Below are 72089 nucleotides of genomic sequence, written 5' to 3'. Positions count from 1 at the left end.
ATATCTCACCATGAAAATCCTAGCTTTACGATCCTACAATTGCTAGAAATTATCTTGATATCGCAGCGTCATGAGCCCACACAAATAACTCAACGATCATATGATAAATCAAGTGTTGTAGCATTAGAACATGCCTTTTGGCCCTTTACAACCTTATGACTACTCCTTTCCTTTACTGGTATAGCATGAGTGGCTTGACACCCGACCTTCATGATCTTACAACAAATCATGCATCATAAGATTGTAACCCATGTGAATGGCACTTGAGATCTCATGACATGCTACCTATCATAGCATCGGGGCTTCAAAATAACATGTACACCTTCTTTCGCTTAGTGTTCCTGGGCCCACCTTTCCCAATCTCTTACGATCTTATGATCATGCTTTTTCGTGCCATTGGGCCTCTTCATTTTATCATTTGTGATCCTATGACAAACTGTAACTATAACATCGAAACCCAGACACATGACACTCCCTTGCCTTGTCGCCATAGATAAGGACCTTATAGCTTCCATTGGCAACAAAGAAATCACTGTAGATCTAGCAGAGATCTATAGCAGAAAATGTCATTGAATCTTCTTTTGGCCTTTGAGACCTCCAGCCGATAGGAATGCATCTACATGCTAGCTTGTTCTGACATCAGCCTGTTGCATTGCAACCCACCACCTGAAGTTGACCCCATATATACACGTGGCAAGCACTCGTCATTTTGGATAAAGATCTTGCAACATTCTATGGTGACATAGAGAGGACTGTTGATCCAAGGAAGATCAGGGGCTGAGAAGATTTATGATATGTTTTGCCAAAAATGAGGAAAGAGGGTCCACCATGCTACATGTCCATTTGTTGCCTTGTCACCATGGGTAAATAACTTGTAGTTTTCATTGGCAACACAACAACCTTTGATTTGCTGAAGATCAAAGGCCCTCATTATTCTTCTAATTTCGTGATAAATGGGACCCACAAAATATGAAGATTAAAACCTAAGGATATAATGACAAAGTGTGGTCAACATTTTATGCATCCCTTGATTGCTTGGGTAGTTAATGAGCTAGAAGATTTATTATTACCACCCTAGGAAATATGGCTAGTCAACCTACCCATTTGTGCATGGTAATAAAAATGGGTAACACTTTTAGCAATTTCTACTTAATGGTTGCCTGCTAGACATCGAGCCAATAGCCTTATTAATCTATTGGGCATAGATTCAAACCAGGAACAATAATGGATCTAAAATAGTAGTCACACATGCTTGAAAATATGCACTTGGATCAGGCACTGCTAGGGGAGGATGCTAAGAATAGAGACATTCTAGACTAGCGGGTGTGCAATAGCTTGCTTTCTCAAACCTCTGGGACCTTTGGAACTTATTGAAAGTAAGGAAAAATAAAACTAAACACACTTGTGTTGGAATACCCTTAGGGAAAATAGAACTTATCTACCCTAGACTAACAAGCAACAAGGAATGCTATACGAAGCCATTCACTAGTTGGCTGAAATATTTTCCCTTCTTTCTTAGTTTGCAATGGCAAGCAAGCATATTGGAAAATATGGAAAGATGGAAAAAACAACTAATATTTGACCATTTGTTGCAATACTTCATGAAGCATAAAATTTTCAATACATACTTTATCAAGCTAAAAGAACAAAGAAATCTCTTGAAATGATTCAACACGTTGTATTTTTTCTTCTTCATCAACATCCTTGGACATGGGCATTGATATAGTTGATGTTGTCTTACTTGTATTAAGCTGAGACAAATATTTGCCTAGGCAACCTCTTGATAATATGAACCTAGAGTTCATTTTGCTAGTGAAAATAGAAATGCTTATGCTAGGTATTTCTCTTTCTAGCTCTTCATCAAGGCTCTCTTACATAAACCATCCTTCCTCCATGGTCAAAGGGGCATCATCTTCTGTTATCACAACTTCCAAACTAGATACTTTATCATCAACATACTCCATAGTATGACTTTCATCCTTAATAGGTGAGTGTTTAGGCATTAAAATATCTTTCTTCATGGATCAAGCATTTGACACATGGAAATCTATAATCTCACAAAAATCCTTAATAATGCTATCAAAAAGAGCCTCCATACTTTGATCAGTTCTCATGCCTCCTGAAGCTACCTCTTCAACTGCAGTTTCCAAACCTTGCTCCACCAAGGATGCTAGCTCATCAACCCAAGCCATGAAATCTTCCATTTGATCTTCCCTGATTATAGCTAATTGACTATCACAACCTTTAGGAATTGTCACCCTCTCACCCTCATGCTCAAAATATATAGGGAGCATATCCAAGGGATAAAAAATAACAACCCCATCATCATTTTGTCCTTGCTCTTGAGTCTCCAGAATTGGTTCCACCAGCATAGGATCTACAAGGTTACCTTCTCTTTCATCCTTTTGATCTTGAACCATCTCAGATGTTACAACCTTAAAAAGGTTTGGCATTTCGTAGCTAGGATCTTTTGTCCAAGAAGGTTGTCATGGTTGCTCGATGCTTTGGCTATCAGGTTCATGATCAACTTGAGGGTTAAGAGAGTGATTTGGCCAACCTTTTTCATTTAGAGGCTCATGTAGGGGAAGCTCCATCTCTTTTGTAACACTACAACCCTTAAAGCTTGGGATCTCAAAAATAGGAGGCCTATTTAGGGGTTGTAGGGTCTCAGCATACTTGAAACTTGGAATGGGATTTTGGGAAAGATCAGTTGGCCTAAAGCTAGGAAACCTCCTCTTTGAAAGTCTTCTCATTACAACTTCTTGCAAAGGTTGTTCTATCCCCTTAGGGGCTTCCATCTTTATGGGTTAATTGATAGACTTAAGGGACTCAAGTTTGAGAATAGGGACATAAGGGGTTTGGCCCTCTATCCTTTGAATTCGAGCAGATAGCTCTCTCAGTTGAGTAGATGCCCACCTTAGCTCCTCCTCCTTTTCAGCTATCTCTCTTTCAAGATATTTGCCCCACTCTCTTTGTTACCAATCCATTTCCTTTTGATTTTGGTCAGCTTGGTAACCCCACTCTTCCTGCTACATGATGTGCTCTTGATGGTTGTCAATATCCTCATCTTGTTTTAACAGTTAAGCCAAATTTCATCCATACGTGAGCAAAAAGGCTAATTCTCAAGGGGTTGTTGAGGCATATTAGTAGACTGCCATGATGCTTGAGCAGGGATGGGTGGGTGGTAAACATATGAGACTTGCTAGGCATTTGCTGATAAAGGATCTCTAATACTTTGTTGGGCATAACTAGTGGAGTATGCTTCTTGACATGGTTGGTAGGATGTGATATGAGGATTTTCATGGAAATGAGGATCATAAGGAAAATTTGCATGATATGAAGAAATGCTGAAACATTTATGTAATATGGAAAATTGCTAAAATCGTTGAAAACCCTGGAAACTAGATCTAATTTTCCACATACCAACACCTAATCTGCTTGAAACTAGTTGATATTCTTTAGAGTCGCTAGATGTGTTAAAACTTACCTCTAAAGGAAGAAACACTTCTATCCACACCAAACATCAGTCATGTAAAGCTTGAGAAGAACTAAAACATTAGTTCTGGTCCCATAGGACATGCTAGAATTATTATCTCTAAAAGTTACACCTATGACTGGATTTTAACTCAGTCAACTTTGAGTAACACAAAAAAACTCCTAGGTAGTGGAAAATACCTAAGTTAGGAGTGAATCTCCAAGTTATAGGCTGACTCCTCTTGATGTCTCACTGATTTACTTCTTCGAATAGGAAAGATAAATTTGAAGGGGAAAAGGGATAGAGGGATTTCTTGGAAAATAAATACTGAAAAATTAAAGGGGGTGATACACTTATTGGTTGGATGGTAGTATTGCTGGTCTGACTCAATGAAACAATTTTGGGCAACTGACAAGATCTCAATATTGCAAAGAATCATTCACATATAAATATTTCACAAGAAGTATGCAATCCAAACGAGATGTTAAAGGAAATGCTAACATTCACAATATCACGAACTTGAATAGGAATAGAGTATCTCAACTTGTAACCTACATGAATAATCAAATTCCACTTGAAGTAGAAACTAAGATAGAATCTAGGGATTCAAAGAGAAAATCTCAAGAAATTCTATCAAATTAGAAGAACTTAAGCCATGAGCAGACATGATAAGGGTTCTAAGACTATTCCTTCATTCAGATTTCAAAGGTCATCAACCACATTCATCCAGATTGATTGTAAAAATAAAGTGATGTGTCGAGAAAGACATGAAGGAATCCTGAGAGATCTTGACAATGCTATCTTGCATAAGACTTAAAAAATGCCAACCCTTTCTCCACATCTTGGGAATCCTTAAATAGACCAGGACTGCAACAAGCTTTAGATGGGAGGGGCACCTATCATAAAACTAATGGAAGAGTACAGACATCTCAAAGAATTACATTCACCATTAAGTTTTACACCTCTCATTATGGGCAAAACCAAGAGAATAATCATGAAAAAAGCTAGGTGCTACATGATGAAAGAGTACCTTAATTGCCCTTTGCTTCTTGTGGCATTGGAAGATCAAATCCACAACCACCTTGCTGGCATAACATTAACAATCACAACTATATTTAAGAAAAGATCATATATTTCTTGGTGGTCATCCCACGTAAGTGATCTGATCCAATTTCCACCGCCCCATACTCCAATGCAGATTAAAAATTCATTAAATTGAGTCATTTGGATCACCAACTTATCCCCTTGATTGATGCTAACCCACACCACTTCATTTTGCATTGATAGTCTGCCACCTTGGGGCAAAATTTTAATTGACTACCAAGACATATCCACATGTTACAACATGATAAGTTGGGTGTGCCACCTTTGGTCGATTTTAGTAAAATTCGTACACATAATAGAAAAGTCAACCTTAACTCTAGCTCCCAATCTCTTGCTATTATGACCTTATGACATACTGAGAGAAGGACCCCTCATAATATATCACCATGAAAATCGTAGCTTTACGATCCTACGATCATTGGAAATTATCTTGATATCGTAGCTTTGCAAGCCCATGAAAATAGCTCAATGATCATACAATAAATCAAGTGTCATAGCATCAAAACATGCCTTCTGGCCCCTTATGACCTTACGACTACTCCTTTCCTTTGTCGACGTAGCATTGGTGGCTTGACACCTGACCTTCATGATCTTATGAAAAACCATGCAACATAAGATCACAACTCATGTGAATGGTGCTTGAGATCTCACGACATGCTACCTATCATAGCATCGAGGCTTCAAAATAACATGTGCACCTTCTTTCTCTTAATGTTCTTGGGCCCACCTTGCTCTGTCTCTTACGATCTTATGACCATGCTTTGTCATGCCATCAAGCCTCTTTGTTATGGCATTTGCATCCTACAACAAATTGCAACTCTAACATTGGAACCCAGAAATGTGTCACTTCTTTTCCTTGTCACCATAGATAAGGACCTTGTAGCTTTCATTGGTGACAAAGAAATCACCATAGATCTACCAACGATCTATGATAGAAAATGTCATTGAATCTTCTCTGTGCCCCTTGAGATCTTTGACTAATAGGAATGTGTCTGTATGCTAGCTTGTTTTGACTTCACCTTGTTGCATTGTAGCCCACCACCTGAGGTTGACCCCATATATCCACATGGAAAGCACTCGCTATGTCACTTTGGATAAAGATCTTGTAGCTTTCTATGGCAACATAGTGAGGATCGTCAATCCAAGGAAGATCGACGGTTGAGAAGATGTATGATACGCTCTACTAGAAATGAGGATAGAGGGTCCACCATGCTACATGTCCATTTGTCACCTTCTCACCATGGGTAAAGAACTTGCAATTTTTTTTGGTGACACAATGACAACCTTTGATCCACTGAAGATCAAAGGCCCTCATGATTCTTTTGATTTCATGACAAATGGGACCCGCAAAATACAAAGATTAAAACCTAGGGATATAATGACAAAGAATGGTCAACATTTTATGCATCCCCTAATTGCATGGGTAGTTAATGAGTTAGAAGATTTATTCTTACCACCCTAAGAAATATGGCTGGTCAACCTACCATTTGCACATGGTGATAAAAATGGGTAACAATATTCACATCTTTATCTTAATGATATTAATTTTTATGTACAACTTAGCTCTGAAAGACACCTGTAGGAAAGAGCTAAGACAAAAAACCTTCGATCTTGCACAAAAATTATATCAAATATAAACATTGCATCAAATATTTTTGTAATTATATTCAATCTAATGAACCAATTGGAGATGCTCTACATTTTATTATCTCAAGTATTGCCTTGTGGTCTGACTCACGAACCTTCCAAAGAGTCGTATTATGCAGTTTTCCTCCATATTTGATCAAGTGGACATTTGATGTGAAAACAAGGTTTGAATAATGAAAAATATTCCTCTTTGTTTGCCAATTCTCAAATAACCACAAGTTAGGGTTCTTCATAGAATATTGTCTAAGCCATGTACTAGTTATAACCATCGCACCTATATGGTACTCTAAACCTTCACCATCTATAATTGAATGATCCATTTCTTTTTTGTCCTAGATACAATGACACAAATAATAATTTGTCCCTTCTTCATCATCTTCGGGTGCAATAACATCAAAAGCATGGCCTACAGTGATAAATGTACATAATGTGCTCATTATTTCAGCAAATACTTAGGTAAAAGTTATAAAGTTACATATTGAATTTACACACACACACACACACACACACACACATTACAAGGTTGCACTAGATTAGACAAGTGGTCGAAGTCAATGGATGAATACATCTCTACCATTTCTAGTGCTTGTGGGGGACGATAGGTGTCAATTGGGTCCAAAACCTGTATATCCCATTTGTCCACCCATTCAGTCAACTTGCACTCATCTTGATTTTCCTCTACACATGATGTACAAAATTATACCATTTTTTGTGTGTGAATGCTCCATAAACTTGCATCGAAGCTTCTAAAAGAGTGCAACTAACTCCATTCATATGGTGCAATGTTAGTATTATCTATCAACCAAAAAAATCTATGAATCATAGACTCACCTTCCTTACCTAGACCCATTGTAGCATTACACCACTAGACGATAGATTTTGCATCTTTCAATGTTGCTCCATCTTTGTACTTTAATTCTTCACGAGCTAAGGTTCTTTTGATGCATGTGCCTGCACCATCGTGCTCTCCCTTTCCATGACTAGCCTTTGTGAAATTCTAATTATATTGAATTCTAGACAACTTGTGCATCTTGCTCAACCAATAGAAAATTCGTGCATTCTTGAATTGAGATGCACAATTGTTTGACCAAATAATGTGTTGGTGATATGGTATGCACCTGTTAGCCAAATTGCCATAAAATAGTTGAAAATAACGATGTAAAAAATCTATAGAATGTGATCAATCCTCACTGATATAAATATGATACTCTCTCAATATCTTCCTATCATCCTATGTACTTGTAGATGAATGCATGAATGTTGTGAACAAATATGAAAACCTAATGAGAAGTATAATACTTTTCTTGCACTTCATTTTGTGGTTGTAGTGTGTAGTTCTTTGCGAAGTCTACAACCAAAACAATGATATCCAGTGAAAATATATCCTTGCACAAATTAAATTACAAATCTAGCTATCAAGCTCTATGTGTATGCCTTGTATTCTCATAAATAATCTTTTCACAAAAAATCTTCATAAACTCATACACTGGAATCTTTTCAATGACTAAATCACATCTTTTACCCCATTTCCCATCTTTTAGAGCATATGCCACTATCTTATATTTTTCATAATTTTCTATCTGATTTCTAATTGCATGTGTACTATCCATATGTTCACAAGTTGATAAAAGTTGCAAAGAACTACAAGATAAACATGTACCATCCAAGCATGACAACTTGTAAAATTGTTGACCATCCCCTATTTCACATCAAATGTTGGATATGAACTCCCTTGAAGATCTAGGTGGCTCATTTATGTCACAATCCTACAAAACAAACTTAGAATGCAAAAACAAACATATATGCCTAATAACATCAAAATGGTTAGAAAATTCAATAAGTATCATACAACAAGAAGTTGTGTGTGTGATTTATCTTCACATAAGAATGTTTCCCCATCTCAAAAAATCTTTGAATTATTCAAATTTGAAGATAAGTACCAATAAATTTTGCAAAAAATTGTGTCTGAGTTGAGTCTGAAAAATGTTTTGCATGTGGTTTGCGATTTCGGTTACCAATCCTCCTTCTCACAACATCTCTTTGATTAGGGGAAACACATGTATTATTTTTTTCAAAAATATTCAATTACTTATTTCAAAGCTTCATTAATTTCTTTATCCTTTCATGTTAGTCTACTGCTAAATGCCCATAACTCAATTTTTGTTAAATCTTCCACTCTCTCACGCCTTACCATGACTCTCCTTAGAGTACCTCTACCAATTTTCAATGTTTTGCTTGTCTTTCTCATGAGTCAAGCTTTCTTCATTTGGGTACTTACTATTGTTGATGTAAGTACGTGTCTTCTGATATTACTATCTTTGGTGTGTGATTTAAAACCCACTTTGTCATATGCACTCATTAGATTCTTTACAATATTTTTTTGTTTGAATCATCCATCATTCTTAGCCCAAGAATCTTCATGATGGGCCTAAATTTCAAATTCCTCATCATTTCAACAAATAATTGGCATTGACCTGTCACATTTAATTCTTCAAAGAATAATCTCCACATACAATTAACTTTTCTTTGAAAAATATGTTTGTTAATCTTGTCAAGCATTGATTTCAAAATATTAGTATCAATATCAATCAAATATTTTGGTCTTCTAAAATGAATTCTAGAAGTTGTTATAATCTCTACCATTCCCTCAACATTTTGAACATCAACATAAGGTTGAGTGAATTGTGTACTTTGAACCAAAGATGATGTGGCTTGGCAATAAGATGTAAAAGATGGAATATCACCTACTTGATATGTTGATGTTGTTCCTTCAACATGACATGATGGAGTGTGTACATTGTCGAACATAGAAATTGGCATCTCTTCAACATGAGATGATGATACGAATCCAAAATTGGAAGATGGTGTAGCTTCACAATTCAATTGTCTTCTTGAGCATAAGAGTCTCATTCATTCTCTTTATCTTTCCAATTCTTCCTCTTTGTTTCTTTGTATTGGTGGTTCGTGTTGCTCTTCAAAAGACAATTCTTCATTGCATTCCAATTTTATTTGTTCACATAGTAGTTTCATTTTTTCTCTTTTAATTGCCAAATCTCTCTCCCTCTCTTTTGTTGTTTGAGTTTTTGGTTTCTTCCTTGACATGATGATGATTTCTACATGTCAAATTATTCAAACATCCGAATTACTTACAATTTGTAAATAACAAATCATTCAAATACATATACAAATTACAATTATTTCAATGAATACACAATATATATATTAAACAACTTTTAAAATTATAATGAATTATTCATACATTTAAACTTTTAACCATTTCCAAATAATAATTCATTCAAACATACAAATAAAAAACAATTCATTCAAACATACAAATTATCAGCCTTATGAACTTAATGCTTAATGCTTATTATCAGCCTATGAACTTAAACTTTTTTGGCTAGGCTTTCACGCTTATTATCAGCCTTTTTTGTATTAACTATTAGGTTTTAGGTTCCCTGTAAAACCTGTTTATCTAATAAAAAATAATTCATTCAAACATACAAATTTCAATGAATTCACCATATATTAAACTTGTCAAATTATAATGAAATTTGTCTCTGTAGTAACAAAAAATGTTTAAAAAGAAGTGCATTAACCTTTTCTATACAAAGAATGTTCAAAAACCCTTCAAATAGTGTATCCAATGATTGAATTCGGTGTTTGCTAGCTTCCAATACCATGAAACCTATGTTTTTTGTTACAAAAACAGAACAAAATACAAACAAAAACATAGAATATGGGTCAATAGGGACCCAAACTTTCCTTGTAAACATTTTTTGGTGTTTTCATATAGTACGTACGCACTATGTAATATATATATACACACCTCCCCTACTCTCTTGAGTTGTATCTCTATTCCTCTCACTCTCCTCCCTTTCTCCATCCCCATCCCCTACTCTCTCTTATTCTCTTATTCTACCTTAATCCCCCCTTCTCTCTCTGCATCCTATCCCATGCTCTTTTCCCATCCCCTTCTCTCTTTATCCTCTCTCCTTTTTTCTCTACTCTCTTCCCCCCCTCTCCCTCCTCTCTCTCTCTCTACCCATCCTCTATTCTTTCTCACTCTCTACCCTACCTTTCTCTCTACCTCTCTCCTTTGCTCTCTCCCTATCTATCCTCTCTAGTGAAATACAAGGCTTACAAAGTGTGTGTGTGCTATGTAAGCCTTGAATTAAAAAATGTTTTACATTGTGCACACACTATAACACATGCATGTACTATAGCATGTGCACGTTATTGTGCACACACACTATATAAAGCATTGGATTAAACCAAGCCTAAGGCTTGGATTTTCCTTGGGTATCCAACCCAAAGGTTTGGAGGTTCTAAACTAGTGTGAAATGTGTTTTGCAACAAGCATACACAAAATGCTTGAGTTTTCTTCTATGCTCTCCTTCAAGTTTCCTTGTAGTTGAGTATTGATAAAATTAAGTTACACGATATTGTAGATTTCCATGTTAGCTATATAACCATATAATTTATTTCTAATCCATACTCTTTCAAACCTTTCAACTATAATTTCTTTTGAAAGTATGTTGATTTTCTCTCAAAAACCAACATGTACTAATTGGGGTATAGATTTTAGCCCGTTCATCGAATTTTGCAACAAGTTAGTTTTTTAGAAAAAAAAAAGAAGTTTTGATCTTAGATTAGTTTTCAATTAATTTCTAGGGGGAGCACACAGATATTTCATGTTTTTGGGATGTGCCCACTTACAAAATTCATTAAAAAATTACCCAAAAATTTGGGATAAATTACATAGTGTTAGGTAACTTTTGACGAGAGCGATTAAAGGATTTCAAAAAAGAGTTAAAATTTTAGGAGGGGGGGCACACTTTGCACTACGTTATATTTTTTTGAAAAAACAGTACCACTTTCTACAGCCTCCTTTTTTGAGGGCCTAGAATTAAACCATTTTGAAAAAAAGGTTGGTAGTTTAGAAACTAGATTCAAAGGACTATTACTTTTGTTCTTGTCATATCTTGCAATTTTGAGTGTAACTATATTCAAATTCTTGTCGAAGTTCAAAGATTGTTGATTTTGGCACCACAACTTTGTGCACTTACCCATAAAATGATACTAACTTTTTCACTCTTAAAATCTCTCCAGTTTACACTATGGCCACTCTTGAAAACTAATCTTATTTCTTTATAAACTTATGAAAACTCACACCCATTTACAAATTTGATAAATTGGGGGAAACTGCATTTACTTCCTTTCTATAAGATAAATCAAATTAAGTGTTGAGACTTTGCAACCTGGCACACTAGTAATATTTTGATATAGAGAGTTATCAAGACAAATCTATTTTTCACAAAAAATTTCCAATTAAGAATATAAGAGTCCAAAAATGCTTACGGTTACTTTCTTCAACTTGTGAACAACAAACTCGTATAAACTAAAATTTGCATAAGCTTAGGAAAAATATGAAATGAATACTTGGAGATCTATGACTTTGCACATGACATCTATGTAATAGAAACAACCGTAATATAAGATTATTACATTGTAGGATTTGTTCAAATAAAAATATAAACATATCTAAAGGATTACTTGAAATAATTTTCACAATGTACTAGAAGATTGAAAATAATCTACCACTATAGAGAGTTATCAAGACAAATGTATTTGTCACAAATTTTTTTCGATCAAGAATATAAGAATCCAATAAGGCTTATGGTTACTTTCTTCAACCTGCGAACAACAAACTCGTATAAACTAAAATCTCCATAAGTTGAAGAAAAATATGAAATAAATACTTCGAGATCTATGACTTTGCACATGCCATCTGTGTAATAGAAACAATTGTAATAAGAGATTATTACATTGTAGGATTTGTTCAAATAAAAATATAAACATATCTAAAGGACTACTTGAAATAATTTTCACAATGTGCTAGAAGATTAAAAATAATCGACCAATATAATAATTCTTTAAAAATAGTCAATTCAGTCATAAAGGGCTGAAAATTGGCATGGGATTTCATTATGGTACACATAATCTAAATGCACAATCGGTTCGTTATCAGAACTTAGTAGATAAATCCTATTATTTCTAAAAAATAGTCACTTTGACACAACTTCTATAATACAAATTTAAAACTAAGAAAATTGTAACTAGATTAGACCTCACAAAAATTAAAAATAAGATCATAAGAACTTGAAAATTGGTATACACATATTTGATTATATACAAAATACAATAGAACAAGAAATTATGATCCCAAGTACTTAGAATAATTTTGCATCTACAAATTATACAACACATACTTACCTAACATACACCGCCAACATATGCATCAAAACCGTTTTTTAAAGAAGAACATGGTCAATCATAAGTAAAGGACAAGATAAATTTTCCAATATTAATTCGGAATTACATACACATTTATTTAGTTTATGTAGAATTACTACGATCACATAATTAATCTAAAGCTAATTTACATAACGTAAAAAGGCTTCGGTACCGAATGAAAAACATTAACAATCCCGCCTTATAGTAGACTTAAGCAGCTTTAAGAGAAAAGCTTAAAATATCCCGCCTCCCGTAAACTTGTGGAAACCTGTTGAAATTCGTTGAACTAAACTAACATTCAAACGTTCAGCTAACAATCAACTCTCGCAAAATTGAGAACATTTCTTCCACCTGAGAGAACATCCGCTCTCGGATGCCTCTTTCTGCAACAAAATCTGTGGTTCCAAGGAAATGTCGCTTTGGAAATATTGGAATGATCTGCAATAGCGCTCAAATTCAAAATACAAATCTGTGTTCTAAACAGGAAAGCAAATAAAAGGTATTCGAAACCAAGAATCTTGTACAGAGTATCTAATCTAAAATCATTGTAACTATGAATCGCATAGTTTGGCTGAACAGTTGATTCGCTTGATGGGTATAAGTTAGTTTGCAATACAAGAATCTTGTGAGTGTTGGCAGCCATTGTTCTGATGTTCTAAGCTGTTTATAGGCAATGAATCTACCTTGTGCTAAATTGGAAAAATGATGACAGAAAATTTGAAAAATGTGGGGATTAAAAACAAGAGAGTGCCTGACTGGCTTAATAGCCCCACACTGTGGTCAGCAAAACCCATTTCGTTTCTTGACGACAATGAGGAACAAGAGATGGAAGAAAATGTTTGTGCAATTGTTGGAGATGAGTCGCCCCCCTGCACATTAGCAGCAGGTAATGATCCAGATCATAGAGGCACTCAATCTGAAAAAGAGAAAATTGGGGAAGTAGCAATTCAGGGAGAAGCAAGTAATAAGAGATCTAAGAGTCATGAGCAGGCGGGACAATCTTCAAATTCGGACTTGCCTTATGTTTATCATCGATCTTATCTCAGAGACTTATTATCCGATACAAAAGTTGAGAGATTCACCGAGGAGGTAATGTAGAACAACAATGGTTTTGCTTTTCTCTATAAATATTATTCAAAACTCTAAATACCAGGTTTCTGTGTTTTATGTCAACCAGCTATCGAAGAAGGTAATAAACTTGACGCAGTTGCAGTTACTGGCTAGTCAAGGAATACCCGATTACAGAGGTCTTCGTGCAACTGTTTGGAAGGTATTCATGCTCGAATTTTTACAGATTTATTTTGAGAAAGATGTGAGGAAATTTACAATAACATTGTCGTGGTATTATTACCCTTGTAACAAACACGAGCAACAGAAAAAAAAATCACATTACGAAGAAAGAGTCTCCAATTGCCGCCTTTGAGCCTGAGGTAGCAAAATTGTTGTATACCAGTGTGAAAAACCCCACTAACATAGAGATGAATTACATCCTAGAAAATTGATGGCCAAAGAGATAAATAATAATAAGAAGCCCATTGGATGACCCCTCAAAACTTTTGAAGTTGGCTTGTCATATGACTCAGATTCTATGCTTTTAATATAGAAGAGATGGGCTTGGGATATGATAGTGACATGATATAGGTTTTGGTCAGAATTATGTTCCTGATCTTTATGTCCTAGATGAAGATTGGTGCAACCTAATGAAACGGAAGTTTTCTTAAGACAGTAAGAATGATATACTTCAAATAATTAATGATGCTGAATATCTAAAAGATACATTTTGTTAGCTATTTTTATGATCAATGCACTTCGACCTTATCTAGCATTTAATTGATTACCATGTGCCAACATATCGGTATACCAAATTGCTCGCCTGACAAGCACATAAGTTTCAGAATCTTCATGTAGAACAAAATTGATAGATGCAAAACAATAATAAGCCCATGACGAAGACCCTTGAGGATCAAAAACTATGCCTTGTGCAAATACCAATCGTCACATACTGATCAAATAAGTCATACGAATATCTATGCCAAGTTGCAGCATAGGCCCAATACAATCCTAGACCAAAACCTACTTCATAAAGACATTTAGATGCATACAGAAACACGGGAAACTCCTATGTTCTGTTCATAACTTTCTCAATCTGTTACATTCATGCTCCTCATATAGGGCCCTGTTGGGTGCAACGTCAACAGGTACACTTGTTGCATGCTCTGGTCTGTCTCTATCTTTGAATGGGTAATGACATAGAGAAACTTAACTGTTGCTCGGTGACACATTCTCTTGTATAAGTTATAATTGTACCACAAGCTAACTTGGAAGACATTAGTGCAAACTCAAGCCTACGAAACAGGTACAATAATGCATCCTCGTTCACTTAGTCTCTATTTCCGATCACTACTAAGCTACACTTTGTTGAATTTCTCATGAACCAAATAAAAATCAAACCTACAACCCCCCATTTACTGCCAGAGTGCTCCAACATTGAGCTTCTAGCCCTCTTGGCAACTGATCCATCTCTAATTTAGTTGACTCATTTTCCAACAACCCCTCTTTAGCCACTCTGCAAGTGCTTAGAGATTCTGCTATGGGCTTCAATACCATGTTAACATTTTCATGGACCAGCTAGATCTCGAATGTTGGTGCTCTGATACTGAGCTGCCGGCCCTCTTGGGTACCAATCCTTCTCTAATTCAACTGTTGGTTCATTTCCCAGCACACTTTGGCAAGTTTCTTCATTGGCAACAAGCAAGTCTGCCTAGGACTGAAGATGAGCTTATGTTTCATTTGGCATAGCCCTTAATTTGTATATACTCCCGAATGAATTATAGCATATATTAAACTGAAGTTACCGATTTGGATGCGGAATCGGAAATGGATACGGGATGTGGGATTTTTTTTTTGGTTATGGATGTGTTTGGAAATGTCTCTCTCTCTCTCTCTCTCTATATATATATATATATATATATATATAAAATATTAATATATATGCAAAGAATTTAACAAAATTATAAATACAAGAACTTAGAGTTAGAAACTTAGAAATATACAAACATACATCATTAGTATCATATGATACTTCACCATCGATCACGATTCAAGATATTTCATGTCAATTAAATAGTTCAAGCTTCAAATTAAAACTTCTTAGGCACAAATATTCATGTTCTAGACTCCATGTCCAAACTACAAAATCAAAAACATAGTTCATGATTCAATGTTCACTAATTAGAATCATAAGGATTCGCAAAAAAATTTGGATCTTCCTCATCTCCAACCGCTGCAAGGTCCATATCATTTGAACCAAGAATGGTTCCACTTGTGCTAGATGCACCATGTGTCATGGACCTATCATCACCATCATCCATCACTCTAGTAAGATCATGAAGTGTTGCATCCAAGTTCTCACACTTAGGGAGTGCATCCCAAAGTTTGGCTGCACCATCCATGTATTCATCATCCTTCCATGACAAAAGACACAAGTTCATATGAATGCAGACCAAGTCCTCAACTTTCTTTGACCCCAACCGGTTGCACTTCACTAAATGGATATAGGAGTATGTACTCCAATTTCTTTTAGCAACAAAAGTACTTGCAACCTACATTGTGTTTGCACAATTAATTTTTAAATGTACAAATGAAAAGTAGATGACAATATGATAGATGTTAAACACTAGATTGTAGAACACAAGCTAAAAACAAAAATCAAAACTTACTTGTGAGAGGATTTTGATTGCAAGAGGTTGTAGATGCTTGTATGGCTGACCATACATGTACCTGTTGGAAACAATTCTTCAATTGTATATTGTCATTGATGTTTAAACAAATGTCAGTATTAACTGAGCAGTCCAGTAATGAAGATTTTCTAGTATTAACCAATCATTCTTGCTTCCAGTATTGACCGAGTGGTCGAGCATTGAAGGAGTCACAATGTCAACCAAGTGATCAGTCCTAGTGTTGACCAAGTGACAGCAGAATGTAATTGCCAAATATTTTATTGATTGAGGCTGACTATTTGGATGATTATTGATGTTTTGGAAGCGTATTCAAGTCAACCTTCCTAGCTTATGATATATAAAAAAAGCCAAGTTGTGAAGACAAGAAGCAAGAAGTGGAATATGAAAAAGATGGATATGTGAGTGAAGAGAAAAGGCAGAGTAGGAAAGTGTGGAAGATAAATTGCAAAGAATATTTGATCAGGAAGGATCTAGAGGCGAAGCCAGAACAAAGATCTGAATCTGCAAAGAAAGTTGCTTCATAAATCAGGTCAAATTGCTGTTGCTTTCTAACCATTGTAGCAGTAAAGAAATCTCTTAACAAAGTTGACTTAACATTCATTTTGTAAATCCTCTAACAAGGTGACATTTCAAGATCGAAGTGTTTGAAGACCTCTAACCAGGCCACTCCTAACAGGGTGATCAAAATCCTCTAACAGGGTCATGCTTAATAGTATGTTTTGTAACCTTTGACAGGGTTGGCTCCTTACAGGGCTTACTTGAGAAGAGTGAAAATTATTGTGACTAGTTGCAAGGTGATTTTTTCCAAATTGGACTTCCACATTAGATCTTGGTGTCATCTGTGTTCATGTTATTTGCTTATGCTTTATATTTCAGCAACTAAGTTACTAAAGGATAAAATAGATTAATAAATCTTAAGATTGCTTTGTTAACTGAGCATCAGTAATATTATAGTGTTAATCGAGATATTCAGTATTGCATGATCAGTCGAAGTATGTATTGACATCTAAGGGACAAAGATTTGTTTTTGTAGTAAATGATTCACCCCTCCCCTCTCAGCTACTCTCTTACATTTTCAACAATTGGTATTAGAGCAGTTGGTGTTTGCAGGAAAAGGTTTTAAGGACCTAAGCTAAAGTTTAGGATGTCTTACAAAAGGGAAATCCCTAAGCTAAACAAAGAAAACTTTTCGGCATGGTAGGAATTGATGAAACTACATATATCAAGCATCAGTGATGTTGGTGTGTTCTACTTGGAGAATAAATATGTGCCACCACACAAGCCTATGACTATGGAGCAAAAAAGAAGAAGCAAAGGATCACAATATTATGATGATTGATATTGCATCCCCTTTGAACTATTTTGAATTTGATGAAGTCAAAGATTGTCCTACTACATTTGGCATGTGGGAAAAGCTGAAGAGAGTCTTTGGAGGTGACAAAAATGTGCAAAGAGCTAAGGCAGAAAGTTTAATAGGTAAGTTTGATCGATTGAAAATGAAAGAAGGTGAGAACATTACCCAATATAGTGAAAGGGTCAAAGAAAGTGTAATGCAATCAGAGATGCAGGAGGTATAATTGAGGATGAAATAGTAATCAGCAAGGTACTAAGAACTCTTCTTCCTATTTATGCAATTAGAGTTTCAGCTGTCCAAGAGATGAGATGTAATCCAACACATGATTTAACCCTAGATACTCTTGTGGGAAGATTGATTACTTTTGAGTTGGATAACTTTGATAACTATGCTCCTTCCAACAATCTTGAATCTGCATTCAAAGCAAAACTAGCCCTTGGTAGAAAAGGAGGAAACCCAAAAGGCAAACAAGTTGACAGCGAAGAAGAAGATGATTCAGATGAAGATCTTGAAGTCATTGAAGCTCTTCTAGCAAAAAGAGCAGCAAGACGAAAATGAAAATTCAGAGGAAAGATTCCATTAATTTATTTTTAAGGTGAAGAAGTTGGCCACATTGCTGCAAGGTGTCCAAACAAGGAAGATAAAGATGAAAAAAAGTTCAACAAGTTCAAAGGCAAGAAAGACTTCAAAAGCTTCAAGGATTACAAAGACAAAGGTAAGAAATCATGTTACATTGCAAAAAATTCTAATAGTGCTAATGCTGAAGATGAAGTAGTTTATATTGTTGTTAAAGATGAATCTGATGACGAGGAAAATGAAAAGATGACACTTATCTCCCATGTTAGCAAAAATGATAGATGGATCATAGATAGTGGTTGTTATCATCACATGATTGGTGATAAAACCAAATTTGAATATTTGGAACACTATGATGGTGGAAGTGTTAGATTTGGAAACAATGAACCATGTTACGTAAAAGGAAAATGAATCATAACATTAATTGATGGAATCAAATGTGAGAATGCCTATTGGGTTGAAGGATTAAGACATAATCTACTCAATGTAGCACAGTTGAACAATATAGGATACAAAGTTGAATTCATGAATGGCAAAGCTAAACTATTGGATGGAAAAGGAAAACTACTTGGAACTGACAATCATAAATGCCTAAGATTTCCAACAGTACCACCATGTGATTGCTCCCATTTTATTTTGATCCTTAATTACAAATGGAGTAAGCCTTGCTTTGGAAGTAAATAAGCCAAACTCTAGCCTCACCTTTTCATGCATCTCATCATCTTTTTCGCAAAAGCTTTGGAGCACCCATTAGCACCATCTTCATTAGCATATGGTGCAATTCTATGTGGCATAGAAAGTACCGCCTCTCTATAATATCTTGAAGATAAAGCATATGCAAGGAGGTGCAATGGGGTAGTCATCTTCTCCCAATGATGAAGAATTATTGCTTCCACTTTACTGCATAAGGTTTGACATTTTGTAGGTTCACTTTCATGTACTTGTATAGAATGTTTTACCTTCTCAACCATGGTGTCCATGCCATCATACACATCTCCCAATCAAAGTGCATTTGTATTGGCAAAGCAAAGCATAGTCATGATGGGGCTCAGTGATATCCAATACATATTGCACATGAACCCACCAACATTCATCCAAGATCATACCCCTAATCTTTAGGGCTCTTCTTGTATATGAAGCCTTCCATGCACCCCGTTGAGGACAAACGACCATTTGGCTCAAAGCATCTTTCACCTTGAGAAGTCGTCTCAGAACAATATTATGAGATGCAAAATGGGTTTCAACAACCTAAGCAAGTTAACAATATGTCAATTGACAATAAAATTATAAATATTAACTAAATTACAAATCTATGAAATTTTATAATTGCAAAAGATTTATTACCTTCAGCAACTCCAATTGTGAAAATGGCTTGTGACATGTTGTGTTTAGTCACAAACATTTGTATGTCCTCTCCCTCTTCGTATATTTGCTTCACCCAATCTATTTAAAGGCCAATCTGGTGTATAATCAAGTTGAGGGAGTGTACAGTGTATGGTGTCCAAAAATTATGGTCATACCGACCCTTAACCAAAGCACTAACTCACCTGCAATTTTGGCATTGTCTGTAACAACCTGGACCACATTCTCACTACCCACCATATCTATGGCCTCAATAAGAATATTAGAGATGAATTGTGAATCCTTCACCTCCCCTTAACAATCAATTGCCTTTAGAAATATTGCCTCTTTGGAGGACATTGCAATCACATTAATTAATGGCATGTTTCTTGTATCTTTCCAACCATCAGACACAATTGTCACTCCCGAAGTTTTCCAAGCATTTCTAATGGGTTGAAGTGCTTTCTCTATAGAAACTCTCTTTTTGCAAGAGTGTGGTACACACCCTTTCATACCTAGTACTTGTGTAATCATTTGGTGCTTCTTTGATGCTTCTTACCATTTCCTTCCAATATGGTGATCTTACTAGGTTGAAAGGAAGGCCATTAGCATAGAGGCAACGTGCAATGGGTTCATCAACACGGTTTCTTGCCTCCATTTTAAATGCAGAGTGCAATGGGCCTCTTTTTTGGGCTGATGCATTATTTTCTACTTCATCCTCCTCCCTCGACATAGGTACTTGCATGAATGGATGTTTGGAAGATGCAATTGGTTCCATTTCAGCGGGTGGTTGCATTTTGTTCTTCATTGAGGAAGGAGGTTGATAATAACTTTTTTTTTTTGATCTTTTAACCAAATGATCAGCAACTTTTTGTTCTTTTACAAACGAAGCTATCCGTGCATCACACAACCCCTTCCAATCTGCACTTTTGCACATTCCAAACCTTTACTAGTAGGGCCCATGAAATGAAATTTTACCCGAGAATAAGAGCTATTAAAAGACTTTTCTTTGTTACTATGATGATAATTACAACTCCAAATATAGGAGCCTCCACCTGAAACTTGTGATATTCTTGTTGTATGTCTCCATAGAGGAGACCCTAAATCAATTTTGAGATTATCCCCTCCTTGCCCTGCCACTGAACTCTGACCTAGTCCTCCCACTGAACTCTGACTATCTGTGGCAGCCATTCTTGCAGAATACAATGTAGTTTCTTTCTATGATAAGAAATTAAATAAATTTAAATCAATAAAAAACTACGAATATCAAGCATACAAGTAAAAAACAATGATACAAAACCGTTCAAATAGATACCTAAACTTGTTTCTAAATTTCTTTTGAATTTTTGAAAAAAACTTGAAAATTTTCTTCACAAACTTGAACCAATTCATCAAAATCTCTAAAAAATTCATTGAAACACCCAAGAATGGGATAAAATGCTTACCTCTTAGAGTTTTAATGAACTTGTGGAAGTCAACTCTCACAATATGATTGTTCCATTTCGAAAATAATCAAGTTTCCTTCAAAATGCCAAAATGGAAGTCAAATGAAAAGAACAAAATCAGCTGCAAAGAAAATGATGGTTGAATGGTTGAAAGGCCTCTATTAAGGCCGTTTTAGGGGTTGGCAAAAAAAAAGTTATTAGAAGCCTAAAATAGACATGTTTTAATTTGTGTTTAAAGTGAAAAAACTTTTTTTTGTTGATTTCCATAGAGGTGTCCGGAAGCGCTTGGATGGCCTACAGGTGCTGTCTGGATGTCACCGACAGGCATCCGCAGAAGCCTGCCCGGATGCTACCCAAAGGCATCTGGATGCATCCAAAAGCTTGTAATAGGCTTTTGTCCGTATTCAAATTCTTGTGGGTGGCATCTGGGCGGCATCCGAAGGGTATCCACTCGCCTCCACCTCGAGGCATTCCCCAGGCGAATCAATATCCTAGTATTAAACGTTAAAATGTTCTCTAGAGTTACAAATGAGTCCTTTCCATTTAGCTTTAAAACTCAAAATGCACTTAGAACTACAAGTGAACTCCTTATTAGCCTTGTAATAAAATGCCGTCTGTGTTCAACTAGAGTTTCCGAGCACATAAACCTCTTCAGTAATAGATGGTGTGGACTGCAAAAAGAAACTGAGAGGTTGTTTCTGTCAAAGAACTATTTAACAAATTTTTTTCTGAATGTAGGAAGAATGTTCTAAAGTTACACAACAAGAAACTCTTTAAGATAAGATGTAATAATTATTAATTTGTATGGAATTCTTATATGTTTTCTCTAATTGCTTTCAATTTTCAACGTGTCTAAATTTTTCCTTTCACATTAAAAATCTTCAAACTCAAGGACTTGCATCTGTAAGAATTATATGGCTTCTCTAACTTTACTGATTTCTTTCCATTTATCTTTTTAGTAAAATATCGTATGCATTTCACTAAAGTTGCATAGCACAAAAACCTATTCTGTAAAGGATATTGTGGAGTGTGGACTGTAAAACAGACAAACATTGTTTGTGTTAATGAACTGATTGCAAAATTATTTCTAACATGACAAGATGAAGGAACAATATTCTAATTTGTACAACCAAAAATTTCTATATGCTGTAATAATTATGAAATTGTATGGAGTTTGCATATGTTTTTAATCATTGCTTTCAACTTGACATCTCTACAATTGTCCTTGCAATTAAAAATTCTTCACATTTAAGTTGTTGCATCTGCCAGAATTCTATGGCTTCTCCAAATTGACTGAACTATTTTCCCAATTGATATTGGCGAGGCTAGTTGCTTTTATGTTACTTATCAAAGAATCGAGATGCATGGGAGAGAGAATTGGCTAAGAAGAGATCAAAGTACACAGTCCTGAAACAAGAGCTTCTCGTGAATCCGGTAGGTAATAAAGAGTCTAATTATGCAGAAATGATTATCCTATTTGAGAAGTGTTATGTATTAAATTATTTTCAACATTTTTGATGAATTTGATAATTCGGAAGCTAATGAAATCTTTCTTTGGTCAGTCAGAATTGACAAGAAAGTTGGAGACTGGTAAGCATTTAAAACAACTGGATAGTAATGAAGAAAAGGGGCTGCTCAGGAGACATGAAATTAGTCATGGAGATCATCCACTCAGCCTTGTTGAAAGTAGTGTCTGGAATCAATTCTTTCAGGTTTCTTGGACAATGCCTTGTAATAAATGCTCTTGATTTGTTCATCAAACAGTCCAATGATGCTTGACTAACTTGTTTTTTAGGCTAGACACCCACAGTATTAACAACTATCAGAATAAGTAGATACACTTTGATGTTCAATATATTCTTTGTACCAATTAGGCCTAAAGAAACATAAATGTTGTCTCTTTCCTCATTGCTATTTTCAATTGTATGTCCACTCAGGACACAGAGATAGCAGATCAAATTGAACGCGATATTAAACGCACACATCCAGATATGCCTTTCTTCTCTGGAAATTCTGTGTCATCATTAGAGAATCAGGTATTGAAATTGTCATGTACTGCTTATAGTTAGAAGGAAGAATTTTGCACATAACGTAGAAGGAAATTAAAATTCTTGGAGCTTCCTTGATGTTTTGTGAAACAGGAGGCAATGAAGCGTATTTTGTTCATATTTGCCAAGATGAACCGTTCAATTCAATATGTCCAAGGAATGAATGAAGTCCTTGCTCCACTCTATTATGTATTCAAAACAGACCCAGATGAAGGAAATGCTGTAAGAAACATTATCCATGGTGAACTTCGTATACCTGAATTTGTCAGCAGAAAGCAATAAACTGCATTGTGATTGTGACAGCATGTAACTTTTGATATTTTATGTGTTACTCAAAAAGATGAATGACTGCATGTCATTGTTTCTATGAAATATTGGTTCTGCATCTTTTCCTGTGGCAAATTGCACCTTATGAAACATAATTTTTTTTTGTTATCAGAAGTACATCAACCAGAAGCCTGGATCTGTGTGGGGGTGTGCTTTGTGCAGTTCTTGCATGCTCCCCAAATTTAGTTAGGGAACTCAATAATACATAGGTTTTTCAAATTTTTACCTACAGAATATCACAATTGAAAAAATACATTGAAATAGGAAGCTAATTTGTTGAAAATTGTAATATGCAGATGGTGAATTGCAAAAATATGTAGAGAAAATATTCAAATAGAATGACTAAATCTAGTTTGGGATAGCCAAATAAAGTAATGTAAAACCAACTTTGCATCAACATTTCTTTATCATTCAATAGCATTATATCTTCTTCAGGGTCTCTTATACCATTACAAAGAGGCCTTCTGACAACTCAATAATCTGATTTGAAAGCTGACCAAAATGAATAGAACATGTCACCAAATAAGGATCCCCATGAATAGTATTTGATATTGATATCATAAGCCATCTTTCAATACATTTTAGATTTAGGGAAATCCTTTCTTTATCTTGGTCTGAGCAGGTACCCTCAAAGTATTTGATAGTTACTTCTCATTACGGGATAATTGCCAATGGTTTGTTCGATATTCTTTCTTGTATTGCTTTTTTCACTTTCAGTGAATGGCATACATAACCGTGTCTCTAGCAGCAGAGACAAAGAGGAAATGGAAAGAATACTGCTGTGTATTGGAGATTTGTGCTCCCAGCGATCTACCCTAGTCAAAAATGGTTCTTTGTAGCCTAGTTGGTTATTTCTCAACCAAATACATACATAAGGGTGACTGCTTATGAAAAGAAGATCTCTAGTGCACCAGTCGCTATGTTATCAATTGATATTAGAGATCCTCTCTTTTTCCTAGACACAACAAATAACGGGGATACTTGTATCCCCCTTTGAAGGAGTTTACCTAGCACAATATGTTTGAAGAGGATGATATTGTGAATGCCTTTGTTGAACAAAAGAGAAATTCCCTCCATGAAAATTCTAGCTCAAAAAATTGCACCTATACCTATTGCCTTCCCTATTCTCTTCATCTTGTATCATCTTGCAAGTTGTCCAATGTGAGCCAACAAAGCATGAACCGACTTGATCTCCTACTAAAAATCTTCATATAAAGGAGGTTGTAGAGATGAAAAGGCTAGCTTTAAAATAGTCTACTGAGTGGATGGCTTTTACTGGACAATATGCAGCTCCATGTGCCATAAATTTGATGATATGCACCTCCTAGTGCAAGATGGGGCATTCTTGGTAAATGATGAATGTGAATGGTATTCTAGATGAGAGTTCAAGTGTTGAGTAGCTTATTGAAGCTGAAATTATTGTTGAGTTCTTGGTCATAATAAAGATGAAGGAATGCATGGCAATGGAGGTGATGAGTCCTCTCATAGATAAGTTCCTACAGTGGGAAATTCTACAAGATCTAGGAGTAATGACATGGTTGACCTTTCTGAATAATTCCCATGTTTCATTGGTTGGGGTTGATTCTACAAGCACAAATGTGATGCACTGTCTACTGCCTACACACAATGGCCACTGAAATTCTAGTCAACTTTGGAGAGCAATATCCGATTCAAACCTATCATCAACATTCTCCAAAGAAAAATATAGATGAAAGAAACATGATGAGAGACAGCAAGTGCTATGGAGTCCGCATATGTGCTCATTTTGAAGCATACAAGAGAGTTTTGATTCTTCAATTTTCGCATTAAGATCCTATCTATTTTAAATCAACATCTAGATCATGCGAAGAGGCAAGGCAATTGAAATGTTCCACTGATAGAATACTGCAACATGGAGAAAGTTATATTTATGTTGTTCTTTTTCATGCAAATTATCCGATTGATTGTTGCCTCAAATGTAGTTTCATGAAGCCCACTCATAAAGACAGGTAGTTATTTCTACCTCTTATGAACAAGTCTATTCTATAAGAGATGGTCTTTTGTTTCAATTTTGGCTTTCCATGGATAAGTTTCTCACAACATCACAGCAATTTTATTCTTCGTAAATAAGTTTTGTAGTGGTTTAGTTTGAGGTTTTATTTTTGGCAAAGTTTTGTTCTTTTGATGTTCACGTGAGAAGGGAGATGTGTTGAGCAGTGATGTTCTGTTCTAGATAAGGGATGTTATTTCTTTTGATGCCTAATTCCATTGCCTAATGGATTATGGCTGGTATTCTTTTCTTTTAGATTCATTCTTTCCTACAAGTGAAAAAACCGTATAAGTTGCCAAAATTACAGTGCAATTTTTGCACTCCATTTTCAAATTTTTTTCATACTACCTTTCATCTTTGTCTTCCCCCTTTTCTCCAACTTTCCTTGATGTTATGCGTGTTAACATAAATAAATGATTTGAGATAATTTAATTTAGGCTCCAGCTTTGTGACATTGCTCCTCTGTTCTTGTTCTTAGCCCTTTGTGTTGATATCTAGTATGAAAGATCTTTCAATGGCCTTGTGTCATGTCCACATCCTCTGGTCCCTCCTTGCTACATTAATAATCATATTTTCCTTGCTATGGTTGTCTCAAATTCTTATTATTGGCAACTCTATTCTAAGTGTTTTGGAAGATCTCCTGACCTTCACTTGCTGTTGGACGTGTTTTATTCAAAGGTTCAAAAGAGTTTGGACTATTTTTGTACTTTTCCCACCATTAGTTGATTGGTGTTGGCATGGAAGTTTCATTGGTTCACAAGACTTCCCAATTGAGTTAGTGGTAAATATTATTCCCAAGTTCTGTAGGTTGTTGGATCATATTTTGGATGTTTATGCTGGTTGTTGAATCTTCTTGAAGTTCTACTCTTGACAATTTATGATGGCATCCACGTTACATTGGGGGGTTACCACTATTTGAAGATTTTGCCAACATTTTGTGCAGTGTCTAATCCACTTTGATCCAATGACTCATAATCTCATGGAGGCTTTTGCAGAATTGTCAACTAGTGGGTTTGCAATTGATTCATTATTTCGAGGTCTTCCTATACTACACCCTTTCTTTGTCTGTTTGTGTGTGCATGTTCACATCAGCCACTTTCTCTGACAATTTGTGTGCACAATCATAGGGGAACCATTTATTGTCATGCTCCCACCAAAATGCCACACATTCCAGCACGTGAAAACCATTTACTGTGCAATTGAAGTTTAAATAGCACCCATATCATAAAAGCCAATGCTGTTAATAATATGATAAAACTAGCACTAACAATATTCAGGAGCTGGTTCTAGCAAAATAATTAAATTTTAATTTCCAAGGGCAGGGATGGATGTGAATCTTTCACCAATTAGTATAAAAAAGAAATCAAGTCATTAAGAAAAGGAGCATCTATTGGGAATGAATATTATGCGACTTTGCACATAATTGTTAAAGCCAAAGTGAACAAAAACCCTCCAAGGATATTCAGAGACTTAAAGATGAACAACCTTCCTCCTATCAAATTATTGGACAAAAACCTATAAATTGTCTAGGCATCAAGGACAAACATTCAAGTAAAAATAGTTGCAAATAGAGAAGACGATAACAGTAGAAAATCAAGATAGGTTTATTTTCAGAATTGTGTCAAAGTGAGAAAACCGAATAATATAGAAAGATTCACAATTCTTAAAGTTACATTTATGAATAAAAAACAAAGTATCATTTTTGAGTTTTAACTATTGTTTGAAGGCAAAATAGACAATGTTCTGGAAGGTGACATTACAATGATCTTCTTTGTGAAGTGGATGATTAGGTAGCTCTCAAGATATTGCAGGGGTGTTTTGGGAGCATCAAGACTGAGTGACACCATTGGTCTATTGGGATGCCATCTGATATGCCTCAGAAAATCTAATATAATAGTCCATGTAGAATGAAGCCCATTTGTCAATAAATTTTGATAGCAACAAATCCTAGCAGCTGATGTTAATAAAAGCTTAGTTATCGGTTTGGACGTGGGTATAAGAACCCAATATGTGGATAGATCTGTAAAACTTAATCATCTGATAGTATGATATTGCATCATTGGTCAATGCCAAATTCCAACTATACAAAACAATAAAAAAAACATACAGTATAGAAATATACTGTCCAGGTTGTGCATCCTGGGTGCATCCGTACACATCCAAACTGAATGTGCAGGGGTAGGGCACGTGTCCTACTAAGTACAGAAGTTTTCCGAGGAATTTTAATCCAAGAGATGCATATTAAAAAAGAATCAAGTTGTTTCATATCCAAATCTTGACAATATCATGGACGGGTTTTGAAAAGATTTCAAAGCTCAGTGGCCATGCTCTAAGCATTGTCAAGAAATGCAACCCCATTAGTTGCATATGTGAAACAAAGAGTTGAAGTTCAAAGTTAAATACCTTGCACCCATCCTATAGGTGCTCCAACAATCAACAATGGAGATTATGCTACTCAACTTCAATATGACTTCTACCTCCATTTATTTAAAATTCAAACTCATTTTTTGGGAGAACTTATTGCTGGTTGAGATATTATTATAAATGAGCAGCCCTGTGCCCATTTGTAATGGAGAACCCATTTCATGTAAATGAGCTATTGAGTCTCATATATATAACACATTTTTTACTCCTTATTAATCAACAAAGGAACCTAAGTGTATGTGTCTTGCATTGTAGATGGTTGTTCATTACTACAAAAGGTATTAACCTAAGGAACTGTTATTCTCAAAAGTCCAACTCTTGATTGTGTCTATGAATGTCTAATGCGTATGTGTTTTATCATTGTTACTTTTGTGGACTAGTGATCCATGATTCATAAAGCTCTAGTTCAGTAATAAGAGGATATATGTTGAGCATGAGACTCTTCATTTCTGTTATTTCCTCTCTTGCTTTTTTCCCTCTTTCGTTTACAATAAGGCTTATGCTGGAATAGGTGAAGAACTGGCCTTGTAATCATGGATATTGACTCACAAACCTATCATGCATTTGCGAGGCTTTCCATGATTGGTAGTTAAGTAGGATGGATTTATTCTAAACAGATATTTAGACCAACAACACAAGCCTTGATCCATTGGAAACGACCTCATTGATCTTGGTTTACCACATATAATTTCAAAATCCAGAATATTAAAATGTAATTAAATGACACAACCACTGCACAATTGTCAGACTCTTGTTGGCCACTCCTTTTTCTATCATCAAGTCTATGTTAGTGAAATGGTTGCTCTGACAAAAATACACTGCTAGATGTTATTTCCATTTTACATTTATCTACCATCAAAAGAAAGTTTGTGGAAATGATTGTTGAATGTCTTCTAACACATGGCCTAGCAAAATATGCAAGAAGCAAATGATGTCAGTTTGCAGTCTTGTTTCATTTGAATTAGAAGTTGTTGCTTCTAGCATCTATCTTGCATTGAGAACAAGCAGTGGCAGGTCCCTGAGACACCAGCACATAACTGGTCCCACATCAGTGGCCTTTCCTACCAAGAAATTATGTTGTAGTTGTTGTGTGATTAGTGTAAGTTTTTGAAGGAAGATGATCCAACCATAATAGTGGGAACTCATCTGCAGATTACTGTTTTACCATAATTTTCTGTGCACAGTTGACATTATATAAGAAGTAAAATGCTCATCCAATTTTAGCGAGATATGAAAAATATGAAATACAAATCATTGCATATCAACAAATTACAAGGGCAAACAAATATAGACACTGCCGTCGCTTGTATTCAAGTAGAGTCCTTCGAATTTTTAGACATAATCTTCCCTCAATTGTTTTCTTGAAATCAGGAACGCATCTGGATGCAACTACGTGAGAGTTTTTTATATCAACAGTTTGGTCATACTGTATGATGTAAACTACTCAAACACTTGCCCAGACACATTCGTAAGTCCTCTAGATTTGACATTATTTTGTGTGAAGAGGTGGAAATTTCTTTTCAATATATAAAAACACAGAAATGTAGATGAAACATGCATGAAACATCACCATTCGGAAGAACTAACTGAAAGAAGCAGATTCAACTAATAGAATCAGATAAGTAGTCTGGTTTGGGCAGGGGATGTTTTCCATTTCCTGTGCCGGGCAGGACAAAGATGTCTCAAATCATTGATGACAAACATGCAGTGTTTAGATGGCTATGTTTGGATGATAATAGAATGCATTGGAAGAATGTGTACATGTTGCCTTATCTATTGAAAAGAGAATGTACATGTCTACTTCAGGAGGCCAATTTAGACCATTTACTTCAAAGCATTATTTATACACAATTAACTGTTTTTCCTCTTGTTAATTTCATGCACAATTGAATATTTTCTAAATTTGTAGGCTATAGAACTTTTAACCACAAAAAAAAATTGATTTTTCAATTTAAGGCTATAAACTAGTTTACATCAATGTTGCTTGCTTATAATGCATATTTCAGTCAAAGCATGTGCACCAGATTTTCATTCAAAACTTTAAATCACTTGATACATAGATCTCAATTGTAATTCGTTGTATCCTAATTACAATCATTTTGGCTGCTGCACAGGTCCATGCAGAAGCGGATGCTTTTTCTTGTTTTGTAGAGTTGCTGAGTAATTTTTTGGACCATTTTTCCCAGAAACTAGACAATACTGCTGTAGGCATCCGTTCTACAATGGTACGAATGACAGAACTTTTGAAGATACATGATGAAGAGTTGTGGCGCCATCTTGATGCTACAACCAAGGTATGGATCTAACGAATCAGAAGAAAACTAGGTGAAATTTAACTAGGTAACATGAAAGTAGGCCTTAATGTGCTCAAAAGTATACAAATGTAAGTTGCAGATACAAGTTTAAAATCAATAGGAGGGATTTTCAAACAGCAATTATATGACAGAAGAAAGTTATGCAGTAACTAGGATAGCTAAAAATTCAACAAACATTTTCCCCAAAATAGAGCGGTCAAACAGATTCAGAACAGCAGAGTGTGATTTGTCACAAAAACTAATCTTCTGCTTGATTTTTACCATTACAACACAATAATGTTGTCATAGGAAAACGAGTCTTATTTTGATTCACATTACAATTTTGTGCTGTTTTTATTGTATTTGTTCTTTAAATTCTGTTTCTAGAGACTGTCCATAATTGTCCCAGATCACCATTGACTAGGACTTGTACAGATCTGCATCCTTCATTTCTGACCAGTCATACGAGAGAGGCTAAAGGTGGGGTGTTATCCTGGTGGGCAGTAAGAAACCTTTCCTAACTCACAAGTGAACGGGAGCTCTGTTGACAATCATAGAATTTTTAAGGCTATACAATAATTTGTCTTTGGATGCAAGTTAATGTGTCTTGAAGAGAGCAATCTTTTATCCCACGCCAGAAACCTAAATTTTCATCTATGTTACAATATCCTTTAGATGGGAAATCATTATACGTTTGTCAAATACTACTTTATGGAAAAGATATAATGGAGTGTGCTTCTTCTTGCTTGTAATGTGCAGGTTAACCCTCAGTTTTATGCATTCAGGTGGATTACTCTGCTTTTCACACAAGAGTTTAGATTCCCTGATATTCTAAGGATTTGGGACTCACTTCTAAGCAATCCTTATGGGCCTATGGTATGTTTCTATCTTCCATCTGAAAGAGAGAATCTTCTATTAATCATTTATACAAAGTTTCAATCAGAGTTTTACAAAAGTAAGCTGTCAAATACCCAAAAAACTAAATAAAGTAAATATTTGTATTAATTTTCTTGATAATGAAATAGAAGATACTGGCATATTGTAGAGCTTGAGTTGATGTTTCTGAGGTGTATCACATTTTTGCATAAAATTTTAGGCTATCTGGTGATTGGGCATTGCCTACTCTGTTACTGCAGGACATATTACTCCGCATATGCTGTGCTATGCTAATGTGCGTAAGAAGCCGCTTGTTGGCTGGTGATTTTACATCAAATCTGAAGTTGCTTCAACATTATCCATTGATTGACATCAACCATCTTTTGCGTGTGGCAGATGAACTAAAAACAAGATCTTAGAAGTTTTACACTCTATTGATAATTGATCATTCAAAATGTAGCAAAAACTGCTTGTCAATTTCAAATAGGTCCGAGATTGTCTTTATAGAGAGAATAGCCCAATCCAGAGCAAAAATACGATCTAATAGAAAAATCATATGATTGTTTAATGAATAAATATGTTTTTTTTTTTTACCAAATGGCAAAAAAATTTCTTTTCTTGAGTTTCATCACTGAAAAGGATCATAGCTCAGGCATTTTACTCATCAGGGTTCAATTATCCAGTTCCCGTGTAGCATGATGCTTAGAAAATAAACTGATGTGATTTTGTGAAGATAAATCTAGTCCAATCGCATTAATTGAATACTTAAGGCATGCAATAGTCATTATTATATATGAAATTTATCAAAAGTTAGGTCATAAAAGAAGGCAATCTATGTAAAGATATTTTAGTAATACTTTTAGTTTTTACTTGATCTAAGAGGCTTAAATGTATCTTCCTTCAAATTTTGGCTTCTCCTTTGATCCATATTGTGTTGTTTTAACAATTAATATATTACACATAGAATACCAAAATATTACCAAGACCTCTCTACAAATTTGTTTCCGAATGAGACCTCACAAATTTGAAAACTCCATAAACTGAGCAATGAAGCACATCGTGAATCTTGAATTCAATCCATCCCAAGATGGAATTAGGTTTTTGGACAACCCATGTTTTCTCTGTAGGGTGTAGTTTAATGCAAAGTAACGAGAACCGGAATCGGCAAGGCCGCAAGGCCGAATCAAATTGTGAATCGGCCATGAATTGCCCATGAATTGGCAATTTTGGAAAAACCCTTTAAATTTAGAGATTTTAACAATTTAAAACTTATTTCATGCACCCTTTATTGAATATAACTTAAGCACACTATAACATCATCAAATAGAAGTTAAAACTTAACATACATAAACATGGAAATTTGGAACATAAAATCCATCACATACGTAACTATGTTATGTAAAATGTAAATTGTAGGCTAGCTGAAGTAAATAGAAATCAAATGATCATAATGATTCAAATCATAGAATGTATGTAAGATAAATATCCATAAGATATCAAATCATAAATGTACGTAAGAATCTAAGATGAAGATCTATGAAAGTTTGAAACGTATGTCTATCAGTGATTCAGTATCAATATCTGTAAACAAAATATAAGAACAAGGCTCCAGCTCAAGCCTCATCATCATCCTTATCATCATCCTCAAGCTCGGTCGCAGCCTCAGCCTTGGCCTCTCTTCTACTCTTGCCTAACAATTAGAAAACCCTTTAAGGTTGTAACAAAGAGGAAAGGCTAAAAAGAAAACAATAAAAATATGTATTTAAAAAAAAAAATTGAATGCAACTTTATGGCTACCGTGGCCGATTACGATGGAGATTCATGCGATTTTTGGCATGAATCGCCTGAATCGGCGATTTAGGGGATTCATCCCAAAAAATTGCCGATTACGATGCAAGATTCACAAAAACTCGTTTGGGTTGAATTGTATCACGATTCACACGATTCACGCAATTTTATGGCGATTTTCGGAACTATGGTTTAATGTATATGAGAATATAAAGGAAATGTAATAGAGAGTAATGTCAGAGAACTCTCAAATGCTTCTTTATTAATTCCATCAAGTGTTTAAAACATATGACACCAAAATGCACGACAGCAATTACCACAATGCCATCATTACAATGATATCTCTGGGATGAAAGTACATGACATATATAAGTGTCAAAGGGGTGCAAGCTCCTTCAACCAAACTAACAAGTACAAACAACACTTAATTTTACCTGACAACATTATCCCCCACAAAAAAAAGGTTGTCTTCAGAGGACACACAACAAAATGGGGATGAACATAACTATACAACTATATAGAAGGAAAACAGGACCGAGGTAGAGGATGAGAGAGCATCCCTGATGAGGAGGGTGTTGGCAGTGGTGTAAATGTTGCCAGTCGCTCTCGCAATTTGTGCTCTCTCAATTCGCACACTTGCTCTGTCCTTAGTTCAAGTTGCGCTCAACGAACATCTGTTGCTTCCTAGCAATTTTTACCATAAAAGCTGCCTCCGAGGCCTCCTTATCCTTCTTGTCAGCTGCCTCCATAGCGCTAGCCAGGCAAGTCTCTACCATGGCTCTCTTTGCCTGTTCCTCCTCCAACTGTGCTGCCATGGCTGCCCTCTCAACTGCCCATGTAGCCTCTCCTGAACCAACTCAGCCTGTGGTGCTCCTCAACCTCCTGGAGTCAAGTAGCCAACTCCTCTCAGGTTGTCACTGCTGCCAGCCACTGGGCCTTAGCCCCCAATGCCACGTGTTGAGTTCTCCTCAACTCATAGTATCCCTCACGGAAGACTTGCTCCAGCTTCAGCAGTCACGACTGAACCCAACTCTCCTCCGCACACTCCAGAAGCTCCCAATCTTCTAACATCTACAAAGTCTCTGTGGTAGTCCATCCCTGAGACTCAAAGCATCAGGTGAACTTCGTTGTGCAACCCCCGCTGACGAATGCCAACAACTGCTCCACTACTGTTCAACCGCCTCGTGGCCTTGTAACCATGCAGAGGTAACAATCTTCCTGACACCCATCTCTATGTCAGCCAAATATTGTTTTGCTCTTGCGGCCATATCTGCCAAATACTGGTCGAGGTCACTAGTCTCCCTTTGAGGCTACGGTACACCCACATTATGTCTGATGGAGCCATAATTTTTTGCAGAAATTAGGGGCTGCAATTGTGAGATAATGTTTAAGGATTGATGAATATTATCATTGATGTCACAAATACAAGCATCCATACAAATCAGATAAGGCATTTATTAATGAAGTAATGGTGATGATGTGAGCAGATGAGGCATGAAGCATGGATCGAACTTGCTCAGCACGTATTATATATTCGATTCCACAACCTGATTCAATTCAACATCGATCAGACCTTGCATTTCTTTTTCTGTTAGTCTGAATATTATGCTTATGCAAAAGCTAGGATAATCATTAGCAAGAAACAAAGAGGAATCCGATAAACAAAACATGCAATTCACATGGGATTCAAATTCTGACTGGGCATGAAATACAGATTCTCAGAGATCTATATCAGGAAATACTTTTCATTTGTGATCTGGATCAGTTACATGGTCTTGCAAAAGATCAACCAAGCCGCTGTAAATGCCACCCAAGAAATTGCTTGGATTTGCCAGCTTCTATAAGAGATTCGATTACTTCACATCTCCTACATACAAAAACATACACCTCAAACCTAAACACACTGTACTTCATCACGTGGTCGCAAACACATGCAGTAGATGGCGTGGCATGTGTCTGACTACATGAACATCTCCTTTCCCAATCACAATAATGCATGGCAGTGAATAAAAGTAGATTATCATGCTCAAAGTTTACGGTGATGAAAGTCAATGATCGACAAAGATAAAATATTGATGAATTAGAAAGGCTTGATAAAATATTATGGGTAAGCTATTGAAGAGAATATTAATGAACTTTGTGAACAGCCTTGAACCAATATGCGACTAAGATAAACGATAATTATTGAAGCAACATTTCAAAGTCTCGATGAATAGAAGCTGTCTATTTTTGTGATTAATATCTGAAGGAGATACGTCAAGGTAGCAATGGAATTCAGCGATGAATTGAAGTTTAAAGAAAAAGAAAATGACAAGAAAGGGTATCGTTCTCTGATGTTAGAAGTAACTCTGCAGACGACTATAATTGAAATCTCCATTAATATGGGGGCGTTACTGGAAGCATGTGAATGTTTTAAAAAACTGTGTTGGAGACGATCACACAAATAAGTGGTGGTTATTACAAAGCATGAACAACGCAGTTGTGGATAAAAGAAGAGGCAACAAATAAGCCATGGTTTGAAGATTGAAAAAATATGCCATGTCATCGGTGTTAGTGGTGTTTGTTTAAAACTAATCACAAAAATGATTAAAACTTTTTTTTGATGAATAGTAATTTTTTATTAATAAATAATATACTAAGATTACAATTCACAAAAAAAGCTCAGGGATACAAGATCACCTTGCAAGAGTTCACACGGTCAAAGTCGGAATTAACAACTATTCATAAAAAGAAAAACATATAAGAAGCAACTCTTAGGTAGCTAAAGCAGTGCCAATTGAAGGGGGTGGTTCATCCTAATCATGAAATCCCTAATCATCCCTGAGATTGACAGACGGGTTGGGAACAATACAGCCGTAAGCAGCATCATTAGGGGCCTGGTCAGCATCCCCAATCAAGTTGTGGAGGTGAGATGGCCAATTCTAGGTGAAAGGGCCACTTTCTAAAAATTACATGCCGAGGCCTAGGAGGAGGAGCCATCGGGCCTGGGGACCAACCTATGCCACCATGGGGCGGGGAAATTGAGCGGCGACGCCAACCACCATCGCCACCATTGGGAGAGCGGTGGCGGAAAGCTTGCGAACGCGACGTCTACGAGCGGTTGCCTGAAGAATTGCACCCCCCGGTGGCGGCCTCTAGGTGGCGTGGTATCAACCAAGGTATCTGAAGGCACTCTGGCAACAATACAAGGGGCATTGCCCCAACGATTAAGAAGCTCTTGAAGGTGAGCCACCTCCAGAGCCACCTTGTTGGCTTGCACTTGTATCTGCATCATTACATTATTAAAATGCACACTTTAGTGTTCATAGCAATATTTATATCAAGAAAACTTTGAGTGAGAAGAATAACATTTTTATCTTTCCATAGAGTGAACAAAATCTCCATCTTGAAAGTATGCAAAATCTGGGTAAATTTTCTAAGGATCTTGGGGGAATCACCCAAAATAACCATATGCCAAGAAAAGAGTTCAGGCCGAAACAGCTTGAAGAAATCATGAATCCAGTGCTTTTAGATTTTTGGATTTGATTGTGTATAGTTTTTTTATATCAATGTTTCAGATCATACTACATGATCCATCATTAGGATGCTAGAGAGAAAAGAACATAAGATAGCAGACATCAGAGCCATCGGTCCTAAAAGGAGGGGGGAGAGAGAAGGTACAACATAAAATTGACAAGACCCACCCAAAACATTAATGAGAAAAAATAAACCATGGAGGGGGAGACCTGAGAATAAATGGAGATAAGTCAAACAGATAAATTTAAAAATAAGCAAGCTTGTGTGTGTGTGTGTGTGTGTCTATAAATATACATATATCTATGTATATAAGTGAAAAGAAAGTAAAAGGATAAAAGAAAGGTCAACAGAGTGATGAGAGCCCACAAGACAAAAGAGCACGAGGAGACAATAAAATAATTAAAAATAATAAATAAATAAAAAGAAAAAAGGAATAACGAAAAAGAATTCTACAAATAAAATCACATAATGAGTAAAAAGTGACACACGCACACACACAAACATATATATCAAATATGTTATATATATTATATATAATATATATAATATATAATATGACAACACGGGCCACACACACACACACACACATGGGCAAATAATATGACAAACGGATCATACAAATGATATGTATGTATGTATGTATGTATGTATGTATACCTTTATATATGTATATATGTGTGTGTGTGTTGGAATTTACAAGTGGGAAGAATACCTCTGAGAGGGGGGGGGGGGGGGAGGCGTGAATCAGAAGAACCAAACTTTAAGCTATAAAACTTTTAACTGAAATCAATAGATGTATGAAACATTTCTAATTAACATGAAAGTAAAGGCATACATGAAAATAGACAACACAATATTTGATTACCCAAAAACCCTCCAAAATGAGAAAGTAAAACTAGGGTGGGGTTGACACTCACAACTTATTATTGTAGCAATATGTAACTTGTCAAGGTTACACAGTTTGACCATCATCAATGGTCTGCCCTGTGAGAGACTTGCCCTGTTAAAGGCTTCAACACTCTGTTAAAAGTGTACCTGTCTAAAGGATTTACAAAACATTCACTTGGAATGTCACCCTATTAAAGGATTTACAAAATGGCTGTTAAACCAACTTATCTTCATAGGATTTTCATTCTCCTAATACAATGGCTAGAAAGTATAGTAGAATGTGTTGACCTGATAACTTACAATCTTCAATTGCTGATTTCAGATCGATGTTTAGTCCATTCTGATCTAATCCTCTTTGATCTGATATGATTCTGTACGAAGTGCTAATACTCTGTTGTGATGTTCACTGATCTGGGAATTCCTTTGTTTTTCTAAGTCACCTTGAACATACTCTTCACCCTTCTGTTCTTCGCTCTCTTTCACTTTGTCATTCCTCTCTTCAATTCTCTTCTCGCATACTCTCCCATTCATTACTGAATTATGGGGTTTCAACCTCTTTATAAAGGTTTCATGACTTAGGGTTAGGTATGAATCTACGATTGAGATTCATCCATTTTTCCCGCTCAAATCTTTCCATTTTTCTAATTGGTTGCATGTTGATTTCATAGGAAATCAAATAGATTTGATCTTATCTTTTAATCCTTCGAGATTCACCATATGTCGGCTCAAAAATGATTTACATCTTAGTTTGTGGGGGCACAAACTCTTATGCTGATTCTGTGTTACTCGACACTTATTGATTACTGATGCTCGACACATATAGAAATTCTGTCTTGCTCGACACCTATAGAAATTTTGTCTTGCTCGACACCTATAGTTTACTTGGCACATATATTGACTCAGCATCTATTAGTCACTCAGCAGTTGAAACTTGCTCGACACTATCTATCTGCTCGGCATCTAAATGACTCGGCACTTGTTGAATTTCTGACTTGGCACATACTATAACTTGGTATCTATATTATATTCAGCATCAACTAAGAAAATGTCTTAAGTGTGTTGACACTCAATTGTCAAAACCAATCTGAGACCAACAATCTCCCCCTTTGACATAAATGTCAAAAACAATTAATTATACATGATGAATCTAATCTTTTTGAGTATAATATATATTCTGTTCGACATATATACCAAACTTCAAAATTGTATTTTTGTGAAAGATTTTATACCTCAAAATTTGTAACTCCCCCTAAGTTGATGTGCCTTTGCTGTATCCAAAACTTATCATGCTAGATTTGTCTCATGCTGATTTTGATGTGCCTTGCCTTATCATTCTTTCTCTTATCTACTTTGTTCTAACTCCCCCTTTGAAATTTCTTCCCTTGCAGTTATAGTTTTCTTTTGGCTTTTCCATTTCTCCCCCTCAAAATTTACACAATTTATCTCCCCCTTTTTGACACTTAAGTCAAAGGAGTCTATACATTAATTGAATATTTTGCCAAAAAGGATTTATTTACCTCCATTACTATCCTCAGAGCAGCATCCCAATTCTGTAGTGCAACTTCTAGTGATTTTATCTCGATGACTAACTTTGCTGCAAGGTGAACTAAGCCTTCTAATGTAGAAAGATTGGGGTCTTTTTTTAACACATTTTCAGCATAGGCCAGTTCTTTCTGCAAAATTTTCATGTGTGGGGTTATGGTAGATTGAATCTGTATCAATTTGGCCTTTGCATTTGCCTCATTTGTTGTTAACACAACTAGTTCCTTCTGAGTGTGAAGCGTAGTTTGAAAATGCTTCTCACTTTGAGCTGGATCTCTTGGTAGTTGCATTATAGATAACTTCAAATTCCTCTCCAAGCTCATTATTCGCTGGCTGGTTTCCTGTGTTAAAATTGATGGGTCACACAATTTTGAGTACAATGAGAATTTATTCTCAAGTACTACCTTTACCTTTTCAATCTTCTTGGCCAGCTCAACTTGTGAAAGTGCAATTTCAATAGAGATTTTCTCATTTACCTTCACCTGAAATTTCCTTTCTGACCATTCTAGTAATTTGGCATTTGTATCTAGGTCTTCATTTTGCACCTAATCCACTATATTGGATAGTTGCTCCATAATGGGCTTAGTTTCATCAGGTGTTTGCAAGCTGAAGGCATCTAGAAAGATGTCCTTTATCTCAATTAATGCTTGCCTTTGCTTATAATCATTTTTGAGTATCTCCTGCTTCTTTTTCCTTTCCAGTGCCTCTTGCACTTCATTTATCTATTCAATGTTCATGGTTGCATAGTCATACTTAGGAATGACTATTTCTTCATCTAGAGTAGGGTCTTCATAATGAAGTACCCTTGCAACCTTTGTAGAGCTTGAGCCTGGTGCTGAAATTTGAAGTGTTATTGCTTCAATACTCGGCTTTTGAGATGTTCCAGTTGGAGTCCCTATTGTAGGCAAATTTATCAATGTTTGTATTGCCTCTTGCTCCTTCTCCTTAGGACTTTCCTTGTCCTTTTCAGATCTTTCCTTATCAATTACTGTGATCTTTGGGGGTGCACCTTGTTCTTGTGTTGTAGAGACAAAGGTATCCAATTGTCCTATTTGATCCTTTACTAGTTCCTCAACAGTTGTAGTGATTGGTATTGTGGAGTCAACTTCAGCTGATGTGTCTTGTGCAACTTGCTCTTGGGGTTGTCCACTTGTAGTTGTTGGGATATGAGAAGGTGGTTCTTGTGGATTTACCTTATCCCTTGTGAAGTCAGCTACAACTTTTTGTAGTTCTTCCACACTCACCAAGACTGGATTTGTACATAGTTGTGCTTGTAGGGTAGTTTGATGAAGGATTCTTTTAAGATCCTCTGCAGTTAATGGATTATGTTCTGACCAGAATTGTTAGGAACATCTTGTATAGTTACTATATTTGCAGGTGTGGGAGTTACATGTGGAGAACTTGGTGGTGGCAATTGTGTGTTATGCACACTCTGTTCTGTTTGCTGCTATTCAGTAGTTACCATATCATCTTTTTGTGTTTCCTTCTCCATTGTATCATCTGCCTTATCTTTTTCTCCTTCATCTTCCTTATCATTTTCATCCTCTCCTCCATTGTTTCTCCCTTCAAAGGGATCCGCCTCTCCTTTCACAGTTGTGAGCCCATAGATTAACTTCCACATTAGAGTGGACTTCTTCTCAACATCCTCAATCTTATTTTGTAGAATACTAAAGGCTCTATACTTGGGTGCAAATTTTCTCCCATGCTTCTTATTTGCCTTGCTAATTTTCCCTTTAGCGAGTTCAGGCATTACTCGAGCCAATATTGACTCTCTTATTTTTTTTTTCCATATTAAGACAATAATGCCATTTATTTTCTACAATGGAATATAACTCCTTAGGCATTGAATTGTCAAGTTCAAGTGGAGTGCTCTTGAACTTGGCCATCATAGTGTAGACTGACTCTTCAACTATGTTATGTTCTTCTCTAGTCAACTTATTAAAATCAATGCTTTTTAAGCCAGATAAGTTTGCATTACCTCTAATGTTATCACATATATTTTCCAAATCAGACTTGGTGGTGTGACTTACCACTCTAAATTGGCTTATGTCCTCAGACTTTGTTCTTTCTTCATCTGATTCAGGAGTTGCAACATACTTTCTTCTCAACTTCTTCTTGGTTGGACCTTCTTGTTTAGTAGCCTTCTTCTTTTGCTACTCCTTAGCCTCCTTTGTTGTAGCTCTTGTATTTGCCCTTGTAGTAGGCTTTGCTGGGCTTGGCTAGGCTATCTTCTTTCCTTTGGGCTGAGCTGCAGGCTGTTTCTGAACCTTTTTCTTCTTTGGCTCAGGCTTGGTAGGTGCTTCCTTGGCTTGCTCTTCCTCCTCGACACCTTCTACCTCTTTTGCATCGTCTCCCATGCCTTGGGTCAATGCAAGTGGCTCCTGGCCCTGTTCTTCTTCTTCATCTTCATCTTCATCTTCTTCTTCTTCTGCTTTTGCTATTCCTTCTCCAAATCTAGCCTTAAGCTTTTTCACCAATCTGTCATTTTTCTTTAGGGTAGAGACAGTTTTCAACTCCATTTCCACTTTAGACTTAACAACATCAAAAGTGCCAAAAGGCTTTGCACTTTTATCAATATCTTCTGCAAGCAATGCTGTGATTGCTGCAGATGCCTCATTACTGTTGATTTCATATCCAAGTGGCCTCAGCCATCTCACCCTTGGTACTGCTGCTTGGATATATGTAAAGTCAATGTCAACTAAGAAACAAATGTCATTGATATGCTATTCAACAAGAGAGACAGGTATCCTGAGTCTCTGTTTCATAGACTTCTTGAAGTCTTCAAAGTAATTGGTCATTATAGTTTCAAAACTTGCCCCCATCTGCTCTATGTATTCATTAACTTGTATTGCTACTGACTTGTTTGTCTTCCAACCTATCTTGCCAAAGGAAGGAAATTCATTCTGAACATAAAAGAATATGCATATCAAAATTGCTCCAAATTTGCATTGGGCACCCTTGGACCTTCTTATGGCTCCCAAGTTCTCCATAATTTGTTGCAATTGTAATTCAGCTAGATCATATGTATGATCCTTCTTGACAATTTTGTATCCAACGTCAACTGCAATACAAGGTACACTGTTCAGTCGGCTTGACTAGTAGAATTTATGGGATATGACCCTAACAACAAATTCTACAAGAGGATCTTTGATTGTATCAATTGTCATCCCTTTCTTGTTCCACTTTGCCCCAGTGTTCTTCTCTATGGCTTCTTTAGAATCACTCCTTAGGGTCTTTGGCCATTCTAGGGTTGGATACCCAGTTGCCATATGTATAATTTTTTTTGACAATTTGATCGGTCCATCCTCCAACCATAGGCATCCATCATGGATTGTACTTAGCACAATTCTTATGCATTCTGTTTTAAATAATGTAGGGAAATCTAGGGCATAGGTTAAGCCCTTCCTCTCAACAATTTGAAATTCTTTCTTCAATACCCCATTCTCACTAAGTTTATCATATGCTTGCCGAATCTCCATGTCACCAATTGCACCTATCTTGCAATTATAGCACCTTCTGACATCTTGCACCATCACAACTTTAGGTGGAATAATGGATAAAGCGCCGACAGGGTCGTTCTTATATGCAACTTCGGGAATTGGTCTAAAGTTTGATTGTTTTACTTCATTACTAACCAATTGAACCTCAAACAACTCCTTGTCTTGGGGTTTCCTAGAGCTGGATGCCATTTCTAAAACCTAGGGTTTCAAGATATAAAAACGATGTAACTGCGTAGCTCGGCACTAGAGTAAATAACTTAAATAGATGAAACGATGCTAAATCTTGAATGGAATCTTTGCAAAAACTTCAATCTTTGCTTGGAAATCGTTTCTGTGCTCTTCTTGCTCTTGCTCTATGTTCACAATGATAAAAAATGATCGAGAACTTGACCTTATACCTTTCATTTCATAGCATTTAATGCTTAGTGCATAGACAACTGTCCATTCGACTCCTTATGCAATTCCATTTTACTCGGCTTCCATTGATTTTTCAACACTTGACATTCACTAAAGTTTTCCTTACTCGGCTTTAATAAGAATATCCCTTTACTCGACAACTACTACTAACTCGGCTTCTACTGACTTTGGCAGATAACTCGGCATCTGAAGACAACTTTGCTTGCTCGGCAACAATGTGAAGATTTTAAAGATTTAACCTTGCATCTTTATTCATGTTGATCAATCCTTTTTAGTGCTAATTTATTTTGGGAACTAATGTATAATAAAGTGTTTGAATATCAGTCCGACACACCTTCTTTTGCTTAGTTGAATGAAGTGTGACCACTTGACCTTTTAGGTGAAGTGATCCCTCCATTGGATGTGCTACTTCAATCTTTTCTTTTCCATGTTCTATTCATTTCTCCTCTGATGTGTTCAACATCAACTTTCCCTTTTCCTTTGTTGAACTCAGAGTTGGGTGCCTTTGATCTTGTTGGGCAATACTTGCTAATATGTCCTATCTTTAGGCAGCTGAAACAAGTGGTTTGACTCAACCACCTATTGTAGTTGCCACTAAAGTGTGTTCTTATGCAGTTCTTAGGAATGTGTCCATATTCTTGACAGTAGTGATAGCTTTGCCTAGTGTTCTAGTCCCAATTGTAGTGATGTCCATGACTATTTGTCTTTGCTGGTTGGTTTGGTGTCCACATAGGCTTAGATCTACATTCGAAGGCTCTATGTCCATACTTCTTGCAATTGTAGCAGTGTCCTTCAAATCTTGGTGTCCTGGTGGTTCTAGTCCTGTGCCTGATGACCTTTCTTATTGCACTTGTGTTAGTGACCCATGTTTTTAGGTTTGTCATGCTGATTGGCATTTTTGCTTTTGCACACTTTAGAGGTATGTCCCTTTTTACCAAAAAAATGACAAGTGGGTTTAGTATTCTTAGCTTTGTCACTTCTTTCTTTTGTAGTCTTAAATGACTCTCTTTCTTCAGTGTTGGTGTATCCTAGTCCTAAAGTGTCATTACTAGATCTTGGTGATTTTAGTAGTTGTTCAAAGTACTTGATGGCTTCATTAGGTTTGTTGAAGCTTTCTACAATTTCTTTTTCTTTTCTTAGGTCATTTTGTAGTTGTTCATTCTACATCTTCAGTGTGGAGATCTCAAAGTCCTTGACATTCAACTCATGATGGGCATTCATCATTTGGCTTAGGGTGTCTAGCTGCATGTTGGAAACTCTTGCAAGCTCATTTGACTTTTCCTCTAGTCTGTTGTCAAGGTTTCTCTTGTCATTTTTTATCATAGCTTTATCTTCAATGGCTCTATTCTTCAGTTCAGTCAGTTCACAAAGCATCATGGCTTGTGATTCTTGTTCAATCTTGAGGATTCTGATCTCTTCTGCTTGAGCTTTGTTCTTCTCCATTAGATTTGCAATTGTTGCATCAAACTCTTTAGAATCTCCATTGGCAAACACTTTTGAGGTGTCAATCTCCTTGTATTGTGTATCATTCTCAGCTATGGCAATTTCTTTTCTTCTCTTTAAGGATTTCCTCAATTCTTCCCTAGCTTCTTCCAGAGAATGTAGAATGAGATGTATCTCAATCTCTTGATTCTCTATAATCTTCCCAAGCTTGTAGACCTCCATTTCTAGATATTTTCTTCAAGTTGTTAGTCTTCTCCTTGTAAGAACTTGGCTCTGATACCAATTGTTGGAATTTACAAGTGGAAATAATACTTTTGAGAGGGGGGGGAGGGGGGGGGGGGGGGGGGGGGGTGAATCAAAAGTACCAAACTTTAAGCTATAAAATTTTTAACTGAAATCAATACATGCATGAAACATTTCTAATTAACATGAAAGTAAAGGCATGCATGAAAATAGACAACACAATATTTGATCACCTAGAAACCCTCCAAAATGAGAAGGTAAAATTGGGGTGGGGATGACACCCACAACTTATCACTGCAACAATATGTAACTTGTCAAGGTTACAATGTTTGACCATCATCAATGGTCTGCCCTGTTAAAGACTCCAACACTCTGTTAAAAGTGTACCTATCTAAAGAATTTACAAAACATTCACTTGGAATGTCACCAATTAAAGGATTTACAAAATGGCTATTAAACCAACCTATCTTCATAGGATTTTCATTCTCCTAATACAGTGGCTAGAAATATAGTAGAATGTGTTGACTTGATAATTTACAATCTTCAATTGCTGATTTCAGATCGATGTTCAGTCTATTATGATTTGATCCTCTTTGATTTGATATGATTCTGTATGAAGTGCTAATACTCTATTCCGATGTTCATTGATCTGGGAATTCCTTTGTTTTTATATTTCACCTTGAATGCACTCTTCACCCTTTTGTTCTTCACTCTCTTTCAATTTGTCATTCCTCTCTTCAATTCTCTTCTCGCATACTCTCTCATTCATTACTGAATTATGGGGTTTCGACCTCCTTAAAAAGGTTTCATGACTTAGGGTTAGGTATGAATCTATGATTGAGATATATCCATCTTTCTCGCTCAAATCTTTCTATTTTTCTGATTGGTTGCATGTTGATTTCATAGGGAATCAAATAGATTTGATCTTATCTTTTAATCCTTCAAGATTCATCATATGTCGGCTCAAAAATGGTTTACATCTTAGTTTGTGGGGGCATAGACTCTTATGTTGATTCTGTGTTACTCGACACTTACTAATTATTGATGCTTGACACATATAGAAATTCTGTCTTGCTTGACACCTATAGAAATTCTGTCTTGCTCAGTACCTATAGTTTACTCGACACATATACTGACTTGGCATCTATTAGTCACTTGACAGTTGAAACTTGCTCGACATTGTTTATTTGCTCGACATCAACTAAGAAAATGTCTTAAGTGTGTTGACACTCAATTGTCAAAACCAATTTGAGACCAACAATATATATATATATATATAATGTGTGTAATTTATATATTTTATATATAATATATGATATATCTATGTGTATATAATATGACAATACAGACCATACAATTGATATATATATACACACACATATTATATATAATATATATGTATATAGATGTATGTATATATGCCAACCAATATATATGTATGTATGTATGTATGTATATATATATATATATATATATATAAGAGTAAGAGCAATAAGAGTGAGTGTGTGTGTGTGTAGAGGAAATAAAGAGACACTAAAAATAGAGAAAACACAAATATAATGACGAAAAATAAATAAAAATCAAGACACAGGAACACAAGGAGAAACACGAAAGAAGAGGAAGTGAAGCCACCAAGGGGATGTATTGTATAAATGTATAAATATATAAATACATCCATATATGTGTATATATATGTACATACATCCATATATATACACATATATCTATGTATATATATGTGTGTGTAAAAATATATATATCTATATGTGTGTGTGTGTGTGTGTGTGTGTGTGTGTGTGTGTGTATAAGAGCACCACAATGAGGGAAAGACCCAAGACCTAAAAGAGGAGTAAATGAAGGTGGGGACAAAAAAAGAAAAAGACAAGTGTGTGAGAGTATGTGTACTAAAGAACATCTAGACTTAAAGGAGAGAGACCAGAAGAGGAGGGAAAATAAAAAGAAAAAGCCAAGGAGGGGGGGTTTGGGGGGGGAGAATACCTAGGGTCGGGGGGGGGGGGGGGGGGGGGAAGGGGGAGGTCAACTAGGGTGGGTTAATATAGAGAAAAGGGGAAGAGGGTAGGGGGCAACAAAGAAGGGATGAGACTAGGAAGGGAGGTCATGAGAAGGGGGATTGCATAGGGAGGATAACAGTGGTTGCCAGGACATGCTTAAGCATGGCTTTTGTTCATAACAATGGCTTCCTTAAGTTTCTTTTGACGAAGTTATCTTCCTTGTACATAATTTGCATCTTCTCTAAGCAAATGTGATGCTTAGTAGAGGAAGAATGCTCAGCTAAAGTGGACTTGAGGACCTATTTGTGCTTGATGTCGACAGCATGCTCTTATATTCTAGTGTTAAAGGACCAACCGGTTTCACCTATGTATGGGCTGCCACAAGAGCACATGATCTTGTAGACTCCAGACTCAACAAATGTATCTCTGGGGTCTTTAATGGGGGAACACAAATCCCTTCGAGTGAAAAAGGGCTTGAAGGCAACACGAATGCCTTTTTTGCCCAAAATCTTAGAGATCTTGTTGGAAATGCCTACCACATTAGGAATAGAAATGAAAGAGGAAGACTCGGGGATAGAAGGAGGTGAGCTCGAGAGAGAAATGAAGAAGGATTTGACCAAGCAGAAATCAATAGAGATTTTCTTGTTTGAGTATCCATTCCACTTGAAGACTTGACGCAGATGTGTGAGCTCTTGGTACAAGTTGTCATTGTCACAAATCTTAAGAGCTCTTAAGGCTAGGCTTCTTAGGATCCCAACCTTTTGACTAGGGTGGTGGTGAGAGGTGGCATGGAGATAGAGGTCAGTATGGGTAGATTTACGAAAAAATCGACAACCAAAGGTATCGTTAGGTTTTTTTAAGATTAATACATCAAGGAAAGATAAGCGGTTACAAAACTAGAAAATATGCAGGAAAGACTCTAGTTGGCCACAAAATGGACACCAAGGATCTAGAACCCCAATATGCTTAAGCTGAGGCCCAAGGGGAAGACCTTGAAAAGCCTCGCACCAAGCAAAATGAGCAATCTTGGGTTCTGTAATGGCACTCCAAATAGTGTCAAAGCACTTTCTCCACTGAGAAAGGAAAGATTGCAAATGCCATCTTTGATTAAGGGTATCCACCATCGACAGATGGGGAGAAAGCCATCGATATCCCAAACTTGGCTTGTAGTTGGTGAAGGGAGTGGCAGGATACCACTTCTAGTCAGTGCACAAGGTCAAATAGACTAGATACCCACTTTATGAATTAAGTTACCTGGAATTGCAGAAAGTAATAAGTCAAAAGTCTGTCGATCTGAACGGGCAAGACAAAATTGAATTTGCATATCTTCCCAAGATCTGAGACTCATGGAGACCTTAGAGAAAAGATATTTAGGAGTCCTGATGTCACGTTTGAAAAAATGCAGAGCACTAGCACCTTGAGTCTTGGCTAGTGGAATACCCTGGATGGCAAACAAAGGAGATCACCAGATGTTCAGTTGGTTCAAAGAGAGCCCATCACAAAACTCATCACCAGACCAGCGAAGCTAAGGCTTAACAGCTTCCCAAGCTTTCCATATGCTCTTGATACAAAAATAAGCTTGTATGTGCATGGGTTCTCTCATGATGAGAAGGGTTTGAAAGCCAATTCCCTTCTATGCAGCTCTGTTAACAGGAAATCCATAGAAGATGCAATGCCTAACCAGAATCTTCCAAGCTTCATCAATAGTGATGGCATGAATAATCCATTTTGCACAAAGAGAAATGCCTTGCTTTTGTGTGGATAGAAGGCCAAGGCCTCTAGACTCTTTGGGAAGACAACAAAAATCCCAAGCAACTCTGTGAAACCCATGATCTTTGGAACCAGAGGCCCAAAGAAAATCATGGAGCAGTCGCTCTAATTTTTGATAGGAAGCTTTTGAAGGAGCCTAACAGGAAGAATAATAGACATGCATAGCTGCAAGAACTTTAGAGAAAATCTAAATTTTGACCACAAGAGAAAGTAGTTTGGTAAGCCAATAGTCTAGCTTCTTCATAATCTTGGAAAGCACAGTGTTCCACAGATCCACTGGCGAAGCTTGAAAGGAAAAAGGAATGCCCAGAAAGTGGAAAATCTCCTTGTGTGTGTCTCATTTCCATTCAAATTGGTTAAGCTAAGGTGGAGCTGGCAAAAAAGATTGGCGATAACAGAGCATTTTATGCCATTGAATAGTAGAGCTAGAGGCTTGACAAAAAGTGTCAAGGCAATTCAAGGCATTATTGATGTTTTCTTCATCCTCCAAAAGAGTGAGAAAATAATCATCAGCAAAATGACCATTGACCAACTAGGAAGAGGAATCTGAGAAGGAAATGCCACAAACCAAACTAGAAGAGATGGAGTGGGCTAACAAGTAACCAAGCCCTTGAGCAACAAGAACATATAATGCCAGAGCTAGAGGGCAACCCTGCCTGATGGAACAAAAAAGCCCAAAGGCGTCAAATTAGGAGTTATTGATAGTAATGCAAACATTAGCATCTCCAAAGAGCATCTCCATAAACTATAGAAAATTGGGACCGAAACCAAGAGCCTGGAGCATAGCCAAAATGAAAGGCCATTCAATCTAGTCATAGGCTTTAGCAAAATCATTTTTCAAAAAAATAGACAGCTGATTAGACTTGCGAATCCATACCTTCCTAGACAACAATGATGTTGTCAAGAATATACTTGGATTTGATAAAGCCAGTTTGCTCTGGCCACACAATTAAAGGAAGGAGATGGCGAATTTTAAGAGAAATTGCCTTAGCAATAATCTTATAGGAAACATTAAGAAGGGTAATGGGCCGCCAGTTACAAATATCCTCAGGATTGCCAACTTTAGGTATGAATTTGATTTTCCTGTTGTCACAAAGGTTTGCACCCTTGTCCAAAGTTTTTACCTAAGGACAACCTTGTGAAACATGGAAACAACCTCCAAGCTGTGGGACTTGAACTGTGAGGTTGAGTCTCCGGAGAAGGCCAACTTCCTTTATTATCAGGGTGCACCTAACTACTCTTGGAGAGGAAAAGGGAGAAGGAATGCATGAAAGCAAATCTACCTACTCTAACCTAAGGGGGTGATGCACCAAAATAGAGTGTTCAAACCAATCTTTGCCTATACATGCACTATTGAGCCATCATGACACCAAAGATATACACATCTATACTTGCTTTAATCTAACAATCACATGCATATCAGAAAACCCAAATGAATGACACAAGGAAAGAGAGGATTCACTTATATACCATTCATAGGCCAAAAGAGATATAGTAATGCAAGATTGTAGATCTCTACAATACACCAATGAGAGGAAAATAGTTCGTGCACTTTACATCAATGGCTAAAGGAGATAAGGTAGAATGTCATACAGTTCAGCGGCAAAGAGAATTTACAGCGAAATTACAGAGAAATATGGGAGAAATTAGAGAAGAGTCGACCATAACAAAATCTACAAAAAATGCCTTTATAGCTCAGGCATAACTGAGATATTTTCTAACTGAAGTTACTCCACAACCACCATCAGTAAGTCTTGATAAAGATCTGGAGAAAATCTGATCTGGGTACAGATCCAAATACAATGAAACCTAATATTTTGTTGAAATAGGGCCCTGATAGAAATGGCGCCATTAAACCATTCTGACCAAGTAGATGGATAAGTTGGGATGGCGGAGTGTTCTCCTGCTATTTACTGGGTTCAACGTTCATTTGAGAGTGGTTGGAATTGATCATGAGGATCAAATCGCACAACAAAACTCGATCCCCTCTCTTTCTAGCCCGTGAATCAGCAAAGTTAGCAAGTCAACCAAACTCTGCCACTAGGATGAGCCACGTGGGCTAGTAGTCTTTCAATTTTTTGCCACCTCGCAAAGTCTCCACGTGGTTGACCACATCTAACTGACTAACCAAGCCACCTTTTCAAAACCTTGATCGTGGTGTCTCCCAACTGCCAGCCTTAACTGCCAATGCTAACTGTAGCATTATCTCCTCGAGCCTGCAAGGACACACCTATCCTTCAGGCGCTTTCCCGCAATGTTTAACTTCCTTGCATCTTCATATTGCGGGCAAGCACCGATTATTGATCTCTGCAAGATCAACGATCGTGAAGATCCTCATTACACTGTGCCTGCCCTACTAAAATTTTTGGGCCCACAAACACTCAGTACAACCTGGCATCCAACTTAGCAACCTGGCACCACCTTGGTATCACCCTGCGGCATATGGAACAAACCTGACCCCACAAGGACACGCAGCAGTGAGGTGCTTGCCCGCATTCCTTAACATCCTTGCATCTTCATATTGTGGGCAAGCGCCAGCCCTCGATCTCATTGCATCAGACGATTTTTAGAACAAGTGCCCTCTGAACTTGCATGAATATCCTCTGTGATGTCACTAGAACATGTGTCACCAGGGTGCTTGCCCGCATTGTCAGAAAGTATGACAAAAGACAAAATGCGAGAACGCGGGTGCCAATCAAACTGCTAGCTCACTAGTAGCTCACCAACCTTGCAGCCCACATAAGAAGATGGACCCACCTGTCAAGCGTCACAAATGGGCTTCCCCACATTGTTTAAAGGCAGTGCATCTTGAGAATGCGGGAAAGCACCCACTGTGGATCGCCAAAGATTTGACGGCGTGGAAAGTTGTGGGTCAGTGGAAACAAAATAAAAGAAATACCATAAGTTTTAATCATTTTATTTTTGATATTCCCATGCCATATAAATAATATTTAAATATGGAAGAAGACCGTTGGGTGGCCTCAAATGTTCAAAATTTAAATTTTTTGGCAGGGGGGGCAAAATAGGTAACAGTTCCCTTTGTTGATAATAGCTCCTAGGCTTTTAGAATGGTAGGCTTCAAGATAAACTTTGTGCAAGTCGAGACTAATATACTTCCAAAGGTGTTTGTAAAATTCACAAAGAAACCCATTGCACTTGGGGGACTTGTCATTAGCCATGGAGAAAATTGCCTCTTTAAGGTCTCAGATGGTGAGAAGTTGCTCATAGAAAGCACATTGCTCAATCGCTAGGTTGTTTGGAGTAACATAAATACACTTTTTGAGGGCTTCCTCTTGAGCAACCGAATTTCCCTATGAAGCAAACACATCTTTGTAATGGTGAAAAAAATCTTGCAGGATGTCAAGGAGACTAGAGAGAACAAAAGTTCCTTTTTTGATTTTTTTAATCCCAAAATTGGTATGATGTGCTCAAAGTTCCTGAAAAAACTCCTTTCAAGCTTTATCGCCAACCTCTAACCAATGAAGGCTAGCTTTGATTTAGGCTCCTCAAGTAGCATAATTATCTACAACTTGTTTGTCATGGTGTAGTTTGGCAAGTTGAATTTACAAATCAACATCAAAAGGGTTAAAGGTGAGAGCCTCAAAAGCTTTCTTGAGAGCAGTGGTAGTGGATTCATATGACTGCCTTTTGAAAACCGCCAACTGTCACCCATAGATGCGCATAAATTGAGCGGTTCTAGTAATGGCATCATTCCACCATTGAATCCACTCTATCTGAGAATGCGGATGTGGCTCCAAATTTCAGACACATAGGATATGAGCAATAGTGGAAGCATGCATCAACATTGACGTATTGAGAAAGAATCGAGTCTTGACAACTCGTTGGACAGCTGTATGCCATGAAATAGCAAAATAAATGGGATAGTGGTCTGATAATATTGACAGGCAAATCTCAATCCTCAGAAAAGGAGAAAAAAATTGTGTAGTAATCATGGCACGATTGAGACATTTTAAAATGTGGTCAGAGCTAACTTGAAAGTTGGTCCAAGTATGCCAAACCCCACTATGTTGGTGATAGTTAGTATTGGGATAAAAAAGGCCCAATTTATTATGCATGTAGTACCAGGCTTCCCTTTCCACAATTGTCCAGTGAAAGGGCAAAATGTCATCTTTGTCAGAGGCCAGCTCAACCATATTGAAGTCACCACACATAACCCAAGTAGCTAGAGGCAAGTTGTTAGCCATCTAGCCCCACAGTTGAGATCTTTCCATAACATCATTGGAAGCATAAACATTAACATCTCCAAAAGAATGATTGTTAATAGAAAGAAAAAGCCAAATGATTTTGTGCATGGGGTTAGAACCATGCGAAATAATAGCAAAATGAAGACGAGGTGATAGAAGAGTAACTACACCACTTCTGCTAGAATCGTGCTGAGAGGAAAACATAATGCCATCTGACCAAATGACGTGACATGTAGAGGAAAGTATGAAAATAGAGATCTTAACTTCTTGCATACAGAGAAAATCTAAATTACCAAGTCTATGGCAGGTATCGCTAACATAGTACTTTTTTGAGAGGTCTGTTAAACCTTACACATTCCATGATAAAAAATTCACAAAAATTCTTCCATATCTTCCTCATCCTCAAGAGAGGAGTAGCTATTTTGCAAGAAAGTTGAGACTTGGTTGAAGCCAGAAGGAAAATCCTCTGGACTGATGGCCCAACATTTTTCCTTTGGTTTCTCAACACGTTTGGGAGGATTGCGAGAATGCTGCACATTCTGAGTCGCAATGGAGGAACCAACAAGAAGGGTGTGAATCACAACCGAGGTGTTAGCCCTGGCGGCCACCTTGATCCCCTGTGAACCAGGGTTTGAAACTTGTGAAACACTAGGGTTTGGTTTTGAAAAACTGCTTGCATTCCTAAAATGGCTGGGGTTTGCGCTCTTGTTGAAATATGAGGAATTGAAATGACAACCACATATGACTATTTAGGAACCAAGGGAGCCTTGCCCTTGCGCCCAATAGTAGTCCATTCTTCTTTTTGCTTCCCTTTTGTTGGTTTGATAGAGGCCTCTTTAGGCGGGGGTTTAACCCTAGACACAACCAAAGGGAAATCCTTAATCTTGTGTTTTTCTGATTGACGCCTATAACAAGTGTTAGGCAGGTTCAAATAAAGCACCTTCTGAGAGAAGGTTTGGAAACCAATCTGTATCTCCACAAAATCCTTAAGATCCTTGGAGAGATCAACCTCAATGAAAATGCATTTATGAGGATGAGCATTGAAGAAATTTTCATGTTCCTTTGTAATAACTTTGTTAAGAGTATTGGCAATGGACTCAATAAAAGGCCAACATGGCAAGGGTAAACCCTGGAACTCGACCCACACAAGAACCCTAAGCTTTTTATCTTCAGAGATAGTGAAAATCTCTCGACCATCTTTGAAAAACAAGCAGGGAAGAATGCACAGACTAAGAACCATTGCTAAAAACGGCATCTGCCTGCGATGGGTTGGCAAAACGAAATAAAAAAACCTTTGGCAAGGTTTTGTACAATGTTAAGGTGGACTCCATGAGGAGTCCAACTCTTGTTTACCCATTTTTGGAGCATAGCTTCAGGAGGAGTCCTAACCACAAAATACCCTATTAAGGTATGTTGCTCTAACCAATCACAAGCAACATCAAATTTTTGCAAAGGAAGGATAATATTAGGATTACCTTGTGAAAGACCTTTGGAAAGAATTTACGAGGACATTTATTCAATGGAGGTGCCATGGCTTTTCAAAGCAGTAGCGTGAACACCAGTATTAACAACTGGGTCACCAGTGGCTGGGGCCATTATAAACTAGCCCAAAAACTCCTACAGTAAATGTAGTTTGATAGGTGAAAAACCTAAAAGTAAAGCTCAGACAGAGAGCCATATCCAAGGAAACTCAAAGATCGCACGAAACCCTAGTAGAATGAAAAAAAGCCTCCTCTACCAAAGTTTTTTTCCCCTTTAAACTTATTTTGGGGCAGTGTGATTAAAAATAAGTAAATTTAGGACTAGAAACAAATATTATTTAATGAAGGGACACCAAAATTTAGAATTAAAGAGGTGTCCTTCAAATTCATAAGATATAAAAAGAAGACAAGGAGAAGGAATAACAAGCAAAAAAAAAAAGAAACATAGAAGATAAAAGGGAAAAGGAATAGATTTACTATGCAGTTTTTGTAGACTTCATATTAACACAAGTTTATCATGCTTATTTTGAAATTAATGCAAGAGTCATGCTTTCCTTGTTCATCTTGAAAAATCAAAGTTCAAAGTAATTTTCAGATTTATCTAATGTGATTATTAATTTTAGAATTAATTGCTAATAATAGTGAAGAAGTTATGGCTACCTTGACCAACCATTCAAAAGCTCTCTCCACTTGCTTTTGAAATGTCACTTGATTCCTCTTGACTATTGTCTTCATCATCCTCTTGGTCATAATCAGTCCCAGACATCACTACTTTCCCTTTACATTTCTTACTTGTTGAATTTCTTCACCAGGTCCAAAATGTCTAGATGCATCTAGTAGATGATGGCTGGCTGGTCAAGGTGCACTCGGCCCTATGATACCAAATGTTGTAAGTGTGCAGATATGTAGTATCCCCCTCTATTTTTTTCCCAAATAAAGAAACTTGCAAGCTACTTTATGATATCAATTAATTTTCTTATATTTTTGTCAAACACTTGGCACACATACTACAATATATAAGAAAATCTGAAACTTCTTATTTGCTAATTAAATATTGATTTTTGCATTGTAAATGTGCTCATACAATTTTTTAACATGCTTCGACAAATATCAGTCTCGTATTCAACAACTACAATGCAAAAGTATAAAAGTTTGACAGAAGAAACTTAGAATTAGTTGCTATAGTATTTTTGCAGATGTAGTTGGCAGCCTTCCAAACCCCCAAATCAACAAGAATAAACAATAAACTTGTTGCAAATACTGTTCACGCACTATAGAAAATTCACTATTCATGTGCACTGTAGCAACCACTATTCATGCGCACTATAGCAAAACACTATTCACGCACACTGTAGCAAAATACTATTCATCCGTACTGTAGCAAAACACTAAATAAAACTCAGTGTGTTTGGAAACACCGTTAATCCTCCTGACTGTATCTTTTAACAACGAAGAGAATGCTAGCAAAGAGGGATTCCGTCCTCCAAGCTCGATAATCAGATATCTAGCAACATAACATTAATATTCATCCAAGCATACTAAAAAGAAGCTCTTCCATTTTTTTTATAGTGTTCTCACAAGAGCTCAATCTTTCGTTTTCTTAATGTGGGATAAAACATAACTCCCTTTATGTAACTTATGTCTCCAATGTGTTATAAAATAAAGGGGACTCTTTTAATTGAAATATTTCCCACAAACTATAGTCTATGCATTAATAAAGTTAAATATTTAAATTTAACTTTATAAAATAGCTTTATCAATGCATAAAAAATCTTATCAATGATAAAAAGCCTTCTTGTCGATTTTAAAAAATTACCATCGACATACCGCTGCCACTGGATGTTCGACCATGTCCAAGATGACTTACTATAAATAGTAAGTATGCCCAAAGTTGCCTCAAAAACCCTCAGAAAGACCTGCAACTGAAACTATCTAGGCCAAATGGCCTCTAAGTCCCTTTAATGTCCTAGTTAGTCTACGGGACTGTGGGGAAATAGGCTAACGACAACATCATGCTAAAAAGGGGAATTACAGTCTGCCCTTCCCAAAATTGCTTGTCCTCAAGCAATTTCAACTTTGAATGCTGTAATATCTACTCATTTTCCCAAGTAGCATCCTCCACTGGTAGATTCCTCCACTTGACCAAGTACTCCTCGATGATCCGCCTGCGAAGTACCCTCTCCCTAGAGTCAAGTATAGCCTCAGAAACCAAGATAAACTCTCCCTCATCATCAAGAGGTGGAAATACTACTGAAGGTACCACATTGTGGCCCAATGCCTTCTTAAGGTGTGACACATGGAACACATTATGCACTTTACTATCTGCAGGCAACTCCAACTCATAAGCTACTTCACCCACTCTCTTGATTACTTTGAATGGTCCATAGTAGCATGGTTTCAATTTCTTTGCTCCACTCTTCTTGAGAGAGGACTGTCTATACGGCTGTAACATGAGGTACACCATGTCTCCTACCTCGAAAGACCTCTCAACCCTGTGCTGATCAACATATTGCTTCTACTGATTTTGTGCCTTTTGCAAATTTTCCTTCAAGGATCGCATAATGTCTTGACACTCCTGCAAAATATCCTTGGCCTTAGGCAACCTACTGTCCCCAAATAACAAATCCAAAAAATTAGGAGCATCATACCCGTATAGTGCCATGAAAGGGGACATTTGAATAGACATATGGAAAGAGGTATTATAGCAGTACTCCCCTAGATGTAGCCACTTCACCCAAGCCTTCTGCTCTCTTGCAATGTAGTTTCAAAGGTACCCCTCAACCCATTTATTCATTATCTCTGTCTGCCCATCAGTTTGGGGGTGGTAACTGGTACTCGAAGTTAGCTTTGTTCCATACAACCTCAACAACTCCTGCCAAAAGTGGCTCATAAACCTACTATCCCTATCGCTGACTATCCTCCATGGCATCCCATGTAATCTAAATACCTCTCAAAAGAATAGCTTTGCTGTTTGTACAGCTGAATATGTGGACGAAATTGCAAAGAAATGTGCAAATTTCTTCAATCTGTCTACCGCAACAAAAATAAAATCCCAACCCTGTGCCTTTGGAAGGCCTATGATGAAATCCATGGAAATGCTATCCTACTTCTTCTATAGTATAGGCAGGGGCTATAGTAAATCGCCTGGAAAGGAATGTTCTTGTTTGTTCTGCTGACACACTAGGCACTCCCTAATGAACTATAGCACTTCTGACTTAAGCCCCTTCCAAGTGAAGCTTTCTCTCACCTGTCGATATGTCTCAAAAAATCCTAGATGTCCTGCTAATGGTGAATCATGAAATGCTCTCAAGATCTTTTGCTTCATGGCAGACCCAGGTACCAAATAAATCCTTCCCTTGTAAATGATCAAATCATTTACAACAGTGTATCGACTATCCTGAATAGCTCCTTCAATAACACGAGATGCCCAACTATCCTTAACATACTCTACCAAGATCAACTCTCTCCAATCATCCATGACTATCCCAATAGCAAGCAAATGAGGCCTTCTGGATAAAGCATCTGTGACAATATTTTTCTTCCCCTTGACATAGACTATGTCAAAATCATAGGCCTGTAACTTACTCACCCATTTGTGTTGCCTGTCATTAAGATCCTTCTGTCCAAGGAAATGTTTCAAGCTGTTGCGATCTATTTTTACTGTGAATCGGCTCTTTGCTAAGTATTGCCTGAACTTAGCTAGCACGTGCATGATTGCTAGCATTTCTTTGTCATAGATGCTGTAAGTTCTCTCAATGCCTCATAATTTCCTACTCTCATATGTGATGGGATGTTTGTCTTGCATGAGGAAAACTCCTACGCCCTCTCTTGAGGCATCACACTGTAGCTCAAAAGGCCTGGTGAAATATGGAATGGCTAAAACAGGACATGTACTCATCAACTCCTTGAACCTATCAAAACAATCCCAAGCCCCCTCTGACCACTTGAAATAGTCTCTTCGTGTCAAATTTGTAAGTGGTGCTGCTATCTGTGAAAATCCCTTCACAAATCTATGGTAGAACCCGCAAAGCCCAAGAAATCCCTTGAGTTGTGAAGTGTTCCTCGACGGTGGCCAATCCAAAATGGCCTTGATCTTGTCTGGGTCAACCCAAACACTTCCTGCACTAATAATATGCCCTAGATAGAGCAACTTTGTCATCCCGAAATCGCATTTACTCATCTTGGAATATAATGACTCCCTCTCTAGAATGCTAAGCACTGCATCAATATGCTTCAAATGTTCCTCCCAATTATGACTGTATATTAGTATATCATCAAAAAAAATCAACACAAACTTCCTCAACTGATCTTTGAATACTCTATTCATACAGGACTGGAAAGTGGCGGGGGCATTAGTCAACCCAAAGGGCATGACTAAGAACTCAAAATGTCCATTGTGGCATCTAAAAGCTATCTTCTCCATGTCCACCTCTCTAACCCTTATCTGGTGGTAGCCGGATCTCAAATCAATCTTAGAGAAGTAGCATGCACAGTGCAATTCATCAATAAGCTCGTCGATGCGTAGGATAGGGTATCAGTTCTTGATTGTCTTCTTGTTTAGCTCCCTATAATCAATGCACATCCTCATTGTACCATCCTTCTTCTTCACCAATACCACTGAAGAAGCAAAAGGAATCTTGCTTGGCCATATGTGCCCCATGTCAATCAACTCCTTGATTGCCTTTTCTATTTCATCCTTATATCTCTTTGGATGGCGGTAGGGTGTGATGATGATTGGCTTAGCCCCTTCCTCTAACTCAATAACATGCTCGATTCCCCTATCCAGGGGTCTCCCTAGAGGTATCTCACCAAACACCTTAGTATGTTTGGTTATTAGTTCCTATACATTAGGTGGATACTTTTGTTCATGCTGCTCTGTCATCTCAGGCATTGCTCTGAACTTTGTTGCCCATTGTCCCTGATCATGTCTAAAGAAACTTTGCATCCGCTTGAGTGACACCACTCGAAGTCTCCCATCTAACAAACCTCTGAGCACTATCTTCTTTCCATTTGCCTCAAACCTCATTTCCATTTTCTGGAGGTTAAATGTGAACTCTTCCAAAGACTTCATCTAGTTCATCCCAAGCACCATATCCTGATCACCAATGTTGACCACAAAGAAATCTCTTGTCATGTCATAATCTCCCAAATGAAGCTACAAGTTGGAGATCTTTTTGGTACAGTTGATTTTGAAGCCATCGACAACCATCACCTTAAATTCCCTATGCTCCTCTGTATGTAGCCCTCTGTATGACACAAACTTCTCATCAATGAAGTTATGTGTTGCCCTTGTATCAATGAGTGCCACAAATCTCTGCTCATCCAAAGTTCCCCTGACTTTGAAAGTGATGGCCTCCTATATACTGGACAGTTGAGCTATCCTTCTATCACTGCGTGCTTCCTCATGCGAAAAATTATCATCATCTCCATTTGATTCTAATGACTGCTTTTAATCTCCATCCACTGACTCTTCAGCTGAAAAGTACTCCATTTGCTTAGCTTTTGCTTTCAATGGACACTTATGTGACAAATCCCAAGGCTCCTTGCAATGAAGACAAAGCTTCTTCTTCCTAAGATCATTAAGTGTCTCATTGTCCAACCTCTTACTTTCCTCCTTAGGTGGCTGAGCCTCTCTATGGAAAGGTTTCATGTCCTTATCTTTTCTCAAAGGGAAACTCTTTGCCTGAAATTTATTTTTAGAAGCTGAAGAGGAATCCATGTCACGAGCTTTCTTAATGGCTTCCTGCAAGGTGGGAGTGTTTAGAGCTTTAATCCACCCTCTCAATAGATCAGCTAACCCATCCATAAATAGAACCAATATCCTCCGTTCAGATACATCTGTTACTAACATTGCAAGTTTCTGAAACTCTGAAATGTATGTTTCCAATGATCCCCACTGTTTAAGTTGAGCTAACTCCTTGAAATGGAGTTTGAATCCTTCCTATCAAAACGTTCAATCAATCTCTCCGTAAACTCCACATATGAGGTAGTGTGTGCATGACCCATAGTGACCATACCATGATGCCACCACTCGTGTGCTAACCCATCCAGGTGAATTGCTGCATACTTAATAGCTTCTTCCTCAGGCATACAGTTTAATTGAAAGTATGTGTCAAGCTTTTGAACCCAAGCTCTTGCTGTGGACTTCCCCCTACTTTCTTCCGTAGCTCATAGCTCTGGTTCCTGTCATGTCCACATGGCATATGCTTCATCCACACATCCATATACTCCCTAAAGGTAATTGCAGCAGTAAAATTTGGACCTCCAGCTTCCCAATCTCTCCTCAACTGGTCCTGTATATCAATGATCTAGGGCTCTGGTACGGGCTGCTCTGGAGCTCTAAGAGGAAATGTGGGAATCACGGGCCTCGAACTCACTGTCCTAGTTTGCTGGAGTGCATGACTGAAATTGTTCCCAACTTGTTCGACTCCATTATGTGTCACATCCTGATTATTACCATTCTGATTATTTCCTCCACCCACATTAGCATTCAACCCCATTTGACGAGCCATCATCTACATCATAAGCTCCAATCTCTGACTCTGTTTCTGTGCTCTCTACTCTACTAATTGCTGTCCCTATGCCAAGGTGTCTAATAACTGTAAGAATCTTTCCTCTCCCTGATCTGGACCGGCATTCCCGCCTCTGGCTAATCCTGTATACCTATCATCTCGATCACCCATATTTCTGTCTTGATCAAAGAATACCTCCTTTGTATTTGTATGACTGGATTCTATGTCCACTTGCATGGATGAACTAGACTGTTCGCTCTGCAGGTCTGAAATCCTATTTTGTCTTGCTCTAGTATTGCGGAAATTATAAGGCCCCTGTCGCATGCTCAAACATAAATGCTTTGATTTTAGTGTTTTGACATTTTGTCAAACACTTTCCCCTCTATCTGGCTTTTCCAAATTCCCTATAAGACCCCCACAGGATGGTAGGACTTTAGTCTCTGATACCACTGTAGTATCCCCCCTATTTTTTTCCCAAATAAAGAAACTTGCAAGCTACTTTATGATATCAATTAATTTTCTTAATAACTCAACATAACATTTTTGTCAAACACTTGGCACACATACTACAATATATAGGAAAATCTAAAACTTCTTATTTGCTAATTAAATATTGATTTTTTCCATGTAAATGTGCTCATACAATTGTTTAACATGTTGCGACAAATATCAGTCTCGTATTCAACAACTACAATGCAAAAGTATAAAAGTTTGACAGAAGAAACCTGAAATTAGTTGTTGTAGTATTTTTGCAGATGTAGTTGGTAGCCTTCCAAACCCCCAAATAAGCAAGAATAAACAATAAACTTGTTGCAAATACTGTTCATGCACTATAGAAAATTCACTATTCATGTGCATTGTAGCAACCACTATTCACGCTCACTGTAGCAAAACACTATTCATCCGCACTGTAGCAAAACACTATTCATCTGTACTATAGAAAAACACTAAATGAAATCTAGTGTGTTTGGAAACACTGTTAATCCTCCTGACTGTGTCTTTCAATAGTGAAGAGAATGCTACCAAAGAGGGATTCCGTCCTCCAAGCTTGATAATCAGATATCCAGCAACATAACATTAATCTTCATCCAAGCATACTAAAAAGAAGCTCTTCCTTTTCTTTTATAGTGTTCTCACAAGAGCTCAATCTTTCGTTTTCTTAATGTGGGATAAAACATAACTCCCTTTATGTAACTTATGTCTCAAATGTGTTATAAAATAAAGGGGACTCTTTTAATTTAATTATTTCCCACAAACTATAGTCTATGCATTAATAAAGTCAAATATTTAAATTTAACTTTATAAAATAGCTTTATCAATGCATAACAAATCTTATCAATGATAAACAAGTCTTCTTGTCGATTTTGAACAATTATCATCGACATACCGCTGCCATTGGATGTCCAACCATGTCCAAGATGACTTAATATAAATAGTAAGTATGCCCAAAGTTGCCTCAAAACCCCTCAGAAAGACTTGCAACTGAAACTATCTAGGCCAAATGGCCTCTAAGTCCCTTTAATGTCCTGGTTAGCCTACGAGACCGTGGGGAAATAGGCTAACGACAACATCATGCTATGAATGCTAAAAATGGGACATTACAAGATATATGAGTATGAACGACCTCAAGGAAGAACCCAAATGGTGTGGTGTGACATGTAGAATGTTATGCGCTACAATGTTGTGAACTTCTTTATTCGACGTACTAGTATAAAGACCCATTCATACATGGTGTCATTCTTGAGCCCATTCATCAAGGTTATTTGTGCTATGACGATATCTGCCACACAATTTTCTCCTATTAGGAAGCTCTTCAGAACAATAGATGCAAGGTTGAGGTATCTTAAAGAGAAATCCTAGTCCCTCAAGCTACCCTTGCTAAGAGTTACACACAAAAGCTTACTGAAGAATCAACAAGAACATAAGGCTATATGCAACAATTCAATAGGTGTAATTATTTAACTTCGCATATAAAATAACTACATGCCTAACTATGAGGACTTCTGGGTTGCAGTCTTATACATAATAAGAATTATGATTCTGAGTCCAAGCTCAACTCTTCTACCTTCTAGATCTAAAATCTAGTATGCCCATCTCTTTTAATCTTCTTTCCTACATCTAACCAAGCTTCTCATATAGCCAACCAAGCCACAAGTTGGCTAGTCAAGCATTTAATCATATTATAGGTCCAATCTTGGAAGAGAACCAAAATTCAAAGGACGATAATAAGAGCACACACACTTAAAGATAGGTCCACTCGGGGGTTAGTGGTTGACTCCCAACCTTGCAAGATGCCACAATGTCATAGACAACTACGCTAATAGAGAAAACATGCCTAGTTGGTGAAAACTGCAAGAAACAAAGATCACAATGAATAGAATGGAACTTGGAGAATATGAACCATCGGAATGCACACACTTAGGACAAGGGTCTATGATAGTTCCTTGACATGATATCAGTTATGCACAACCTAAAACCAAAAGCAACAATGACCACTTCACAAACAACAGACTGGTATAGAAAACAATAAATATTTTTGGTTGATGCAAGATTGACCATTTACCCAAGATGCTCCTGCATCAAACACTTGGGGTAAGAAAAAAACTGATACCCACATCAGGACTCAAGAGTGTTATGCCCTGAATCATAAAGATTTAGCTCAGCCTGTGATATTTGTTGGAACTCAAAATTGCAACACTGATTCTATAAGAGCTTTTCATGCATGTGTACCCAACTATCAGTTTGAGGCCTATGATGTGTTCCAAGTGTTCCTCACCTTTCATTTAGTATGTTCATGCACCTTAGTTTGTCGGTTGGAAGTTTCGAGTCATTTAGTTAAGTGTCATTTTGAGCATTTGTCAAATTTGCATTTTTGCATGTGTCAAACAAAGTTTGGGGGACCAGTCTGCATTTGAATATCTTATACCCGGTAAATTGTCATGACTCGCCACTTTGGGAGTGTCTACTATGCATATAAAAAAACTAATGTTTTAGATTTTGAGTCATTTCGATATGTTTTGATCAAGATTTGAGTGGTCCAAAGTTGGTTGTTTATTGTTGTCATGCTAATGCATATTGTTTATAATTCTAGGAAGCCCTGTTTAATAGTAAACATTTTATGACCCGTTGAGTATTTTAAAGAAATGGTCATACCACCACATTCTAGTCATAAATGAAATCCTATTGTTTGCAATTTCAAAGTTAGATGAATCCGTTTGATGGGTTTCCCAAGAAAATTCCTTTTGCAATTACTTAGAATTGCCCAGTTGTCTTTTATGATAGTTAATAAGTAGCCCTATTTGACTAGTTACAACTTTGACCAGTTGACCCTATCGAGAAATTTTTTTTTCCATTGCATTCTAGGAGTTGGAGAAATGACGTGCTTCAAATTTAAGCTTATGACGAATCCATTTGACTAGTTTTCAAACACGATTCCAAATGTAATTTCTTAAGTCTTACTGGCAACTAAATGTGTAGATTGATTGGTAGCTCTGTTTGGGATGTTATAATTTCAAAACTATGATAGATGAGCCTAAATAGATTTCACCACTATGTTCTACATTGAAAATACTTCATGTATGCCAATTTTTCAATTTTGACAAATCCATTTGCACACTTTCCCAGATCCATTCCGTTTGCAAAAATCACTATTATGCTAGTGTTCCCAAATCTACAATCCCAAATACCCAACTTCACGCACTTGCGAAATCTGCCCTGTTATTCATCATGAACCTAAAATGCATATTCATACTCTCCATATAAGTGTCTGCCAATGTCCCACGTCTCATATTCCCAAGTGGTTTTTTGACCTGTTTTCAAAGTCAAAGTCATGCATTTTATTGTTTTCTAACATGTTTGGTTGGAGGTAATTTGAAGTAGGCAACTTTGATGGTCAATATCTTTTGACCCAGATGTTGTCATAAGGTGAAATTTTGTAGACTAAATGAGTATGCACCATAAAACATAAATGCAAGGTTTCAAGGCTTGTTTGTTTGATATTGTTAGTTTTTAAGGTCAGTTCCAAAGACTCCTGGCACAAAATGAGACTTGTCAAAAACTGATTTTAATTGTTTAACCATTGTTCTAAATCAAATTCAAACAGTTCGAAAGAAATAGTTAGTGATTTCTTGAGGGATTAGGTGTTTGAAATGCAATTTTTTTTTAGCCGGACCCATTTAGGGGCCTGACTAATTTCATCAGTTTTGTAGAATGTTGTGGATATGTATGATGTCTTAAGGGGTTATAATGATATTAATCATTTAAATGTGGTGAAATCTGAAATAATATTAATGGTTTGTAAACACAATAAGTCGTCTTAGATATCAAAGGAGATGCCTGGACCATGAATGAATGTAGAGTCAAGGTTGTAACAACATATGATATGGGAAGATGCACATGTGATATATGACAACAAGAGGCATAACTTTGATTATGTGCTGATTGAGAATAAATGTTGTGTAAGTTTAAACTGAGATGCGAGTCAAATTATTTCAAACAAGCAATGAGATTTAAGGGGCCTCTAAGACCAAGAGAACCATGATTGCATAAGTTTCAATTTTACAATACTAAACGATTGACAGAGCTATAAGTATGAAAGCAAAGCTCACTAGCAAAAAACATATATAGTGAGGATCATTTCAAAAGAGAGATCACAGGTGAATGCTCACTTAAAGCAATCTCAGTACTGAAAAATGAACATGGTGAATCATGTCTTGCTTGGTAAATGTAGTATTTCCTTTGTGTGGGGGAGTTGAATCTGTAGGATGTCACGTACTTCCATCAATTGTCATGCCTTATCTACTCAAGTGTACACTTGTGCGAGGTCTGTATGCAGATTGTGGGAGGTGATTTTTTGGATCATTTGTCGAAGTGTGATGTGCAAGGAGGCACAAAGGTGACCTTGCTTGTGCTACGCAACATCATGATCGGTGGTGATCTATTTGGAAATATTGATTGCCAATGAAGACATTAATACTTGAATTTGACCAATGTTTACATAGAGATTGTGATCACAGAGTTAGGAGGCTTTTGTTTTAGTGATCCGATGAAGCTGTGGTGTAAATGTTTTTTGACAAAGTATAAAGGAGATCCTACCATTTCATAAAGACCAGTCACTAGAGAGGGAGTATAGATAACGTTTTGTGCCATTAAAGAATCTTCCTACTGATATGCTCATGTAAAAAACAAGAGATCGTGCAACAGAATAATGAGTTACATGAAGTTTTATCGACAGTCAAAAACCAATTATTCATGGATCGATTCTACTGTCTTCTGTGTACTCTTTGCAAGGAACTAAAATTTTTCTTGATTGGAGATGAGGCATGGTCTATTGAATAAATGCAAAGCTGAGTAGTCTTGTTTTGTAGGTTGAAGCCCAAGATAGCCTGCTGACAACCTGTTTGCATTTTACAATTTCAAGTAGGATTTTTAGCATCAACGTTTTAGCTCACATTCTGTGATGATGCTTTCTATAGTTATAATAGTAGATCCGTATTTTTCATGACTCAACAAGCATCAATATTTCAGCTCACACTATGTGATGTGATGATAATTTCTACATCTATAATAGAAGATAGAAAATCATGACTCTATTAACCTCAAATATAAACTACTCTTTCCAAGATCCCACTTTTCTCAATTCCATATTGACCACATACTTGCAAAAATCTTATTAGTTGTTGTGCACCATACTCGAACTCAAAGTCCAATTTCAATCGATTGAATATTCATATTTGAGTCTGCCAATCCCCCAAAAGACTTTTTCTTAACACAACTTTACCATAAATGCACGGAAGGGGCAAACCTCTCTCTGCACCTAAGCAATGGAAGACAACAAATTTCTACCAAAATGAAAAGTAGGTGTGGTGTGGTGGAAAATGACAAGCATTGGTGGATTCTTGTCGATGCCAAAATCATGGCGGTGGCATGGGAAACAACCAAAGAGATGTCTCAAGAGGCTGCAAAAGCGGCGACGACTTTTCTTGTTGAACTCATGCAACTGCTGGCCTTTTTTCCTCAGTGCAACATATTAATACAAAGGAGGCTTGTTGGGCCACAAGTATTACCATTACATAGGAGGTTTTAATGGTGGAAACATGCTTCAGCAGTGTAAAGTTCGGGTCTTGGAGACGGAGATGACATATCCCTATTTCGAGTTCAGTCGAAGCAGGGGACATTTTAATTTTTTTTTTGTTTCACCTTTTTTTCATGTGCCTTGTGCAGAGTCTGGTATGTGAAGGGTGGAGCAAAGTTTCAAAAGAACATATCAAATTTTTTTATGCGAGTAGTTGTGTGCGGAGATAAGTAATGAAGCAGCTTGATGAATTATTTCTCATCAATGGTGTCTTATGATTTCTATAGTGATAATTAGTACACTGACACCTGAACATGAATCAGAGCTTGACACCTGACATGCACTTCGAGGTGAATGACTCAACAAAGTGAACTTTGAGGCGGATGACACAAAAGAATGACATGACAGATTGATGGACCAATGACTAACTGACATATGGTAGTCTAAACATGAATCAGAGCCTGACATCTAACATGTACTTCGAGGTGGATGACTCAGCAAAGTGAACTTCAAGGTGGATGACGAAAAAGGATGACATTGCAGATTGATGGACCAATGAGTAACTGACATGTGGTAGCTTGAATGTGAATCAACCTGACATGCACTTCGAGGTGGATGACTCAACAAAGTGAACATGTAGCAAGCCATCCCATTGTTAGGGGCACTGATGTGGTACGTGGATGGAGGTAATGAGATGGATGAGGTTGACATGTGTCGAGCGATTGCATAGTCACGATGATGTGTCAGGTGTTGACATATAATGTGACAAAGTGATCCAATTGGAAGGTGACACGTGACACCATGTGGCAGTGGGTCCAATATGATGTGGCAGAATGTTGGACTAATCATGAAGCGCCACATGGTGCCTAGGTGACAAAGGCTTCAGGGTGATGCTGATATGTTAGATGGTAGGGAAAGCTAAACCAATAAGAAGATGCCACGTGTCACAAGCCGATCGACCCAAGTTACACCCGAAATGGAAAAAGGAGGGAATTTTAAAACTTTCAAAATAATAAATTTTAATTATCCCTCATTTGAACATGTAGGGTCAATAAAATAAAAAAGGTCATTTATTATAAAGTTTTAACTTTATAATAAGGTAAAGATTTGTGATTTTTAATGGCTTGTTAACCAATTTTGCTAGAGATCTTTAAATGGATGTCTCGGGGTTGGTTTTTGAGCAAACATAGGACTATTATAGATTGTTGGAAAGGTTTCAGAGTCTAGTTTTTATTTTTGCCATCAAATTCGGAGTCTAGTTTCTATTTTTCCATCAAATTTTGCACAGGTATTAGCGTGTAAAAGTTATGCTCAAATTTTTTGAGGTACTCATTTTTCAACTGTATTATTGTTAGACAATTTAGTTTTAGTTTGTGACAAAATGGTGAAGTGGGTATCCATAAAACTTAGAGAGGGTCTTGTTGGTGATGTTGTTTTGCCTCTTAACTAGTTTGGTGAAGGTCAAGGCAACATTTTGATAGCAGATCTAATATTTTATCAAGAAGGGGTTTCTCATCATTTTTGTAAAGTTTCTTACCAAATTTCAATGTGAGGCTGACTGATGCACAATTTTGATTACAGGTTTGAACACTGATGTCAATGAATTTGATTTGCTCCAGAATTTGTATATGTTTATACAATAATAGAGATAACAAAGATTTTCTTGAACTTGAGATGCTACCGATCCTTTGATATACTTGCATTAATTGATTTCGATTCCTTGTTATGTCCGACAGATCGAGTATACATATTCACAGAGAGGGGTGTGAGGGTAAATGAGCATGTCTCTAAATGGTGACATGACCATTTGCCATCATACTAGTTCAATGTTTGTTTATCATACCTGATTTTAGTTAGACTTAACACAAGTCTAAACATGTACAACTGATCTTAATGAACTCGATTCATATGCAGCCTGATATGTATATAGATCGATAATGATCTTTAAATCAAAGGAATCAAAATAAGTTTCGATAATGGATGAGATGTGATCTCAGATTTTATATATATATATATATGTTCATCTGTTCAACTGTATCGATCATATGTAGAATTACATATACTGCCATTATATATATATATATATATATATATATATATATATGTATACATACATATATATATATGTATACATACATATATATATATGTATACATACATATATATATATATGTATACATACATATATATATATGTATACATACATATATATATATGTATACATACATATGTATACATCTATATATATGTATGTATACATATATATATATGTATGTATACATATATGTATACATATATATGTATATATATATGTATACATATATATATATATGTATACATATATATATATATGTATACATATATATGTATAGATGTATATATACATATATACATATATATATATATGTATACATATATATATATATATATATATATATGTATACATATATATATATATATATATATATATATATGTATACATATATATGTATACATATATATGTATACATATATATATATATATATGTATACATATATATGTATACATATATATATATATATATATATGTATACATATATATGTATATATGTATCTATATATATATATATATATATGTATACATATATATGTATATATGTATATATATATATATATATATGTATATATATATATATATGTATATATATATATATAATCGTATGCACATCATACTAGTTTATATATATACATATGTATATACAGATCTAGATCATAGTTATTGTCAGACTGAAGCTACATTAACAATTTGGGAAAAAGATATTTACAAGTTTGTCTTGCACAATGATGACATTTGATTTGGTTTTCACTTGTAGAGAGAGGAGAGAAGCTTTTCATTAGTAGTGGATGAAGATTCAAGTGGACAAGTATCAATTTCATATCAAATATGAGATTTTCATTTGCCTATATTTTTTCTTTCTCTTTCTTTGTATGAGGTTGGTTTCAATCTATTGAGAAAGGCTCTAGTTGTGATTCCACAATTCCCTCAACATTCTCTCTTGTATGAACAATAATAATGAAGTCATAGTGTTTAGTTTTGATCTATCAAGTGTTTTATAATTAATTTTCATACATCTTGAGTGTACTTGCTTCAAAGAAATGAATACAAAAGTAGAAAATGAACTTAGTTTCATTCTGATTCTTGTCTCCTATCTATGTTGCTTGCAATCTTTTGTGATATGTAGACAAAGAACATAGATCCAGTTGCATTTCATTTTGGGTTGTATCTCTTGATGTGTTTTACCTTTGGTTCAAAGAATCATGTACATGCTTGATGTGTCTTAGCAGGGTTGCAAATTTCATGGAAGGATTTGATGAGTATGAGATTTAGTTTGAACATAGATGTCTGATTTACAAAGTGAATAGATAGATCACTAATATCTTGATGTATGTTGTGATTTGTGGAATACCCAATGGATAGGGCACTGATCAATCATAGGATCTAGACATTTCTTGTTGTTTCATATGTGGGTTATGCTAATTATCAACTTATAATCAAAGTTATTTTCCCTTTCATGTTGTAGAGCTAAAAAGGATACCCACACTTAGCTTGTCAATTTCATTGGTCATGTTATTAGATATTTCATGTGTTTGTCATTGCATGAGCATAGAAGATTTGGGGTTTTATCTACTTAATATAGATTTAGATTAATAACTTTTAGCATTGGTCACATAATGGAGTCTAAGGTCTACCTGCCTAGGTCTTGAAGAGCCTGAAGTGAAAGAGTCTAGCCTTATAGTTGGGCCCGATGTCTGAATAGGTGTGTTGAATATGTGAAGTTACACCCTAGACATATTTTTTCTTACCATTGGGTTGTTCAAATCTTGTTAAATCAAGAGCCAACACTATGACATTTGGGCCTGGATTGCGATAACCATCCATCACCCAAGTGATAGTACTATGAATTGGCTCCTGTTGGACGGGTGTTAGACTTTTGATATCACAAATTGCAATTGCAAGGGCGTCCATTGTAGTTGCAATGGATAAAGCTATTGTAACTTGGAAGAAGGAAAGGGAAAGAGTTTATCTTCATGCCATCCCAATTGTGACAATAGACCATTGCAAATACGATGAATTAAGCTTTTAGTCTGCCATCACAATTGTGACAGCTATGCTATAGGATTGATGACTATCCATCTGAGCAGGCTGTTACAATTACGATGGGTATGTAATGACAGTGTTGTGGGAGTGATGGCTATTCATTGGAACAATCCATCACGATTGCGATGGGTATGTGACAACAATGTTGTGGGAGCATCGACTATTCGTCAAAACAAGCCGACTTGCAGAATTATTAAAAAAATAATTTGAAGGAAAATGTTGAATAAGTATTCCCAAATTTCCTAGGAGGACATCACAATGAGACTAAAAGATGGCTATGATGCTTTAGGGAAGCAAGAGAGGGAGATGTTCTTGGATGCAACATGCTTCTTCATTGGAGAAAGAAGAAGTGTGACCATTGCAACATGGGATGTTTAGTTTTATGGAACACTTGGTTGGGGAACTCTTTTCAATAGATGTCTTGTCGAGGAGGATGAAGATGGTTGGATAAGAATGCACTATCACTTGAGGGACATGGGGAGGGTCATTTCAAATGGACAACTGCTATACCGCCTTTGGTCTCCAAAGCAGGTTATCAAGGTGAAGTTAATGCCTTCTTGTATGGATTTATTAGTCATGGCATGGTTCTGTCTTTGGTCTTGAGATACTCCTCCTCCACAGGTGAAGTCAATGTCTTATTTTTATGGCTTTAATAATCATGGATAGAGCACCCAACTTCTTTAGTTATAATGAGCTCTAAAATATTTCTTATGTTTACTTTGATAATTTAGGAAGTAATATGAGTCAGAGGAATAACAACCACAATTGGTGACAATTGTTACCAACAAAATTGCGAGCTCATAATAAACACCACAAACCAAGGAGAGTGAAGCCTCATAGCCTCCCTACTTGGATTAAAGATTTTTGTTGGCAATGGAGAAATTTTAAGTGGGGAATTTAGCGAATATCCAAAGAGCTCATTTGGCTTTAGTGTATTAACATTGAGCATAAAAATCTTCCACCATGGCTTGGATTGGAAAACTTAAGAATTTTATCTCTTAAAAAATCTAGGAGCTTAGAACATTTGTGGGCAGTGGATGTAGATGTAAGCATCTTTCTTTTATGGTTTCGTTTAAAAAATGGATCTTTTGTAATATATTTATATTTTTATTGTTCTATGTTAACTATACTGAAAATGGCCTACATGCCCTTTTGTAGTTAAGAGAGTTGGTTATCCGGAGATGCAACGTTTTGCAAGATTTTCAAGCTCAATAGGACACCTCAAGAATTTGCAAAAGATAGTAATAAATGATTATAATTATACTAGCTGTGATGCATTGAGGGACCTCCCTCGAGAATTTTGTAATCTCCAATCTTTGAAACACTTGGAGTTGAGACATTGCCAAAATTTGTAATCATTGCCTAGTAATTTTGGCAAAATGACAACATTGTGACACCTAAATTTTAGAAGCTACACCAAATTGGATGAATTGCCATATTCTTTTAAGAAGCTAACACTCCTAAGTATCTCAGTTTAGAAGGGTTTCATGACTGTTAAAAACCTAATCTATTACATGTAATATTTCTTGAAGTCTCTTCTTGTTTAAAAAATGGCTATAATTGTATGAAAAATATGGTGAGAA

General features: G+C 36.6%; 1 protein-coding gene and 1 long non-coding RNA gene across 2 annotated transcripts; one reads left to right on the top strand and one right to left on the bottom strand.

Moving 5' to 3' along the window:
* Positions 1-12827: 12827 nt before the first annotated feature.
* On the top strand, positions 12828-31605 carry LOC149553512 (uncharacterized). The gene is made up of 9 exons (XM_089788935.1): positions 12828-13612; positions 13701-13793; positions 22309-22413; positions 22542-22691; positions 22917-23015; positions 23121-23249; positions 29922-30101; positions 30861-30977; positions 31238-31605. Exons 1-9 carry the CDS (start codon positions 13226-13228, stop codon positions 31394-31396), a joined length of 1419 nt encoding a protein of 472 aa, XP_089645061.1. The 5' UTR covers positions 12828-13225; the 3' UTR covers positions 31397-31605.
* Positions 31606-32999: 1394 nt separating this feature from the next.
* LOC149553511 (uncharacterized) lies at positions 33000-34634 on the bottom strand. The gene is made up of 2 exons (XR_016353079.1): positions 34508-34634; positions 33000-34312 (listed from the first exon to the last, which is right to left on the bottom strand). It is a non-coding gene; the product is annotated as an uncharacterized LOC149553511 (long non-coding RNA).
* Positions 34635-72089: the final 37455 nt, after the last annotated feature.

The sequence above is a fragment of the Cupressus sempervirens genome, chromosome 6, assembly GCF_028749045.1.
Source record: "Cupressus sempervirens isolate cs-2001-9-10 chromosome 6, ASM2874904v1, whole genome shotgun sequence".
Lineage (NCBI taxonomy): Eukaryota > Viridiplantae > Streptophyta > Pinopsida > Cupressales > Cupressaceae > Cupressus > Cupressus sempervirens.
The sequence above is the reverse complement of the archived record's forward strand: the minus strand, read 5'-3'. Positions and strand labels throughout refer to the sequence as shown.

Bases quoted from the DNA above. Each gene is read 5' to 3' on its own strand.
- LOC149553512 (XM_089788935.1), top strand. From the start codon at position 13,226: ATGATGACAGAAAATTTGAAAAATGTGGGGATTAAAAACAAGAGAGTG. The intron at 13,613-13,700 runs GTAATGTAGAAC...TATGTCAACCAG, and splicing joins TTGAGAGATTCACCGAGGAG to CTATCGAAGAAGGTAATAAA. The intron at 23,250-29,921 runs GTAAGAAACATT...GCTGCTGCACAG, and splicing joins ACCCAGATGAAGGAAATGCT to GTCCATGCAGAAGCGGATGC.